Below are 50,533 nucleotides of genomic sequence, written 5' to 3'. Positions count from 1 at the left end.
TGTTTGCTGCCGCCATGATGAAGAATGAAGTGCTTCAGTGGGATTTCAAGCCTGGCAAATGAAACTCTGCTCTGTTAGTTCCAAATATTTATGATTAGACACAGAGTATCCAGTCTCTGCATAAAAACAGAAGTCAGAGAGTACACAAACACATACATACACACTCTCCCACATGTACATAGACATGTCGGCTGATTTTCAAACTGACACTTACAATAAATGAGTCAAAACGGAAACATATGCATTGTACTGTATGGGGAAATGTCGTGAACAATTTCCAGAGGCAACTTCACTCTCTCTCTCTCTTACATGCAAAGACACATGGAACCTGATACCAAGACGTCTACATCAGCAACAAATCTAAAATAACAAACATGTCAGAAGTATTTCTGTCACACTCTCCTCTGCTCTCTCTGCCTCTGTTGATTGTTTCTGACTCGCTGAATTCACTCTGTAAGTGCTTCGGATCGTGAGCATATTTTCTGGGCTCCTTTCTTCAGGTATTAGCAGAATTTATGAGGTGTTAAATATTTCCTTTGTTCCCCGAGCAGGCAGCTGCTGGAACCATCAGAGGCCACACGGCCAGGCCGAGTTCATTAGCCTGCTTAAGGAGCCTGTCTCTGGGGCTCAGTGACCACAGTCCTCCCCTCTCTACACTTATCAAGAGTACGGTTACAGCACTTCAAATACTAATGAAATCTATTAAATAATGTCTTTTCATTACAGTCCGCCGTTGATGCATGAATCACTGTTGAAAATGCAGAGGAGAACTACTGCACTGTCAAGCCACAGTACATCAATTACACTCAAATAACAGACACTGGCACTTTACAAATGAGACTCGGACAGCATGTTTGCAGAGCACCAACAACCCTTTAGAGATGATAAACAGTCATATTTAATTATACAAAGTTAATCACTGTCACCACAGAGACTTCAATAAATGTCAACTTGCTGCTCTCTGTGCTACAACTTGGTTTTAATTTAAGTTCATTAACTATTTAAACAATTTAAATTCTGTCATCATGTACTCATCCTCATATCATTCCAAACATGAATGCTTGCTTTTTTTCTGTGGAACACAAAAGAAGTTGACTGAAAAAGAAAATTGTTTTGCTCACCATTGTTCTGATTGGCTGCAATGTTTCTATCATCCATCAGCCAAAAAAAAAAAAATGTTCAGAAAAGTGTTCTTTATTATTATCAACCTTGGGCTTTTAGACTTTTGAGTATACCAGTTGAGCAGTATTGATTAATTTTCTTTGAAGAACAGCTGAAACATTGTTCAAAACATATTTTTGTGGTCCACAAACGACAAAGCCATAAGTGTTTGCACGACGTGGGTGAGTAAATATAACAGAATTTTAGTTTTTTTGTGTACAACTTAAATTGCTATTTAAAAAGAAATAATGTGAGACCGCAGATGAAGATTTCATGCTGCACTTACTGTTTTTCATGCACTTATTGCGCAATATCTGGGCAACATGGGCCTATGTGCGCTGTGGGGGAGGGGGGGCATAAACCATGCGTCTTCACGCCAGCGTGCCAGATGCAACCCCATTCGCGCCCCTCTCAGTGTATTTTTATTCTTTGTTTGACAGGCATCTTCTGGTTCTACCGTGTCAGCACAGTGTAGTGTGCAGCCAAAAGTTTTGCACAGGTCTATAAATAAGACACCGCTGAGCGCATGCTAGCCCCCTCCCCAAAAAGTTCGGCCTGCCTGCACTTGCTCTTAAAGACCTATGTACTAATTTAATTTTATTCTTTTAATTGGTAGCTTTCAGTCATCCAGTTCCTTTGAACAGACTTTTGATTCCACTAAACTGCACTTTTTAAAATGACATGAGCAGAGGTGTGTGCTCGTCTCCCTCCTGTTTTGAGAGAGTGGGGAAATGTTGTTTCTTTCCTGATGTTTATGGAGCCAAATTCTCATGCAGCATGTGGAGTTAAGCCTGCAGATCAACAGCAGCCCCCTGCTAGTTACATTCCACTCAACAGCATGAAATTCTTGTTTTCTTTCTGTAACAGTGTGTCAGTCAAATGCGGCCCTCAGGAGCATCATTTTTCAGTGCTTGAGGAGGAGTCTGGCTAATATAGCAGTAATCGCTGAGCACATTCAAGCGGCGATTTACTTCATAGTGGAGCTTTATTGCTTTCTGTTGCACTCTTTTAGTCTTTCTTCATTGCTCATTGCATTTCTTTGATGCAAACTACAGATTAAAAAAAAAAAAAAAGGCTGTTACTTGCCCACAGTCTTCACTTTCTGATGTGTATTGCTCTCTATAGACTCTCTAAATATTTTTTGCTGCACATCATTCACAGAGAATACCTGGGCGTTATGTAAATATTTTTTTCCAGGCCAATTTGTGGCTATGGGTGGACATTTGCGTTGCATGTTCTCAAAGTCAGTGAACTGCAATCATACAAGCATCAATAACTTCCCTGCAACTTGTGACGTTTTCCTGTTTACTTCTCACGCTGAATTTCAGTGTGACTTTTTCCACCCTCATGTTAGGACATGTTTTAAATATTTGACTGAATAAACCTGAGCTATTTTAGTGGTTTGGCTACTCTAAGCGTTGATAAATGTTCATTAGAGGAGCTCTCTTTTCTCGCGGAAGTGGAAGTCAAGTCCAATACTAGAGTGAATCTGATCCCAAGACAAGGGTTTGACTTGGTTGTTGTTGTGTGGTGGTGGTAAATAAAACTGCTGATCACTCGGACGAAACTATTAATAAGAGCCTCATCCTGGCCCTTGTGCTGTGCCCCATTACTGGCTTGGGTGCGAGCCAACAGCAGCACCCCGCATGGCAGCTGCGCGCATGCGCATCAATGAGCGCTCTCGCTCCGCCGCTGCAAGAGGACTTTAATAATGAAGTAGACCACAGAGTGCGCGTGTGCTCACGTTAGTCTCAGGAGCGTAAATTAAAGAGGAAAACACGGCTAGTGCAAATCAGCGTTCCTCGGAGTTTGGGTTATAGTGGTGATCTGTCGTTTGGAGCGTTCCGCTCCGGTACAGCTCTCATGAACTTAGGGAGGACTTCCCCGCGAGCTTCACTGACAGTGCATGCACTGACTGGCGCGAGCAGTTCCTCGCGCTACACGCAGCTCTGCCACTTGAATATTTTTGGATGAGCATGTCAACAGAGTAAATACGAACGGACCTTCTGGAGAGTTTGGAAATCGTAGCAACGCACAACTCATAAGAGTAAGTATCCATTTTGAATGGCCATATAATAGAGGGGTTTTTTACTTTTGGAAAAGTTTTAAAGTTTTGCTGAATATTTTATGTAGCAGTTTACAAGCGTAAGAGCAGTTTGTTGGAGCACCTGCTCACGCCTGATACTTTCACGTGATTTAAACGTCTGAGAAAATTTGTGCTCATAAAAGGTGAACTAAATTTGAAGTTATAGCTCAGACAATAATTACTGCGTTCCCCATTAGACCACCTTTAAAACCGATGGCACTATTTGTTTTATTATTATTTTTCTTTTAACCAATTATCACTTTAAAATGTCAACATTCGAAATGAAAACTGCTGTCTGAAAATGATTAAATAGTCGAAGTGGATCCACAGTGACAAATTTGTATTGTAATTTTTTATTTTATTACGATGATCAAGAAAATCGTTGAATCGCTTGAGAAATGACAAAGTTAAATGGGGAGGATGGGAAAAATGTTAGGACAGTGATGCCGTTTACAGTGTTAGCACATTATAACGTTCACTATTCTCGATGGATTTACATTAATCAGTTTCAAACTGAGTTACGGAAAGCGCACCATTTTTGGCCTCCTTTTTTTTTTTTTTTTTTTTTTTTTTTGTAGGCTACTTTATGAACGAAATGCAGTGATTATTCACATATAGCCTATTCAAGAAGTCTTTTGAACAGCAGACTAAGTTTTTTTCATTTAAAGTCTACTGAATAGCCCAGAGGTTCTGAGTTTGTTGGGTGATTCCCGTATCTGTTTGAATCGCGCGTCCATGTCCGTTTTCCCATGCACGTGGAGTTTGTGTTTGTATTTGATACGGAGGAAACGGGAATATCATCCCGACACTGAAGACGCTTCACTGCGCGTTGGCCATTGGTCGCTTTCTCGCGCTGTCGATAGCTGCTCGAGCCGATACCGGAGAAGGACTCCGGATTAGATTACACACTTAACACGAAATAATTCACAACACACAGGTCGCTCTGGTGGCTGGTAATAAGATGGAGTGTACTAGCCAACAATTACATAAGAGAACACCAGTGACCTCCTCTTTGGCCATCTCCAGGCCTCAAATTTTGGGGAAAAACTCGAGACTGTTTTACAGCTATTTTTAAAGTTTGTAGGACACTTCGGTTGACGGATTCACGAGGCACAGTTTTGGATTTAATGGTGGGACATCATTTTAAACGTTTTTTTTCCCTAAGTATATTGTAGAGTCTCTATATGAAATCTAATGATAGCCTTTGTTTTGATCTCATACAGTTCTCTTAAGTGGATGAATTATTACATTGTAAAAAAAATAAACAAACAAACAAAAAAAAAAAAAACTCAGTGTTTCATCTTACTTAAAAACAAGAAGAAATCTGTCCTTAAATGTTATTTTGACAGTTACACATCTGTAAATGGGTCTTGGTGCATTACTGTTTTCGTCAGCCATATTGAATGTTTGTTGTCATTAGCCTAGTTAAAATAAAAATAATAATAAAACATAATGACATCCTATATAAGAAGGTAGTCATGTAGAATTATAGGTAAGGGTCAAAGGTAACTGAATTGTTAAAAATGTATTTTTAAGATCACTTGGATGCCATTTTCAATTTCACAACAGTTAACGACTACAACTAGCCTATGTAGTAAATCCAAACAGAAAATAAATAAAATAATAATGCATACGTTTTGTCAGGAAAGTACACTCTTGAAAATTAAACATTCTCACTACGTACAGTTCCTAAGTTGAGCTGTCGTTCTTTGGAAACGAAAACCTATCTTGCACAGACTGGATGGTTTTCTGAAGATTTAAAAGGCTCTTCTTGCTGGAACCTTTTGGAAGTTAGAAGTTTCTCACGTGCTGGAGGAGAAAACATTTAGGCAATGACATCAAACCTGAGGCCTGTCTATATAAATAAAATATTGAAATCCGTTCTAATAACTATGAATAATGAATCTAATGTAGCCTATTAGTAAAAAAAAAAAATCCCTTAAGACAAACTCTTTTGCTCAATTGAAAGCTATTTGTTCCCGGTCCAGCGGTGTGTTTTGACAATGGAGTGAGAGCTGATGATTTAAAGGGAGGAAAACGAAGGCTTTGGCGTATTTGGCTTTCCTGTGCGTTGCGCTCGTGCCGCGGCTCTGTCGAATCGCGCGCAGAATGCCGCGCCACTAAACGCTCCGCGTGTTTTCTTGACAATAGCAGTAAAGCGCGTTGGCGCGCTTTGTTATTTTGAGACGGATTGATCTTCTCTAGTTGGACCGTTTACAATCCCCAGAATGTTTCCTTATATGTTGTTTACCTTGCTTGACTTAATCAAATGTTTTGGTCTGGGACAGTTGTTGCATGTCAGTGTTTTTTTTTATTTGAAAATGTGTGTGTTGACAGAAGGCACATAAATTTCAGCGCAATGGTTCAGTTACATGGTTAGTGTAATGTGTCTTCTGCTGGCTGTCTGTCTGTTCATTGTGTGTGTGGCTGCGTGTGCGCGCGCCAGGATATAGAACAGTTTGTGTGTGTGTGTGTGTGAGGACAGTAGGCTCAGAGGGCACTGAGTGATATCAGTAAAAATCAATGCTGCTCAGCTCATTCCCCAGCCTGAGCATTAAAGGCTAGAATTTCAGAACACAGCTTCACCAAGCAAATGAAAAATTCAAATGATCTGCTCTTCAAACTGTGCCCTTCAACTCTCTTTCTCTCCCTTCCACTTACACACACACACACACACACACACACAAGCTTGTATACAGTACATATGCTTGTGGGGACTTCCCATTTACATCCATTGTTCTTAGGTCATTGTAATGGATATAGGGTACCTACCATGAACTAAAGCATATTCCCAAACAGAAGCATCATGACTATTCAAACGGACCCTTCAGGTTTTTGAGCAAAGTCAAAAATTGTTTCAATGAAGATAGAATCAGGTGTTTGTATAAAATGATTTGGCAGAAATCTTCAATTAACATACATTTGGACAGTTCAGCTGAGTTGCATACAAGAAGAATGCATGCTGTCTGTCAAGTTAAAAAGCAGTTTTTCTTGGTTTATATATAAATAACATACTTTCAGCATTAGAACACTGGTCTCCTTTCATGCTAAACAAAAATAGAATTTCTAGATTTTAATTCAAGATTTCATTTGGTCAGTTTATGAATCTTTTCTTTTCCATAAGGAGGATTTGCTTCACCGGCTATTCCTAGCTTTAAAATTGCATAGTCAAGTTCATTTAGTGATGAATAATTTTTTAATCCAATATAACCAGTTAATTTCAATGTAATATGAATTAATTTATTTCCTTTACAGTTTGTTGTTCTTGAGATATGTAAACAAATTTAATGTTAAAAATACAGTAAATCGCAGACAGGTTTGTAAACCACAGGTCTGGTACCTGCAGCAGGACAGAAAATAAACCCATTCTCCTCATCCTGAGGCTTTCAAGGTCTTACAAAGAGTTTTTGAATAAAAGTGCTTTTCATTACTGAGGCCTCAGGAGGTTTCAAAGCAATTTGCAGACGTTTCAAGCTTTTAAATGACAGGGGAAGGATGGGAAGAGAGAAAGATAAAGATGGAGGCTGGGATGGGGGTGGAAGGGGCTTCAACGGGGGATTCAAAATCATAGATGTTTTTACTGACTACTGCTATGCTAGCATCACCGTAACCTGGACAGGCTTTTTGTGTGTTCTGTATGAGTGCATTTGTGTGTGTGTTACATTGATTACATTTCTCTCAACCCATTGTTTAATGTTTACTTCTGTAAATGATATTTACTTCAGCCTAGCCGGCTATGATACAGTGAAGTTACCAGACTTCTTCCTTCCCCTCCTACATGCATATACCCACAGACACAAAGGGAGAGAGAGAGACAGAAACGAGAGAGGGATGCCTGTGAATTCTATTGTGTTTATGGCAATTTTAAAGCATCCTTCATTTGCAGGTGTCTGGACTGTAGTCGAAGGGAGTGGAAGTTCAACTGATGGAGAACACACAGGAGCTGAATGAACAGAGCGTAAGTGAACCTCAACACACACTATTCAGATGTGTTTCACAACATTATGGTTTTAAGATGATCTTCTTCTCTTTCATTGTCTGTGTACTGAATTCATCACTCCGCTAATTCAGAAAATTCAGAATTGGCTAGTGTATTGTGCAGTATCATTTGAAGAGTGTGTATTTATTGTATATTTGGATGTGTGTGGGTAAAATCCCATCCAGCTGACTCTCTGTACCAGTGATTCTCAATCAGGGGTGTGCAGATCCCAGGAGGTACTTGGGAAGATATTGATTTTGCTTTGTTAAACCTATCCACTTTATTTTTAATGAAAGTGCAGGCGTGATGATTTGTAACTTGAATGTGCAAGGCTTCTGTAATGATAAACACACAGGTTTGTAGCGCAAATAGTTTTACCATTTACTGCACTATTATTCTTCTAGTTATTTACATATAGTGGCTAATGAATCAAGTCTTTCTCATTCACAGGAAAGAGCTAACACCCACATCGAAAAATAAGGAATTATTCTAAATATTTACTGTATATCAGCACTCTTGGAATGTTGTTTGGCCAATTAAATTGAAGGATTAGAACTAACTGTAGCTTCAATTATATTATTATATTTTATTATACAGCACTTGATTAGATAAAATTTCTTAAAGCATTCATTGTTAAGTGTTTCTCAAGAAGGAGTCTCCAAAAGTGTACTTTCTGTTGATCAAAGAATCATGAAAAAATGTATCATGTTTCAACAAAAACTGTTTTCAACATTGATAATGACAAGAGAAGTTTTCTGAGCATCAAATCAGCATATTATAATGATTTCTGAAGGATCATGTGACACTGAAGACTGATAGCTGCTGAAAATTCTGCTTTTCCATCACAGGAATAAAGTACTTTTTTTTTTTTTTAAGTTATCTTAAATTGTAATAATATTTCACAATATCGCGATATTGCTCAAAAAAAAAGGTTGAGAAACACTGGTCTATACTACGTGATAATTGAAAAGATTGATTGTACGGTTTGAAGTCTGAGAGTGTTTGTGTGCATGAATGAGTGTGTGCAGAAAGGCCACCCAGGTGTGTATTGAGCAGCATTAGGTCTTTAATACACAACAGATGTGAGCTGAAGTGTCAAGCACAGTAGCCATATGGCCACCACGAGTCACATACGCACACATAGTGACAGTACAACACACACACCGCTGAAACCATTTTGGCCTGTTTTCAATACATTTATATGTTAGGAGACAGTCGGATAATTTTGCTTTTTGGAAAAAAGCTTCTTTAAATTATTATTCTAATAGCATTCGATTAATGATTAAAACAGTCCTGCAGATGTGTTGCAACATCTCGTGCTTGTGCTTTTCATACGCGTGTATGAGCATTCTGGGAAAGGCAGACAGGCGTCCATAATCCAGAGGAGGACAGATAGCGATCTGGGGGTGTTTGGGGTAATGGAATGAGGGGAAGAGGGAGATTGAGGTGTGGGTGGTGGGGGGGGGGGGTATTTTGTGACTCAGGGGATCAATGCTTTTGGTTCTGGAGGAAAAAAAGCAGAGGAGTAAAATGAAAAGGGGGGTGTAGCTGCAGCCTTTTCCTCTGGTGCAGTCTGTGCCCCAGAGCCCCAGAGCAGAGACCACAGACAGAGAGAGAGGACTCGGGTTACACACACTCACACACACACCTACAGAGACGGAGGAAGAGGGAACGAGGCATAGAGAGGAGAACAGAAAGCACGGCTTCACATTCACATATTTACACCTCCCAATTTAAGTGTAATCAGCAAAGAACCACTAACAACATACAGTACAGGGTCTGTTGTAAGCTGTTAAACCGATGCAGTAATATTTTTGAATCTTCTGTAATGTGAAAAGAAGTAGGACTTGCTTTATAACAAAACAAGCACCCTGTCTTTAACCTCAAAACAAACAGCAACTGAAACACATATATGAACTGAAGTTTGGCGTCTCGCTGACGTAAAAAAAGGATATTATAAGTTTTTCTCTTTAAACCCATTACAAAATTCTCATCTTCCTGATGGTTATTGTTTATTTACACCTGTTGTCTTTTACACTGTAAATCAACTCGCATCTCACTTGAGTTAGTAGTCTTAATTCACTTGTTCTGAGCAGATACACATACATTTAAAACAGATCACATTTAACAGCTTTGTAAACTAGTGTAGCAAGTGGTGCTTTATGTATAAAGAATGAAGATATTTCAAGTTTGGGTACTGGGGTTTGAAAAGGATGGTTAAACACAAATTCAGCTCTATATTTACAGAAAACACACTACCGTTCAAAGGTTTGGGGTCAGTATTTTTTTTCTTCATTTAGCAAGCAAGCACTTAATTGATTACAAGTGACACTAAAGACTTCCACTGTAAGTGCATAGCTGTTAAGTTTTCTTCAAGATCCCTCCAGATCTTGTGTTTTAATACAAATACTAGGTATTCCAGTACTGACGTTGAGTTTGATGAGACTAAATTGTATCCAATCGCATTTGAGTCAGTACAAGGTGTCAAAACAAAGCTGCAGGTTTGAGCCGACTGTATTCGTTCCTGAAGCTGGATGTAGATGATGTTTTTTTTACAGTCATGTAGAGTCATTGATTAATAAACACAGAGATAATTTAACGGTTCTCCTGGCGATCTTAAAAACTGCATTAAGTTGTGGAGTACAATGTCACTAATGTGCACAGTGATGGTCCTTGTGTGCAGTTTCTGAGTCTTTCTGACAGCTTTGGGTCCAGCCTGAGCACATTATTTAACAAGCACGTCGACATCTGGGAAGCAATTCATCATTTAATTAAATGCTCCTGAAACCTGGCCTTTCGTTAATGAGATTAATTTAAATAATTAACGAAAAGCTGACACAAGCACAAGAACTCATGAATAATTAAGCAGCATTTTTTCTGCTGCAATCAGAGGGGAAGGGAGCTCTTTAATGCTAGAGTGCTTTTTTATATAAAGTTTCAGCTCATTTCTTAAGATGATACACACACACTCCAATGCACACGTATAGAAACGTGTGTGTATGTGTGTAAACACTCTGGTTGCTGTACAAAGATACATGAATCAGTGAGCCAGTGGAAGAGAAAGACAGCGTTACTCACGTAGTTGCACACACACATACACGCTCATTCAAAACTGCGGAGGTGTGTCTGTCTATAGGGCTTGGCCTGGTGTCCAGTTTCCCTCTGACCCCTTTCCCCTGGTGAAATATAGGCTACCTTTCCAATTTCATACACCAGGTTGACATGCAAACTGAGCAGTCCAACATATGGGCTGCTGCCGTCACTGGTCATTTTAGTGGATCGGACTGATCAAAAACATATTTGTTCTAGAACGCTGCTGTATGACTGACTATGACTGTATTTTTATATTTTGCTGACCGATATGGCGGTTTTAAACAGATACTAGCATGTAATGGAGGCATCATGCTAAAATTTGCATTTATTAATGACATTGCACAAATGCATTGTTTGTATTAAGTCAGTTTTGTATTTATTTTAATATGTTAACTCAAAGAATTCACTAACAGGAGTTCGCTAACATTAAGATACTAGTATTTGGCAGGTCATGTGATCTCAACATGTCTGCATCCATGAAGTGACCCACTCCGTGCACAATAAAAATGATTTCAGTGGTATAAACTGATTTATAAGCATTTTACACTAAGAAATTGCTAGTAAATTTCACAAATAATAAGAAACTGTTAGTAGCACATTGAATCAAATGTAAAATCTGAAGTGAATTTTGAAGACTGAAGTGGTTGTAAAATATCCTCCAATAATCTTTTGCTTATAACTTTTAAAAACTAAAAGTTGGTTGGATGGATTGTACCAAATAAATCAGCCCGATCTCACGGCAATTCGTACGTATTTTAAGAGGTGGCTAATTCGTATGACCTCACTTGTACAAAATCATATGATTTGTACGTATTTTACGAGTTGCACAATTCGCATGAATTTGTATGAATGAACTACATCTAACCCCACCCCTAAACCTACCCGTCACTAGAGTCTAGACAAAATCGTACAAAATCATATGAGTGAGGTTGAACGAATTAGCCACCTCATAAAATACGTACGAATTGGTCGTGAGATAGCTTTGAATAAATATATGTGCATAGGCTATATTTAAATTATGTACAGAGAGAGAGAATTTTGTTATATGTACTACCATGTTAACATTTTGACAGTATTTACATAAATTATATAAAAAAAATCTTGTTGGGATGAATCTACTAATTTTTAATTAAGAACATGAATGTTGAATAGACTGGTCCAGAGGAACAGGTTTTGTTTGTGTGCTCGTTCTAATTTTAGTTTTTATTTTCAGTGTCCGCAGGGAGTCTGAATGTTCTCAGAAAATATAACAGCATAAACTACTGTCACCTGATCGGAATACCTTGAAAAACATCAATGTTGTGTGCGTGCGCATTACATACAGCCCTTAGTCCTGTCACACACTCTCTGTTCTTTTCTATTTCCTTTTTCTTCTTCTCTCTTCCTCTCTCTATTGCCTTCCCCTACCTTTAGAGAAGAGTGTTTCAGGGAGGGGACACATCAGATAATCTTACACCTCCCAGGGGCATTTGCTGAAATGTGTGTGTGTTGGGGGCGGAGGGGTGGGGGCACAGGTAACAATGTATTTTACATGAAAGGAAGAGTATAAAGTTACAGTGCTGATAACCATAATACTGAAAGCACAAAAAAAGAACAAGAAAAGGGGGACTGTTTTCTGTGCGTGTGTGTGTGTGTGTGTGTGTGTGTGTGTGTGAAGCATCTGTACCCATAAGCAGGCCTAGAATCTGCATATAGAAGTAAGCAGAAATGCCCTTGCATGCTTGTTTGTTAAATGTTTTGGCTACATTTAAAATGTGGTATGGAAACAAATCTGCTCAAAAATTGCTAGTAAGTTTCACAACTAATTACAAACACTTCACATGTAAGGATCTTAAACCAGCCTTAACAGGTTTTCTTGTCTTAGCTGGTCTCTCAACCTGGTCATGGTGGTGTTGACTGTTTTAGGCCACATTTCACCTGGTTAGGCCAGGAGACCATCTTCAACAAGCTCAACACAGTAATGTTTTGCACCATATACTATAATTTTTGGCAAAAATAATTGTTCATGAATATATGTATTCAATTCAAGTTTATTTGTATAGCGCTTTTTACGATACAAATCATTACAAAGCAATAAATATAATGTATAAATATAATATTTCCAAATGCAGTTTTTTTTATAAATAAAAACTGAAGAAAAATTTAATATATACAGTGCTGAGTAGTAACTTATTAAATTGAATTGAATGGTACTTATTGAATTACGTAATCAGATTCCAAAAATTAAGTACTCGTAATATGATTATTACATTTTAAAATGCTCATAATCAGATTACAGGTACTTTTTTTATGGATTACATGATTACATATTATTCACACAATGGCAGTAAAATATTTAAAAATCATTAATTCTCCCTTGTTTTTCAGATTATTTATCTTTTAAAGTTACCTTTCTAAAAATCCTACTGTCTGTCACACCATTTAGCTTTGACTATATTCACAATATGGAATAGTCATGTAAATGTCAGATAAATAACTTTGCGATTCATGCTTTTAAATTTTGAGATTATGAATGGTAAATTTAAAACATGTTAGATAAAAAGTAATCAAAAATGTAGTCAGAATACATTACCTTAAATGAGTAACCTAGATTACATTACTACAATTTTTTTTCATGTGATATGTTATCCGTAACAGATTACAATTGTAAGTAATCTACCATTGAATATATATAGTATTCTTTTGTGGTAGGACCATTGAAAATAGTAAAAATTATCTAGCCAAGAGAAAACAATCTTTATTGTTGAGACCATCTTAAACCAGTCAAGACTGGCAAAGCAGCTTGGGCTGGTTTAAGATTTTTTTTATTTTTATTTTTTTCAGCAGGGTGACCTTTGGTAGTTGCTTTTCGAACCGCCTGCCAAAGAATGACTAATTTCACTTCATAAATCTATAAACGGCGCACAGTTAAACAGTCTTAGATCATTGTTCACCATCAGGCCTCTTTGGGAGCTGGATCCTGCTGGGCTGCTTTCAAACGAACTATTAACAGCTCTAAGAGCACAGATGCTGCAGGACAAGGAAGTAGTTACAGTCCGAGAGAGATTTACAGTAGGCTTAGAGCAGCGTACGATCGACCGATCACCTGCTGTCGCTGAATGTGTCAGGCTAATTTGAGGAGACCATAATGGGTGTGTCCATACTCAGCACAAATAAAAACCCAGAACCAGAGAGATGAGCCTAAACCACAGGCACTTTTCTGAGAGGAGATTTAAATCTCCAAGGTCATTTGTCGAATCAGCATAAACACTGTCTATTAGAAGGATTTCTGAAGGATCATATGATATTGAAGAGTTATGATGCTGAAAATCCAGCTTTGCCATCACAGGAATAAACTCCATTTTAAAATATATTCAAATAGAAAAGTTATTTTAAATTAATGATATTTCAAAGTATTACTGTTTTGCTGTATTTTTAAACAAATAAATGCAGCCTTGGTGAGCATAAGAGACTTCTTTCAGAAACACTGAAACATCTTACTGACCCCAAACTTATCAAAGGTAGTGTATATGTGTGTATATGAGTTGCTGGTTGCACACTCCAAGCATTCTCCCCAAAAGCACATGCTACATCTGACACACACATGTATATGTGCATGTGTGCTCACACACAGGTCTGCCTGTGTGTTTTCAATTAAGACCCAGATGACTACGAGCGGTTTTGGGAGGGGAGGACCATGTAAATAGATTGTGAGAAGTTTATAGACTTGTGGCACTCTTTGATCCTTCCTTTTGTTTTACACGTTGTGTTTTAATATTCATATACATATTCAAATGTAAAACATGAAAAAATATACATGAAGTTACATTTTCTGTGTGAATGTAAAATAGTAGGAATAATGCACGGTTTTGACTGGTGACCTTGACACTAAGAAAGAAAGAAACAAGATTTGGAGAGAGCTGATCACAAGGACAAATTCAAAGAGGAACGTTGCAGTCGTGGTTTTATTAGCTCAGTATTGAGTAATATTGAGCGTGACAGAGTAAGAACCAAGATAAACTGCCAGAATGGGAAAGAATGTATTTTATGTGTGTGTAGGAGAGAGAGGCTTTTGCTATGTATATTACTGACGAGTTAGAGGATGTTGTAAGCTCGTAATATTGAATGTTTTGAGATTGTTTTTTGTTATTCATATTCTCCTCATTCAGTGGACATCATCTGCAATGGAGCAAATAATCATGCTGAAATAGCAACAGTAGCTTCAAAAATCATGGGCAAATACCTGAAAAATCTCTCTCAGACTGAGACTGCTTTGTTTTCTTCATACACTGAATGAGAAGCTAATACATCAACTGTCTCCTCTGGTCTTTGCACAGGTGAAGAAATCTACCGCTGATTCCCATGCTCCAGACCCAGTAGACAACAGGTAAAGTGAACACACATATTCTCCCCTGGAATCCATTTAGGGTATTATTTATGAGTGCCAATGACAGTAGACTGTGGGAGTGAGTGATTTTGTACACATAAAGACAGAGGGAGAGATAAAGAAAGAGGGATGGTAAAGTCATTGTGTGTGAGTGGGTGTAAAGCAGACTGCTTCACCTGAATAAAACGTGTGTTCGAGCTCTGTGTACTTTGGGATGCGTTCAGAAATTTCATGCAGATGTTTATGCTATAAACAGAGAAAGAGGAGCAGCTCTGTTTCAGTTTGACATTACATTATGAGCTGTCTTTGTGCATTTGTCCTTTGGATTATAGTGTCTGCTAAATGCTTCAATGCAAAACTATCTACCTTTTTTTTGTTTTTTTTACTTTTTTGGCCATTTTTGTAATTCAGGGATGGATGGATGAATGGAATACTAAATTCTACTTTCTTACTTAAAATAATAATGTGACACTAAATGTAATAATATATATATATATATATATATATATATATATATATATATATATATATATATATATATATATATATGGTGAAAAGAAAACATATATGCATTTAAACATTTGTTGGTTATGGTATGTATATGTGTATTCATTGTTTGCCATAATAATGAAATAAAATACATTTACTTCATATAACAATATTTCATTAACCAAAATGCAAAAAAAAAAAAAAAAAAAAATTTAATGCATGCAGTAGTATTTTGTGTAGTTTTATATCTAAAAATTTTATATATATATATATTCATGACAGTGAGAACATTAGGCAGTTTTTGATTCACATTGCAGCTTGTTTAATGTAGTAACATGAAGATACATTGTGGTTTTGTTCCTCATATTTTCATGTGGGTAAGTTAATGTGAAGATGATGTGTCGCTACATGGAATTCTGGAGGAAAAGACAACTAGATCCTAAATAAATAAACTGCTTTCCAGCTTTTTGAGGTAAAAATTCTTAGAAGATGCACAAGTTGGGACAGATGTTTTCTTTATCAGATGGTTTGACACATGAACGAGGGTCATATTATCATACAATCTTACAATGCCAAAGCAAGTTTTTGCTCACATTTTCTGGTTAGAGAGTATTACAGTCATTTTGGGGTCAGTAAGAGTTTTCATTTTTGAAAGAAATTAATACTTTTATTTACCAAGGATAAAGATTCAGCTTTGCCATCCCAAAAATATAAAATATGTTTTAAATTTATTAAAAGAGAAAATGGCTATTTTAAATTTAAATATTATTTCAGAATATTGCTGTTTCTTCCATGTTTCTGATCAAATAAATGCAGAATTGCGGAACATAAGATACTTTTTTCAAAAATATTACGAATTCTTACCAACCCCTGACTTCTGAATGTTAGTGTAAATGTATTAAACATCTATTTTTGTCTGTCACAGGGCCTTGGAGATGCAGGATCTAACAGACCCGCAGCACTCTGTTAACAGTGGCAGTGACAGCACGTCCAAACTGGACAAAAACATCCTCAGCAACAACATCACGACCAATGGAACCGGAGGTATGAAAGAACGACAAATCAAAGAGCAAGCAAGCAAGAAATTACGAGCTTACATGAGTGAGCGAGCGACATATTAGCTGATAAATAGGGCCTTTCAACCAAAGCATTACTCTGAGTACAGGAAATCAGCTTTAGCGCAGTGCACTCCACGTTCATTGCTGTAGAGTTTCTTGCTGTAATTCAAAGCAGGGTTCAGTCGTGGTGTGTGATGTTCGGATTGCAAGGATAAAGTGTTTCTTGTTCTGGTGGTTTTGGTGCAGTTCAGAGTGGGTTTGGTGGATTAGTGGCGATGTCGTGTGTCAAGATGCTCTGAGCTCACACTAACCTCAAAGATCAAACGCTGCATACAGGCCTAATTAAAACAGAAGAAAGCGTGTATGTGTACAAGCGTCTTTGTGCTGAAACGTCTTCCAGCACTTCTCCGTGCGTGTTTCAGCAAGAGCCTGGTGCACAGCAAACTATTTCCTGCGTTTAAACTCTCATTTTCTCTCTGATGTCAACACACGCTCGCTCGCTTTTCTCTCCTTGAGGAAAATGCTGAACAAACGTTTTAAGAGAGAACGTTAGGCAAACATACACATGGCTAAATAGACTCTCAACACCCTAGCAAGAGAGTGTTTGATGTATGGCTATGTCTGTGCGGTACACGAGAGGTAGTAAAGTTAACGGACCCTGTGTGTGTTGTGTGTGTGTGTGAGCTCATCTGTTTTTGACATGTAGCGGAATAAAACAATAGCAGAAGACTGAGAGAGTAAAAGGAGCAGAACTCAGTAAATCATTTAGATTAGAGCTCAGCTAATGATTTTAACAGCTTGACATACACACGCATTCACACACACACACTGGGATTGTGCTTCTGCCAAAACAACGACATATTCAACATTCTCCTCTGTCTACCTCATCAGCTCACAGCCTAGACTGAATCCCTCCATGCACACACACACACACACACACACACACACACACACTCAAGCCGCCCACACAACCACCCACACACACACACACACACACATCCCAACATGAATCCCACTGCCAGTGAAGCCTCATTCATCTTAATTTAGAGGGCTTCGCTTTCTCCCTCACAAACACACACACACTGATTCAAGACGTTTTTTTCTGCAAATGCGCCTTTGACAGAGCTGTCATAATCTCAGTGTGGCAAAATATGGTTTTGGAAACCTTAAATTATTTATATGAAGTCATTTCTTGTTATGGGAACACCAGGAACGATTGGCTGTACTATTGGTAAATGTTTGTTTTAATGAAAGTGAATTTCATTATAATGGAATTCTATGGGAATCGATCAACTTTTTACTTTTCAGTAATGGTTATACTCTTTGCTATTTGTGAAATGTTATCAGTTCTTATACAAGAACTTTCCATAGAACCTTACATTTTACAGTGGCCACCAAATGTAGTATTTGGACACTTAGGTCAAGTTTAAAATTCACGAATTTCATTGTATTAGATAACAAAATATCATCTATCAAAATTAGATTTGTAAAAAACTTTTTTTAGAACTCTTTTCTCAACTATTTCAACTGCTATTACTTTTAACCAACTTTTAGTTAATGTAAGAAATCAGTGGATGGGTGACCTAGAAGAGTAACCACAGGTGTAGTTCATCACATTACATTTTTTCACAAAAGTTTGACAACGAATAAATTTCAGAGTGCATTTTGTCTTCATTTTGAACACTTTAGCTGTTGTTTTATTTAAAAATGATTTCGTAGTAATGTGATTATATCAGTATAAATAATAATTTATATACAACAAATCTATACAATAAATGCAATCTAGTGACATTTAGTGTTTTTAAGTCTGATGTAAGTGTCCATATATTTTTGGGTCTACCTGTATGTACTAAATTTATAATTTAAAAAAATAACTGGGTAATACAGTCCACTATACATTTGACTCCGCCCCCAGGAGAGAACATGACAATTCTAAACACGGCTGATTGGCTGCTGGGCTGCAGTACCCCGCCCACTGCCCCAAGTATGAAGAACGATGGTATACTGCATGTGTTTGTGGAGTGTACATATATGATAGCACGTGTGTGAGTGTTTGGGTACAGTGCTTTGGAGGGTTTGCTTTAGAGTTTTCAGAGTTTGTTTGATTTTGAGAGGTTTGAGAGGAGTTTGTCAGCTGACAGTATGCCTTATATCTTTCTTGGTCTCTCTTTAGTTAAGTCTGAGCCTCTGAACAGCAGCGAGACTGTGAGCTCGGCGGGAGACACTGGGCTGGACACTTACACTGGGTCAGGTAAGACATCCACACACACACATGCGCTGCATTCAGAATGCCTGCTGTAATCCCGCTTGGGAACTTGCTGAAAGCTCTGAGCCCTCAATCTTTGTACTGCCCTTGAGCTAACGTCATCAGAGCCACAAACTCTTTATTTAGATCAATGTGCTCACACACAAACACACACACACACACACTCAGAGACTGAGAAACCCTCTGTCCATGCACTCCCCTGCAGAGAAGGTTGAGGCCCTTGCTTGAGCTGACAGTGTGATGTCTCTATAGAGAAGACAACAGCATGTTCGTTCATATGCACTGCAAAAAAGTCTTATTTTCCAGTAAAAAAAAAATTATTTAGACCAGATTTACTAGATAAGTCAGACCTGTTTTCAGGGATGATAAAACCCATATTTAGTATTTTTGTTCTTGTTTTAAGTATAAAAAGGTCATGAGTCTAAAACTAAAAGCCTCAGAAATTGTGTTTTACTGAAAAAATAAGACAAAAATACAGATTAAGAAATGACTGGGACTGGGACACGTTTCAGCTCAGGAAGGGAATTATGACAAGCGAACGCCAAAATTTGTTTTTGATTTTGCATCTCAAGGAGAAAAGAGGAAGAGAGGGAAGGCAGGAGGAGGAAACGAGGACAAGCTTTGATGTAGAAAGAAGATTTTTGAGAGAATAGTTCCTGTTATTTTTTTTCCTGCTATTTCTTAAATTGAATCCAGCTGGTGAGAAAGACTGTGAGCTGTCAATCAAAACTGTGAGCTACGTGTGTGTGTGTGTGTGGATTTAAATTGAAGGCTCTTGGCAAAATCTCTTCAAATGGAAGAAGTCCAGCACACATTTTATTTTATGGTTGTGATATGTAATAAATTACACATTTAGTCTAATGACAACTGACATCCAGTACCGACTGCTGATACATCCCAGTAAAGTGTATGTGTGTGTGTGCCATTGTGCGTGAAAACGATTCAGTCTCTCTAGCTGATTTCTTTATTTTTTCTTCTTTTGTTTTTTGTGTAGTTATTAGCAGCAGTGGATTCAGCCCTCGGCCGACTCACCAGTATTCACCTCCTCTCTACCCCTCAAAGTATGACACAGACACATTATGATTTATAAATGTAAATGCAAAAACATTTAACCATCTTCACTTTGATTGGCAGGCCTTACCCCCACATCCTGTCTACTCCTGTGGCTCCTCCCATGTCGGCATACACGGGCCAATCACAGTTCACTAGCATGCAGCAGTCGACAGTTTACACGCCCTACTCTCAAACTACTCCACCCTATGGCCTCTCCACCTATGGTGGGTCCTTTACCTTCGCTAACATGCTGATGGATGACATATATGTGTTGTTTATTCAGTGTGAGATGATGATAATATAGTCTAAGATTTATAATAGAATATGCGATTTATGTGAAAGAGCCTTTAGTATCAATCCAGTTTAACTGACAGGGCCACTCTTTTGATCTTGAGCTACAGATTTGGGGGTGATGTTGCCAGGTATAAAGACAGAAGGAGGGCTGACGCAAACCCAATCAACCCTCCAATCAGGGCTCAGCTATAGCCCTGGATTTACCACTCCTCAGCCCGGACAAACAGCTTATTCACCCTATCAGATGCCAGGTGAGTATGCTTATGCAACCAAGTATAAGAGTCTGTAACTATATTAATAATACTGCACAGCCTCAAATGCTGTACACAGTAGAAGAAACAGTTGTTATGTGACAAAAATAACAATCACTTGTAAGATCCGCTAATTACTTGTTAAAATTAAGTAATTTAAAGAAGCAGTTCACCAAAAAAATGTAAAATATTGTCAGTATTTTACATTATATATTTATTAATTGCTTAAGGTATGTACAGTTAAACATTTTTGGAGAACCGTTATGGCAAAATATTGTTTATTGCCATAAAATGACCAGAAAAGGCTTAAAAGTAGTCCATACGATTTAAGCACTATATTCTAAGTCTTCTGAAAAGATATGATTGCATCTAGTTCAGATTTGATGCCATTTGATTGGCTTTAACATATGTAACTAAATGCATTTTATTATTATTGAATTCTAGATGTGATTGTCAGGATTGTTATTGCTGACTAAGACTGTTAAAAACATTTTGGTAATTGCAATAATGCTGAAATAAAACTTGAACTAAACAAAAAATTTAAATTTTAAGTTTAAATTGGAGCACAAAAAATTACTAACTGGAATTAAATAAAAACTGAAATAAAAATAAATGATATCAAAATAATAAAATGTAAAAAGAATAAAAAATTCAATAGTGTAGAAATAATACTAAAATAATTACCAGTGCTTTTTCCTGTCCTTTATGATGCTTGACCATAGGCTTGTCCCTGTAAACTGTGGTTGTATTGCTAGAGCTGTGTGTCAATTGTTCAAAAAAATGTCTGTGTGTGCCTTTGTGTACTGCAGTGAAAATAACAGCATACAGGTTTGGAACAGCATGATAGTAATTAAGGATAGCATTTTCACTTCTGGGTATTTCACTTTTTGGTGAGATCTGTTAGTCGTTGACTTACACTGGCTTTTCTCTCCATCAGCAGGGTCAGGTTTCACAACCTCTCCTGGTCTCTACACATCCAACAACTCCAATCCAGGCAACTTCACCACACAACAGGTATGGTCACACGTGCACAGATGAACACACACATGCACCAATAACGTCAGAGTTCAGCAAAGGACTGAGTCCTTTTAAAACAGCCCAGGCCTCAGAGAACAGATCGCCATCCTTCATCTGAGAGAATTTATGCTTTTAGGACTTAATGTTTCCCTAAACTTTTATGATTAAAAGAGCTGCCAAAGAAAAGGACCCAACTACACTTAGACTCCCACTGATGAATTTAGCTGTGTAAACAAAGTGAGGTTCTGGCGATGGTTGAAATGAAGGAGTAAGTGGAATTAGGATGAAATGAAATAGGGAAAGCAGTAGTGGAGTTTCGCCGAGAGCATTTTATTGCAGCGCTCATGTTCTTGAGAGAGTGAGTCAGTGACAGTTTTAGAGTCATCTCCCGTAAGAGATCTGTCAGTGTCTGCACATGTAAAACTCTCTCAAAGATACAAGAGAAATCAGGTAGTGATAAAAAGCTCTGTGTGGATGAGCCAGAAATCTGCACGTTCCAGTCCTGTTACTTAAACTATTTTTCTCTTTATTCTTCCACTGATAAACCCCCTCTCTCTTTCTTATTCATTCAAGAACATAAAACCTATATTCTTTCCACACTTTACTAAATTATAGAGGAGAGTGGGGCAAGTTGTCACACTCCAGTGTGTATTGCTTAGGGTAGATCTACTGTACATTGGCTACAAAAAAGCTATTGATTATTTCCACTGTTATTGATCAAGAAAAAAAGAGTTCATTGCGCATACATGTGACAACATCCCCCAATGGCAGGCTTCAAACATTATAAAAGAACAAGCAAAAATGTAAAAGGTGACATCAAACCACTGTTTTGTTCAACAAAATTTTTAATTACATTTACTGCATAATTATATTATATTATGTCATTGCATCAGGTATATTTTTATATATCACTTAAAAATACCCTGTCTGCTTTCTGGTCAGATTTTGGTCTTGAGTTGGATTTATATTTGTGTAATCGATGAATAAATACATGAATATTTATTATTTTGATTTTGTTTGTTTGTAGCAGGAATATCCCTCCTATACAACTTTTGGGCAGAATCAGTATGCTCAGTATTACTCCACCTCCTCCTATGGTTCCTACATGACATCTAACAGCTCATTGGACGGCACAGGTTCAGTCTCCAGCTATCAGCTGCAAGACTCCACCCCCATCATGACAGGACAAGCGGCTGACCTGAATCCAGGTAAGTGCCCAGAACATCCTAGCAATCGCATAGCAGTGAGCTAAAAACTCCTTAAAACACCTTGTTTTGAATCTAGCAAAAACCCCTAGCATCATGGAAGCAAATTTTGCACAGGCAGTGTAAAAAACAAGTTTTACCTCATAAACATCTCTACTGTTGTCTGTTATCTGTCAAAAATGGGATCATTGCCATTGTAGTTTAAAGCTAATCATTCCAATAGAGCAGCAAATGACGCAGTTGAAAGTTAGAACGGATGTTAGAATGTTCTGTTACTGGCTTTTGGCACGAAGGTGTCTTGTACTGTAGTTGTTGATTATGTTAGTAGAGCGATGGTGATTGGGGGTTTTGTCCAGCAGGCCCAAAATTCAGTGGGGTCCTAAAACTGCATTTCTCAGTGATTTAGCTTGGCTGCAGTACAGCAGAGCTCATTACAGTAAATTTGCTCACACGCATAGACACACAAACATTATGTTCTATCAGATGTGCCAATTTCTCACTTTCAATACTTAAGTAAAACATGTTTTTTGTTAAATAAAAAACAGACATGAGAATGTACAAACTCAAACGTTGTTATTTTAGATCCACGTAAACAATCGCTGATTAAAAAGAAGTACTGTGACAGCAAAGCATTATCTTTTTTTCTTTGATTTACAAGACATATAAAGTATTAAGCCCCATTCACACCAAGAGCAAAAACTTTAAAGATAACTATAAAGATAACTATATTAGCATCCACGCCAGCGGATGTCTGTTTATTCTAAGTGCACGCTCGTCTGAGTTTGTTATAGCAGGATGGATTCTGATTGGGTGTCAATGTTTGTTTCGTTCATTAGCTAGAAAAATTCATTTTGAAAGTGATTCCAACGATATCGTTTCTCTGTGCCTTTATTGCTATAGCTGTGGTGTGGACTCTGCTATTCTTTAATATTAAGAATGATTTTTAGAACTATATCTTTATTGTTATCATCCTTGGTGTGAAAGGGCCTTTAGAGTGAATTTTTGAAGCTCATCTTGAAAGGTTCATGATTCAAGCCAGTGAGTAAGCTTTTAGGAAGCTTTGATGTGTATCATAAATGTTTCTTGTTTTTGGTTTTTTTGCAGGTGAGTTTGAGGCGGGGCAGAGCCCATCCACGCCAATCAAGGAGATGGAGGACCGGGCATGTCGAGGGGGTGGGGCTAAAGCAAGGGGGCGGGGCAGAAAGAACAACCCCTCCCCACCACCTGACAGTGACCTTGAGGTATGTACACACAGATAGATAGATAGATAGATAGATAGATAGATAGATAGATAGATAGATAGATAGATAGATAGACAGACATAAATCTCATAAGTGCACACGCAGTTGAAGCAGGTGCTTGCATCATCTAACGTAAACATCCTCTCACTACATAATCCCTGTGTCATCACTGTTTGTTTACTGAGATCAAACATGTGTCTGATGTGTTTTTACAGAGGGTGTTTGTTTGGGATCTGGACGAGACGATTATTGTGTTTCACTCACTCCTCACAGGCTCCTATGCACAGAAGTACGGCAAGGTGAGTGCAAACACACGTACTATGCACACATATTAAACACACTTCCCTCCACTATAGTGACAGTGAGCAGCTTCCTGTGACTCCTGATTATTCTTAGTAAGCAGACCATGTGGAAGGTTATGTAAATGCTTTAATTAGTGTTGTGTTATCTGATAATAGTCATAAATAGTTTAAGCAAAACTGATTGGTACGCACAAATTTGGCTCTTACCCTGATATCTTTCTGCCAGTGTTGCAGTGTTCTGGTGGCCTTATTGGTGTTGCATGTTGGTTTACATTTTGACACAAAAACCTTAATTTTAAGTTTCATGCCAGTTCAGTTTTATTCTATAATTGTGTTTTTATAATGAGCCAACTTTTGCTAGTTAGCAACATTTAGAAGTGCATGTAAATCCACCGTTTTGTTAACACAGTAAAAAAAAGGTGTAGGATATATAGAGAATATTTACCTTTTTTTACTCAGAAATTCCTAGTAAATTTCACAAGTAATTACAAAGAAATGACAAGTAACACATTGAATTAATCATGAAATTTTGAAGTAGATGGACTGAAATAGTATTTTTTGTAAAACACACTCCAATAAATACTCCAATAAACTTAGAAATGTTTTTTGTGTGTGTGTATATCTCCAGAATGCAATATTAAATTTTGAATCTTGACTCAATATTAGGTCTCCCCCATCTGTGCACTTCTATCGTAGGCAGAGCGCAGAAGAATGGAGTTGTTAGATTCTGAACTGTGATTCAAGGAGTGTGAAGCGTCAGACATCTTCTGACACCTTCCCTCATTTCTTGTTCAGTTGGTGAGAGACATAGAGACAGCTGCGGCTATTCACGGCTCTGGGGCTATTTCTGCAGGCTCTGTGACGATGAAAACCCTCCGTTCTTAGGCACTCTCGTCAGAGACATTGCACATGCTGTCAAGCTCAAGTGCCAGCACACACGATCTATAGATTAATCACTGAAGCGATTGTGAAATTACCGAACCTCAGAGTTCAAAAGTGGGAAAAGCAGCTCTACGCCAATGTCTTGAATTGTTTATTTTGATTGAAAAAAAATTGCCTCAATTATTTTTTAACGTATGCTTAGATTAAGTTTAGACATTTTCAAACAGTTGAATCATCATTTCCAATCTCTGTCAGTTTCGCCATTAACTTTGTGTGTGTGTGTGTGTGCTTTTCTATTCTCGTTCGCTGTCTCAGCCAATCAACTCTGAGCCAACAAACTCCATCACATATGATGATTTTTACAGCTGGGTGCCCTCCCCCTCTCTCGTTCTTTCACTGTGTGTGTGTGTGTGTAGTTTGAAGGGTGAGAGCGTCTGATGTTCTGAGACAAGTGTAGTATCTGTCATCATTTGATGGAAACGTGGAACATTTTATTTACTGAGCTTACACTGAGTTTTCAGTTTTCAAAATGTTGTCATCAATGATGACAAAAAATCTAAATGATGTTATTGATGGATGCAATGATTTAATCATCATTTTTGCATACTGAATTTTTCTATTTGCATGTTAAGGTTTTTTCCGTCTTAACTTGTTCTTTGCATATATTTAATCATTTACATTTATAGCTGCCTTTACACTGACTGTGGCTCCATTTGCCATCTAGATGAAAAGTTTTACTGAGCTGAGCTTGTCGCAGTGCATTCTGGGCTTGCCTTCTCTGCAATAGATTCAAAGCTGTCTTTAAATATGGCCAAACATAATGGATTTTCCATAATTCTGGAATAGCCTCTGCAGTGTCCCAACAACAGTTGGGAAAATTTTTAACTATGTTAGATTTGTTATTGGCGATGATGATGATTATTGTCAAGTAAAAATATCCTAACAATTATCATTTGAATTCTCAGGACCCTCCTTTGGCTGTGACTCTTGGTTTAAGAATGGAGGAAATGATCTTCAATCTTGCTGATACACATCTATTTTTTAATGATTTAGAGGTAAGCAAATGGCTCTCATCTTGTCCGCTTTGTCTTAATTGTTTCCTCAGTCTTTTTCCAGTTAGAGAGTGTTTATGTGACTGTGTGGCCCCCTGCTGGTTAACAATAGTAACCCCACTGTGTTTGGATAGGAGTGTGACCAAGTGCACATTGATGACGCCTCTTCAGATGATAACGGACAGGACCTCAGGTGTGTTTGTTTATCATCTGAATGATTATATTGATTTAACAGTATTCAAACTTTGATTTCAAACTATTATTTTAAAGATACCCATTATTCATTCAGCTGTAACAAAAAAAGTCCTAAAATATGTCCTAAAATATGTCTGAACATGTATTTTACTTGTAAGTAAAACAAGATTGTTATTGTTATTATCAACAGTACTTACAGTTTTGCCACTGATGGCTTCCATGCAGCTGCAACAAGCGCAAGTCTCTGCCTAGCAACAGGTGTTAGGGGCGGAGTCGACTGGATGAGGAAGTTAGCTTTCCGATACAGAAGAGTCAAAGAGTTGTACTGCTCTTACAAAAACAATGTGGGAGGTAAGATCTGATTACAAGTTGAAATAATTTCACAGTAATTTTTACAGGATTAATTCTAAATCTCTGTAGCTGTGTTATTTAGTATTATTTATATACACTATTATAGTATTTATTAGGGATGCAACAATACAGTCAGTCCATGATCCAATACATACCTTGGTTTTTAACTACAGTTTTCGGTTTGAGTGTTTTTTTTTTAGTTTTTTTTTTTGCAACAAATTAGCAACAAAAAACTCCTGTAAACCACTGGAGAAAGCATGGATTATTATATATTTGCTTAACATTTCTTTTGAGAGAGGTAAATTTTCCTAATGATTAAGTATATTTGTAAGCCATTTCTAATTGACATTATTAATGAACTAGATTGTGCCCATTGGTAACCCCAGTTTCATGCCATAATATACACTACATTTATGAATGTGGCGTTTTGTTTATGATCTATTTCAGGGTTGCTGGGACCGGCTAAGAGGGAGGCGTGGCTCCAGCTGAGGGCAGAAGTTGAGGCTCTCACGGACTCTTGGCTGACCACTGCGCTCAAGTCCCTGTCAATCATCAGCTCCAGGTCTGTCTCTTTATGCAGCATCAGCCTTTGTCATTGAGGACTATAGCTTAACACAGCAAAAAAAATCACAATCTCTGTCTCTCTTGCCCAGGAGTAACTGTGTTAACGTCTTAGTGACAACGACACAGTTAATACCTGCGCTGGCTAAAGTGCTGTTGTATAGTCTGGGCTCAGCGTTTCCAATTGAAAACATTTACAGCGCAACCAAAATAGGTGAGTTCAGATACGGGTCCATACAGCAGACTTGCCTTGAGTTCATCACATAAATTGTGTTGAACTGTTTATTTCCATTTCATTGAACTGTTTCATTTCATTTCTGCAATCAAGGGTGATGTAGAGTTCAGTCTGTGTGGAACATGCTTTGGCTCACATTGTTGCATTAAATCATAAATCAAAACAGATCAGGATGACCAGGTCATAACGTCCACATTCACTCTGTCTGATCATGTGGAATTGATTCTGATTTGCTGATCTGTCATCATCTTCCAGGGTTAAATTATTCTTTCATTCCGCTGCTTTATAAACAGCGTTCTTCATTCACAATGAGTTTATTTCACTCTCTGTTCCGAAACACCCTGTTTGAGCTGATATGTTGCTTAACAAATGAAGTTACAACTGCTTTCTTCAAGGCCTCGTTTTAAATGTAAACCAATCAATTTAATATAATCTAATTTAATATTTCAATTATTTTTCCATAAAATACAATTAACATTTTATTTGTATATTTTTCTTTTTAAGTTACTACACTACACACATTTATTACAATCAAATCAACAACAAATAAATAAAAAACTGAGGGAGAATAAAATTCCTATTTAAACAGTCATTGTTTCTCATGGGAATATAAGGTATTTTCAACATTTGCAAGGGCTAGTTGATGATTTTATTTCTCTCCAAATTCAAAATGTCAGTGTTTTTCTCCCAGCACCTGCATAAAAATTCCAGGCCAGATTACCTGCTGTTTTCTGACAAACACAAAGTCGTGTGCTGGAAACTGTTTACTAGAATAATATTACGTCATTGATCCACTACACTGAAAGGATCAAAAAGTAAAAAAAGGCGAAGAGAACAAGAAGAAAAAGAAAACATACAGTGCCGTGAAAAGGTTCTTGTTTTTTACATTTTTTGCATATTTGTCACACTTAAAGGATTCAGATAATCAAACATATTTTAATATTACACAAATATAATGCAAGTAAATACAAAATGCAGTTTTAAAGGGAAAAAGCTGTCCAAACCTACCTGGGTCTATGTGAAAAATAAATGCCCCCTCCCGTCTTGAGTGAATTCTTGTTGACCCAAAGCCTGATTCCACACAGTTACAGAACCCATGTGCATTGCCATGGTTACAGCAAGAACAAAATATTTGTGAGGTTAGGGTTTGTCTGTGTACAAGAGTGACTCTCGCTTTGAATTCATGCCGTTTTCACCATCTCTTTTCACCACTACCCAAAAATAATAATACTCAACAATCAAAGGTTCACGTCTGAGCTTGTTAAGGTTCACGTCTATGCCTTGTTTCCGCAGGTAAAGAGAGCTGTTTTGAACGTATAGTATCCAGGTTTGGCACTAACATAACGTATGTTGTGATTGGCGATGGGCGCGATGAGGAGCATGCAGCCAGCCAGGTAAAATCTCCCGTCTGACCCCAAGCCTCTGACCTGTCACCTTGTTTATGTTGCAGGCAAAGAGAGTTGCTTTGAGCGCATAATGCAGAGGTTTGGCAGGAAGGTAGTGTATGTTGTAATTGGGGATGGTGTGGAAGAGGAGCAGGCCGCTGCCAAGGTAACGACCCGGAAGCAGTGTGTGACTTCTCAGATTGGACTTCCTGCCTGTGTGTGCTGTAGAGCTTTAGATGAAACTGATCGGCAGCTTGTGCACTTCATTTATTTCCTCATCTGTAGTTTCCGTGTGGATGTCTGTAGCGGTTGCTTTTTTTTCCTCTGATCATCTGAGACCAGCTTTTCTTTCTCAGATCCCAAGCCATCTAGAACAGAGCTATTCAACTGAGGTTCTCCGAGGTCTCAGGCATCTAATCGCATCCCGTAGTTTCCTGCGGTCCGAGATCAGTCAAGTTAACCTCCTGTAGATGATCTGCTGAGATGCTGAACCTAAAGGCCCAGTTGAATACTTGCGTTCTAGGAAACCAGTCTGCAGCATTTCTGAACAAAGTTTGTGTACAATACTGTTCAAATGTTTGGGGTCAGGAAATCTTTATTCATCAAGGATGCATTCAATTGATCAAGGGTGACAGTGAAAACTTACTGTATAGATTCTTACAAAAGATAGCGGTTTCAAATAATTGCACTTTCTATTTGATGTTGTAGTTTCCACAATAAATATAAAGAAGCACAACTGTTTTCGACATTAATAAAATAAATGTTTCTTAAGCAGTAAAGCAGCATATCAGAATGATTTCTGAAGGATGATGTGACACTGAAGACTGGAGTAATTATGCTGGAAATACAGCTTTTGCCATCACAGGAATAAATTACAATTTTTTTTTAAAATATATTAAAGTAGGAAACAGTTATTCTAAAACCTAACAATTTCACAATATTACTGTTTTACTATATTTTTGATAAAATAAATGCAACCTTGGTGAGCATAAGAGACGTTATTCAAAAACATTAAAGACCCCAAACTTTTCAACAGGCAAAAGATAAATAAATATATGTTAAAAAAATTACATTTTGCGAAAAGATGGTTTTAATTTCGCAAGATTTTAGAGTGCTAAGCTGAAGGATTTGTAAAGGGTTTGTTTGAAATTTCTAAATAAAGTTCAATATATAAAATTAGTAATTAATATTATATATAAATATATATATATATATATATATATATATATATATATATATATATATATATATATATATATATATATATATACATAATATTTACATTTACTTATAGCACTTTACAATAAACTTCAGTTTGTTAACATTAATTACTGCAATAGATTCTACATTTCTACACATATTAAAACAACATTATTATAAAATAAAAATACAATTTGTTAATGTATTATGGGCAATCATGAATTAACAATAACCTGTAGTGTAATTAAGATGAACCTTTAGCTAGTTAAAAAGGGTTAATTAAAAAAAAAGAATGTATAATTATGTTAACAAATTTTACCTTTTTGTAAAGTGTTAATGTATTTGATCTGATAAAAAGTGTTTGTAAATGCTTTACTAAACTCTTTATAAACCCTCTGTACTATAATAATGTGAGTAATGAGAGGCTGTTGTTTCGTATTATGAGTTTTTCTCCGTGTGATCTGGTTGTTGGATCTCTCACCTCATTTTCAGAAATGAAGAAAACTCTTGAGCTATAACAAACAATAATATTAGATAAACCCTTAGTAGAGTGGCTTAACATGCCTGCATGGATATTGCTAGAAAATGTTAAGCATTGAAGCAAATGCTATTTCCAGTTTTCACACACACTCACAGTCAGTCTGTTTCTCCTCACAGCACAACATGCCCTTCTGGCGGATATCCAGCCACTCTGACCTGCTTGCCCTCCATCAAGCACTGGAATTCGAGTACCTGTAACACTCGATACCTGTATCATAGGCCTTTTTTGTACAACTATTTAAGAACAAGAGTACACTGCAATCTCGTTTTATGTTGTTGTCTTTTTGATTCTTTTTAAGAAAACTCTGGCTTTTAAGATATTTCTGCACTGTCTTAAGAAGACTAGGACAGACTAGGATGAGGGAAAATGGGATTTTAATGGTCAAACCAGGCTTGTAAAGAGCTTACTAAGGTCTTACTTCACACACACACTGCATTTCATGTCTGAATGAGGGGAGTTCTTCGTCTTGAACCACATATATCCTCACTCATCTACAGGAATTACATTATATGTCTGTACAGTAGACTTCATCTCCACTTAAATGACTCAAGCGCTGTACTCTAATCAAGGATCATTTAGAATAGACACATAACTCATGTAAATTATTTTACAGTAACTAGATTAAACACTAAAGGACGCTGTGTTTCCACATGGTATCGTTTTGATTGTTTTTTGTAAGTTTTTGGCAAAAAAGTCTGTGTATAATTTGTTGTGCCTTATGTTTTTGTGTGGCAGTTTTTATTTTGAGAATGTATGTAGATAAACAAAAAAAGTAAACATTTGAGATTTGAGTTGTCTATTTTCTAAAGGTTTTAAAAAATCAAAAAAAATTTGAACTACTGTCAGTACTGGTGCCTCTGAAGAAATCAGTTTTTTTTCTTGTGAGTTAACATTCATTGGTTTAAGTCATGACAGTTGGAAAGAACAGCAAAATAAAAGTCGAGCATCAGGGAAACAACACCTTTTAAAGCTTTATTCTGACTGACCATTAGTTGCAAAGCCATGAGCAGACATAGTGCTGAGTTTGTGTCACAGAATGCACCTACAAATTTAAATACCCGTTTTTCAAAAAAAAAAAAAAAATATTCAAATTTGTGTACATTAACCATCTTAGTGACAAACATTTATTACTTTTAAAGCCATACAATTTGGAAAATAAGTACGTCATAATGGAACAAGACTCTGGTCTTGCTTTCAATTAACTTTTTTTGTACACCCAAAAAAACCCATTTTAGTCCTGGTTCGTTTAGCGTTCATATTTGTGTTTTTAATGCCAAAGCTAAAGATATAAAAAATAAGGATGAGGTCGGAACCTGATTGGCCATCTTCTATGACGTATATTTTGCGAGCTTGCAGAACATCCAAAAACAACGCCTGTCTGACTGGGTTAAATGTGCATATGGTGCTATTTTTTACCAGGTTATAACTCAGTAAGAGCTTATAAAACGTGTGGAATCAAAACGGTGCCAGGAATTCCTCCGTTGCACACACAAAGATGTGCTGTAAATAGACTGGACGAACTGTCAGCGTGGCTCTATGAGGAGAAAAACCAGGTACGCTGGAGCATTTTGTGCTTTTTACGGTCAAGTCTTAGACTGCACGTCCTGTATAACAGATATCATTTGTGGTTGTTTGGTGCACAAAGTCTGGATGGCAGTGTTCACGCTTATTTAAATGAACCGCACTATCTGAACAATCACACAAGGATTCAAATAAACCAAACCTGAAAAATATAACTCCATAAAGCGCCAAATTGAACTATTTTTACTTGACTGAAGTACCTTAAAATGCTGGACAAGTGTTTGATCTTCACGCTGTACAAAACAGGTTTAAGAGACAAAACTACCATTTCTGAATTCAAAAGAACTTGCATGAATTGCTACGACTTAATTAAAAAAAAAAAATGCAACAAGTAACATTTCCAAAAGATCTTTTATTTGGCGCCTTATTTCTTAGATTTGAAGTACTCCTCGATGATGTCCTTAGCCTGGGACTCTTTGCCATAGTCCTGCAGATGGAAACATGAAAACATTAGATGCATGTTACATCTTTAACATTTATTCAGATTTAAAACTGACATGACTCAAATCCTACTATAATTACAACAGGAACAAAATATCATCCCGCTATTCAGTAAATTTAGCTTGTTGCCCTTCTAGGGACCTCAAGAATCAAAACAGGACCAAGAGGCTCGTGTCCAGGCGCTCAATCTAGCCAAGACTTCAAAACCAGACACGAAGCATGGAGAGCCAGCATCTGGACTCGACTTGGCTCGAATATGAAGCCCTAATATTGTTTTAAACACTACTTGTGAAATCCAAGTTATTTTACTACATGTTTTCAATTCAAGTAAGGAATTAAAACGTGTGAACAGGACTACAGTCAGAAACCCACCTTAATGACCACACAGCTGCAGCCCACCACCTTGCGGGGTTTGCCCTCTCTGTCGATCTTGCACAAACCAACCCACTCACCAAGCTTCTTATTGTCATCAACCTACAAGAGAGCACAGAGACCATTATAATTTTATGACTCTACACTTATAAGCAGCGATTTGGGCATTTTAGTTCAAATCAGGCTTAGTCAGAATCAAGAGCACTGCATATTTTATACATCCCTCTTATCTAAAAGACCCAATTCAGTTTGCAAATGGCTCTAAAAATAACCCAATTCAGTTTGCAAATGGCTCTCCTAATGAGATTATCAGAATCAGGTGCATTCAAGAAAATATGCAGTGCCAAGTGTCTCCAGGACCAGTACTGAAAAACCACTGGGCCAGGAAACAAACCCTCAAGTCCAATTGCAGGTAATAGCTCAAAAATAGTATAAATCACTTATAATAAGGAATTTTAATTATATGGCTACAGTTTAAATTCCATGGAAGCTTATTTCTGCCTGAAAAATAAAAGGTAATTACAACTTCCCGCAATCGACTTCATAAAATTGTCAAATTGCAAGTTTATATCTAGCAATTTTGGATTTCTACCTTGCTATTCAATCACCTCATGTATTTTTCTTTCTGTGGTGGAAATTATACCATACAATTTAGACTTGTCCTCTTGCCATTGAGTTTGAGTCCAAATTGTAAGAAAAACTGTGAAAGTCAGAAATTGGACAGGTTTTCTCTTATGGCTGAAATAAAGCTTCCATAAATCCTGATAAAATGTATTAAATGTTATCCTCATAGCCTCTCCTCACCTTAATGAGGTTGATCTGATGCTCGGCACAGAGAGCCTCCACCAGCTTGACGTACATGGGCTCGTCACAGTTTGCTGCCAGGACACAAAGATGAGCCTGGCGCCTGTCAAACAAAGAATGACCACATATGAGCCTTCAACCTCCTCCAACAGGTATGACTGATCACTTCAGCAGTATCTCAGACAGAAATTGGGTAACGATTGGCAGTTATCCTCAGAGACTTCAGTAGAGGGAGCCAAATTATCATCATAGACATACAGCAACATCTTCCAGTTTATTAAAGTCGTCACTTCTTACTTGTCGAGGGCCTTGGCGGCCTCACGGATCCCGCGGGCCAGACCGTCGTGGATGAGTGCAGTCTTCAGCACTTCAGGCAGAGCGGTGTTGACATCCATCACACCTCCGGCAGTGATGCTATTAATTGTACAAAAGGATGTTATCGGGGTGTAAAGAGTCAGGTGTAAAGAGTCACATGCATTTAACAACCTGCGGCTTTTCAGACTGGATGTCTCACTCATGATTAGAGTGAAGGGGTATCCGACTAAAGATTCAAAGTTCATCATAGCCGAGGTCACCAAAAAAAAAAAAAAAAAAAAAAAAAAAAACACCATCCAATATAAAACTTAAATGCTTTAACATGTCATACACTTACAAGGACATACACCAAGTTAATTTAGAGATTAAGAGAAATATTCAAACCCTGTATGGCTTCATTTTGTGGCACATGAGTATAAATGAGTACATGTATATAGACATTCATAGATATAGAAGAATGTCCAATATATTCTCTTTCTGGTACATTAAAAGTGAATAGCAATCTATCAAGGTATTCTGTGAATAACTTGTATTAAGCCAAACCTGGCACAAAACTATCATACAGCATTAAAAAACGTTGAATAATTAAATCAGAATGAAGTGGACTACTATTAAGAGTTTTGCGCCCCTTTGATTGACAGCTTTAGGTCGCAGTTTACTTTCATTGTATAGGAACTAGAGCTCAGACATGCCGCTTATTAATCTACGGGGAGAAATGAAGTCTTAAGGTTCCTAACCATTAGGGTGAGTAAAACTAATCTTAACAGCAAAATAAAGCCATTCAGATGTTCCCTATTTAAATCTAGATTGTGCAACAGCTGCATACTGAAGCGTGGACGATAGAGAGAACACATTCACTCACCCTTCCTCGGCCATTGTAGATTAGCGATGGATGGGAGGATACGATTCTGAAATAAAGGCATAATATAATCGATGCATTAATATCCATTTCTTAGGATACATCTCTAAGTGGTTTAAACGCAGGATGCTGGACATTGAAGACCGATTCTATCAGAGATTACAAAAACTCGCCCTACCTTCCCTCTGACTGCGAGTAAAGAGGACGTCATAGCGTCGACAACATTGTTTTATGCGCAAAGGGCCCCGATGGTGTCCATTTCACTGCCTGCATGGATAGATAGATTTTTTTTGTGGCCTTCGGTTACTTACCGCGTGTTGTTGTTATTGTTTTTATGATTATTTAGAAAATATATTGCTCAACTACATTTTAAGACTTCCGTTTTATATTTCTGCCTTATCCACGACGATGGCGCAAGCGTCTCAATCCACCACTAGGTGGCGCTGTCCACTCCCTCCAGCACTAGAGAGCCATTGCCGCCAAAACGTATGTGGACATTCACACCTAAATTATTAATTGTAAAGGGACTGAATAACAAAATGTAAAATTATCTGAGAACAAACTATATCAGGTTTTGTTAAAATCGGAGTTTTATGAGCCATTTTTTACTTTTAACCAGCTAACGTTAGTGTCAGTGAGATTATACAGTTTGGTACGCACTGCAATCAGTGCGTTAATGTGCAATCTCGGTATAAATTCCCCCTCGTGCAAGTTAAGGCATGCCACACTGATGTCTTGATGTATGTATGTGTGTGTGTGTGTGTGTGTGAGAGAGAGAGAGAGAGAGTCTGTGCTTGTGGTAGGTGGGGCTGTGGTAGGGGTGTACTGTCAAAACTTGCTTTCCTGGTCCTCTAGTTGGCTGAGATTGCTTTTGTTTTAAAGCTTCCAGCTTACTGAAATACCAGTCTGCTCCTCCAGCCACTTTTATTCCCAACAAACCTTTAATACTTTCAGAAGATGTCCATCACGGTGTATTACAGCAGTGTGAGTGGCTCGAGAGAGGTGTGTATCTGTATTTCTGACTGCTCAGGTCTACTTTTTGAAACTATATGATAGAAACTTATATTTTTAAGAGTACCTATTTTTGTGTTTACATGCTAGACAGTCATCTTATGTCAAATTAGATTAGTGAAGTTAACTCCACAGAGGTTTGTGTTTGTGTCTGCAGAAAGATATAAAAAATCCTAGATGGTTAAAAACATTATTGCAAGAAATCTGAAGTAAATAACTAGTTGTTCTCGTCGCATGTCTTTAAAAAAAGGAAGAGAAACCAGAGTTCATTGTGTGTTGTCAAAGGTTCATTGTTTTTCATTTCTGTTTCTTCAGTTGAAGCAACGTCAGTCTGAGATTCTGCAGTTCCTGGATGCCAAGAAGATCAAGTACTCTGCTCTGGACATCGCAGGAAGCGGTGACTTGAAGGAGGAGATGAGGAAGAAAGTGGGAAACCCCTCAGCGATGCCCCCTCAGGTCTTTAATGGAGACAAATACTGTGGGGTAAGTCTCATCTGTTTTTGATACTGCTCTGTAGATCAAGAGGGAAGAATTGCTTCTGTTTTACGTGCATCAATTCAACCTCAAGTCAGAAATGGTCCGTTGATTCAATCTTCTAAAAACCGATGCATGCTGGCATTTAAATGAATTTAATTTGAAATAAGTTCAGCATCCACATGTTTTTCTGTTCATTTTGTGTATTAAAATTAAGAAGCATTCCTTGAGAATAAGTCTTTTGCGGTTATTAGGAAAAGGACATAACGTTCATGCTATGATGTGTCATAAAGCGTAAACAGAACATGGAAATCTTCGAAATGAACTAAATGTATCTGTTTGGGTTTTGCAACAAGCATGTTGAAACGCTGAGTCAGTTACCTAGAGAGAGAAAACAGGGCGTAAGTGTTTGTAGTGTATGTTAATGCTGTGCAAACAACACTTGAAACATAAGAGTTTGTATATAGGCACAGGAGACCTGTCAGGCTCGTTCAGGTTCTTACACACACTTTCAAACACTCCGATCCGCTATAGATTATCCACTGCTTGGAATGCACCAGGGCTTTCTTGTGATAGTCCGCCACTCTGGGGAACATCTTGAGATTGCGTTGCGATGCTCAGAACAGTGCACGCTGTTTACAAATCTGCAAGAAATCACACAGTTCAGATTCCACACATGCAGGGTGTCTGGACGTACTTTACCAGTAATGCCCGACTTAATGCTTTTAAGATATTCAAATCTTGTTTTCCCTTTCTCATATTTCTTATTTGTAAAGACTACATAAAGCTGGTTATCTTCTGTGTTTGTGTTTATAGGACTATCAGAAGTTTTCTGATGCGATGGAGGATGGGAACCCAGAGGCATTCTTCAAACTCTAAACAAATACTTGCACACTAAACTAAAACCATACATTTTAATAATATAAAAATATAAAATAAAAAAATAAAAAAAATTTAAAAAAAAAAACTAAAAAAAAATATATCAAGCGTATCTCTGCTACATTATGTATCTACAAGTGTACAGTATCACCTTTCTTATTTTGGCCACTAGGGTGCAGTAATGTCTCGAGTACCTAAAATGTATTAGCATTTAATCCTCCTGATGCGTTTTTAAACAGTGATTCTTAGAAATTCTAAACCCATGACAGTAGCTTAATAGCTTATTAATTACAGTTTCCAGGTAGTGTTATATTAAGCCTAATTCGCTCTGACGTGTCTTTAAAAACCATAATCATTACTGATGTCATTATCAAATTTTAATTTCAATTAAATGGTAATATTTTAATTGCTATTCACTATTATTAGTATTCACATTTAAATATCAAAAGAAAAATGTAGGTCGAATTCTTTTTTTAATTATAAGGTAATGGCTCTTGTAAAGTGTTCTGTTTGTTAGAATTTTAAGATTGATGTTTTCTTTTTCATGGGAAGTTAAGTGACTGAGGGAAGTGTTTACTGGGGTATAATAGCATGAAATCAAATCAGCGTTGTTATCTGTTGATTTGATGGTCCATACAGGAATATTTAATAAAGAAATTTGGGGTGGGGGGTGTCATGGCAACAAATGCAAACATTAAACTGGCAGAGATTCAGATGAACAATTGTGATAGTCTGATAGATTTAAAATAAATTAAAACAATGTGACTAAAGTTCATTTTTATGAGTTTTTCCTCTTAATTACTTCAAAAGTAAGTCATAAAGACACTGATTGAACATGGAGTTAAATACTTGGACCTTTTGCATTTTTGTATATTGTTTTATATACAATATTTGCCTAAATTGAGACTCTCTTGAGAAACACAAGAAATAATCATTAAAGCAGTTTTTGAATATATTTTATTAAAAATTAGATTTTTAAATTATTCATTTAGATTATGAAAGAAAACAACAGTAACTTCATACATACATCAGTACAGAGAGGAATGATTCCATTTTACAGAATGTGTGTATGTGTGTGTGTTTGTGTGAGACATACGTAAAACATAATTATGTCCTGAGAATGGTGTGTGTGTGTGCGGAAACATACATGCTTATTCATGTGGAATCATTTAATGAATGGGTGGGAGGAGTGAAGCAAGAAGCGCATATCACAATGAATAGTAAATGAGTGATTCTGTTGTGTTTGTGAGGAAAAAATCTAGAGTAGACTGTGTAAACATTAAATATGTTCCACAAAACAACTTTGTGAGTAAACCAACTATTCTCCCCAGCTTTGCATGATATAAGTCACTATATAAGCTACATAAATTGGTGAGCTGAAAGTCGAGGCATCACAGTGTGCTACATGCTAACATACCCCTGAGAAGAAAAACACACTTTAACACACAATTAAAGAGAAAAAGACTGAGCAAGATATGAGGTCTTTAGCATGTTTTTTTTTTTATCCGAAAGAACAAAAGGCTTTAGGAATGAGATGTGAAATTCCAATAATAGAGCATAAGGTGTTCAAATACTGATTTAGGACCAGTTTTACACTCAGAAAAAGCTTTGAAGAGCCATTATGTGTTGTTGAAACACAGAGCTCAGATTTTCGCTGTTTCACTGAGATCTTAATTCAGGTCGGGATTCTATTTCCTGTTTTGAGGTTGTTTTGGCTTTTGGTCTGAACTTCTTTTTTACAAATAGATCCAAGCCTGCGGAAAGGACAATATACCAAATTCTTCTGCTGTTTCCCTACATTTCCTTTTGGAAATGTAAACAAAGAACAAGTTTCAAGAGACGTGTTCATGCAGCCTTGCATACTTATTATTCTCTTTGTTAACAATATAAGTCTTATGCACACAAACATAAGTTCACTTTCTATCCCTGTATCACGTTATAAAAAGAAAAGGTTTTTCATGCAACACATGTACAACAAATGAAACATAACAGCAACACATATAAATAATTAATTAGGCCATAGAAAACATTAATCACACTGTGTATGTGTGTGAAGTTTGTTAGCTGGAGGGCAGTGTGTGTTTGGCAAAAGCATTGCTGGCAGTGAGGGCTACAGACCAGGGGACGAAAGTTACATCACAGGAAAAAGAGGCAAAAGCACAGTGTTTCAGTCAAGAGAAATGTCAATGACACGCTCTAGGATTCAGAGTCCTGCAGAGAACAGAATTTAATTCAATAATATATCAATCAAAACAATAAAACAAAAAAAAAATCACATTAAACCAGAGTAGAGCCAGTAACACAATATGACAAAATATCAATATTTTCATCTTGCTCTTCAGTACAACTATCTAAACAGCCACTATGAAAATTGCATAATGTGTTTCATAGAGTATATTCTGAATTCACTTTATTTTTCTTATTCCATTGGCAAATTGTGTTTTTAAGTATAAATCTAACAAAAATAATGGTTAATGCATAAAACTAGAAAAGAAATAGCCTAAAGGGGAGGGAAAAATTAAATATATTCAAGATGTATTTTCTGAAAACAGGTTTTATTAACATTTTATTATTTGTTTTAAAAACCTTTTTCCTTTTTATTAATTAAAAGACCAGCTGGAGTGTGTTTGTACCTTTACAGGGGGCAGACGGAGGAATGAGAACACTGTGTTCGTCTCTTTAGACTGGAAGAAATCTTCATAATCCTGCAAAATGATAGAATGATAAATGACTGAGGAGAGTTTTTAGCAACTGTAACTGTCTTTGTGCTGTTTGTTTTTTAAATTGGATATAATATTGGCATTTTATCTGCCATAAATATCATAGCAAACTAGATAAGAGAACCTGCTTATTCAGATTATATAAATTATGCTATTTAACATTAACATTACTTCAAATCAAATTCTTTATTAATGATATAACTTTATTCATAACAATTCTCCATATTAAAAAAAGCACCTTGCTCATACATTCTTTTAAAAATACACAAGGATAGTTTAAATATGTCTTGCTCTACATTAGTGTCAAACAGTTAATCGCTGTGACGTGAAGGAAGCGGATCTGCTGTTCTGATTGGCTTAGAGAGTTGTTGGAGGCGGTGTCTAAGAGTAATTAGGATTATTGTGAGATTACATCAATTGGGCACTCAGCAAAATCCAGACGCTTCCATGAGTCAGTCACAAAATATACAAACCTTACCATAACTCAAGTTTAAAGTGATGAATCATTTCTAAATTAAGATGCAAACTCGTAAATGTCTTTCTGATTCTTTAGCCATTTATGGCAAGAGACTCACAGTGGCATATTGCACTACAACTCTAATTGATAAATAGAGATGGTGAAGGTGTGAATGTAAGTATTAGGGTGTGCTTTGTCTGCAAAATCTCTTTTTTGAAACTTTAAGATTTGTTTTTGGAATTAAAATGACTTTCCCTTTTCACAACCTTATGAAGGGCATCTCATGCTTTAATGTGATTGGCTAGAGAAAACACAATAAATACCACACTAGAATGTAAATGACTGGAAAACAGAACGGTGCCACACAGCTTACACCATGGATCTTTGTATATGTCTATTGATTTTTAAGAAAGATCTTCCCAAACCAAACCAATGTGGACTCATTGGCCAGACAGAGAGCTTTTAGCTTATCATTGATTTAAGTGTCTACTTCAACAGAATCCCCCAGATGTCTTACAGAACCAATTAATATGCATGAATTGAGGTCCGTGTCGGTATATTGATGAAGACGTAACCAATGTGTGAGTATCTAACAATAAATTTGCTTCTGAAAGAAGATTATTGAACAGGTTAAGTGAATATGTTTTATTAGGAGATTAGTGCATCACCTGTCCAGTGTGTGACATATCAAGCATATGAATTAGAAATTGATGAATGAAAAGAATTGATGACTCACGCCGCAGTAGTCGTCTCCACTGAAGATCTGAGGGGGGAGAGGATTGCCCTTTTCAGGTCGTTTCTGCTCAGGAATGTTCTGGTACATCCAGAGCCTCTGATCCTCCAGCATGGTGATGTCAACCTCCTCGAAGCTGATCCGGTTGGCCTCCAGAAAGCCCACGATGGCCTGCTGACGTTTCTTCACCTGAGGAATCACACAATAAAGTTCTCTGGTCAGTGATCTGTGATGGATATTAAATGATCTGTGTTATCAAAGTTATTAAAGGCTACTCTCAAACTTATGTATTAACATTTATGAGTGTATGAGCAATTATTAATTCACAACTGAAAAGTGGTTGTGTTGTAATCTTGAAAAACTGCTGTTTGCATCCCAAAAATCTTACTAACTACTTACTACTGTCACATTATTTGTCACATCCATCTCTGTTGGGTCATGTAAAATACATGTTAATAATTTAAAATTAAATAGTTTGCATTTGTTTTTTGTTTTTTTGTTTTCCAATTTATTGCTTTTAAATGTTAACTATATATTAAAAAATACTATGTAGTTGATTCTAAAATGCTTTATGCATTTTTACAGAATTGTAAAATAGTAAATATAGTATTAATTGGAAATAATATGTGGTGCAATGATATTAACTAATTAAAAGTGTTATTAACAAATTTCTGTGTGCATTAGTGTCTATAATTCCCTCAAAAAAACAAAATTTTGAATTTAACAATGTTGGCAAATAAATTAAAGTATAAAGTATTAATATACTGCTATACATTTCTGTGTGCATTAGTGTCTATATGTCCCTTCTGAAAACACACAGATGGAAAGCACTCAGTGAAATCCCCATTAGTCAGATGTACAGTGGGAGGAGAGTACTGATCAGCAAAAAGGGATTTATTTGAAACCACATGTAAAACACACACCTGGGACTTCAGACACACCTAAAAAAATTCCTAAAACGTTATAGAATATGACTATGCATTTAAAGCACATCAAATTTAACACACAAACCATGAAATACTTTGTGTGTTTATTTCATTGTGCCTTTGAGTGTCTATTTGTGTGGTCAAAAGGTTATTTAACATCTGTTCTATGTCTGGCGTCCTGTGTTTCTGAATCCTTCCCCATATTAACACTGAATAAACATTTTGTCCTTATCTTACACACTTGTCTGTCACCCTCTATACTCAGCTCTCCATTGTACTGTTTAAAAACTCAATAGTTCCATTCCAGTGCAACAATGCCAAAGTAGATTTTCCAAAGAATAAACATGTCTTTCTTTAAATTTCTAGCACTTGTAGTTAATGAATGCATTAAGAAGTGGCACACAGAGATGAAAAGATTGCCAAAATGATAAAATTCCTTTTATAAACAACTTCCTCGAAAGAACAACACAGTAGAGTTAAAGGGGTAGTTCACCCAAAAATGAAAATTCTGTCATTACTTACCCTCATGTCGTTCCAAACCTGTAAGACCTTCGTTCATCTTCAAAACACAAATTAAGATATTTTTGATGAATTCTGAGAGCTCTCTGACCCTCCCATAGACAGCAAGGGTCCTTAAACGATCAAGGCTCAGAAACGTAGCAAAGAGATCGTTAAAATAGTCCATGTGACATCAGTGGTTCAACCGTAATTTTACAAAGCTACAAGAATACTTTTTGTGTGCAAAGAAAACAAAAGTAACAACTTTATTCAACAACTTGTCTCCTCCGTGTCACCCTATAGGGCCATTTTGAAGAGTATCACATACATAACGTATGCTGTTCTGTGTCAGCAGCACCGTACGCGGATATGCTGTTTACTTTTATTTATGCTTTGATCTGAACGTAAACAACATATCCGCGTACATAACGTTGCATACGTTGTTTACGTATGTGATACACTCCAAAATAGCCCTATAGAGTGATGCGGAAGAGACGAATTGTTGAATAAAGTCGTTATTATTGTTCTCTTTGCACACAAAAAGTATTCTTGTAGCTTCGTAAAATTACGGTTGAACCACTGATGTCACATGGACTATTTTATCGATCTCCTTAATACGATTCTGAGCCTTGAGCGTGTGTAAGGACCCTTGCTGTCTATGGGAGGGTCAGAGAGCTCTCAGAATTCATCAAAAATATCTTAATTTGTGTTCTGAAGATGAACGAAGGTCTTACAAGTTTGGAACGACATGAGGGTGAGTAAAGCCCCTTTTACACTGCACGTTGGACCGGAACATTGCCGGGTCGCACTCTGTGTGAATGCAGATACGTCCTGGGATTGATTCCGTGATTGATCCCGGGTCGGGGACCTAGTAACATTGCGCTGTGTGAACAAAAGCCAGAACTAATGCCGTGTTTTAGTGATGATGCACGTTATCGCGTAACTTTTTTACCAGGTGTTTTGAAGGCAGATCAACGTTTGCGACGAAACAAATATGTGCAAACTGTAACGAAGCAGAGATCAGTTAGTTCCTCACTAATCCGTGCTGAAGCTGAGATTGTTCGCCAGCTTAAGTGAAAGTTAACGTGCCTAGCCTTTTCGACTCGTACATTACACGTCACACCCTGATATCACGTGTCTTCACGGGACCTTTACGCAAATGTGTGTGAACGCACGCACATATTCCGGGAAATCACTGGCAGTGTGAAAGTGCAAAATCTAGTGACCCGGGAACAATTGCCGGGACACATTACCCATGTATTTTCCGGAATCGCAGTGTGAAAGGGGCTTAAGTAATGACAGAATTTGCATTTTTGGGTGAACTATCCCTTTAACTGATGTTTCAGTTTTAAAATTTAAAGAACTTTACCATTGTTCCAAAACCTTTCATTTCATAAAAATATATTACTTTCTTTTTAGATATTCTCTCTAAATCACCTTTTGTGTTTCACAGAAGAATACAGATTTAACTAAAACTAAAACCATAAAGTCATCACTTGAAATAAACATGAACTAATAAAAAATGAATAAAAACTATACAGACATATTTAAAAATAACTAATAAAAATGACAAAAAGCTACAAAACAAATTAAAATAAAAAAGAAAATATAAAAATAAAACCTGATTTATTTGTCTGGTTGTATAGATAGTACAGTATCAATGGTACTAAAATAACACTGCTGTGTAACTAATGACAAAATGTTTATTTATTGCTTAACTATCCATTTAAGATAAAAAAAAGAAAATAAAAATGTTTGTAAAACCTTAAATCTTTAAACTGTTAAGCCATATGTATACACCTTTAGCTGATGATATAGCTACATGCATTTTCCCTCAACAGGCTCCAGAAATAATACTTCAGTCTGCGCACCTAACGACAGAAAATGAGGCCTAGTTTCAACAGCTGTTTGAGAGGGTGTGACTTACAAAAACACACAAACCTACACACCCTAGTTTGGCAAGTGTGTTGTCCAGAGAGAGGTTTTGGACATATCCACATTGTGGAGGAGGACAGATTGAGTACAAAAAGTCCCCTGCCTCACCTCGCCTTGCCTTGCCTATCTTTGTCTCTCTCCCTCTCTCTGCTGACTTTGCAGAGCGTGTTGTTTGGTGGCCACTGCATGCAGAGCTGTTTAGATTAATTCTGTCACTGAACACACACATACACACACCTGTGCACATAGAAAGCACCAGTAAATAAAGATTGATACTCAGTGATGCGTTGATGAGTGAAACACACCTATGGGCATGTTTGACTGCAAGAGAGAGAGTGAGATTCTTTGTAAAGGTAGAGCAGCTTTCCATTAAACATTAAGCCCTGTCTGTGCTTTTTAAAAGCTCTATAAAACTCCTGGCCTGATAAACAGAGAGCAGGATAATAGCAGCTCTAGCCTTGTGTCAAACCAGCACAGCCACACAATGCAGCTATTGTTTTATCCTCAAAACAAAACACTGAAGACATAGCCATTCTCTGTCTATATGATTCATTTTAAGAACTCAACTTCTCTATATCTGCAACAACATGTTAGTTAAAGGGATAGTTCACCCAAAAATTAAAATTTGATGTTTATCTGCTTACCCCCAGTGCATCCAAGATGTAAGTGACTTTGTTTCTTCAGCAGAACACAAACGAAGATTTTTAACACAAGCCATTGCAGTCTGTCTGTCACATACTTATAAGTGCATTACCGCCACCCAGCTCTCTAGTGGACCATTGACACTCTATCTTCAATCTCAATGGTCAATGGTCCATTTGAGAGATAGGTGGCGGTAATGCACTTATAAGTCTGCGATCCACCATAAAGCAAGAAGAAGAAGACGTCTCATGCACCTGCTGCTGAGAATGTGCTCAGGAGAGTTCTAACAGTTTGCACATTGCGTGAATCAGAGGTAAAAACCCGATATAAATAATCCACAGGGTTTAGCACAGACCAATAGTTTTGTGTCTTTACACATCAATGTATCGTCACAAGCCACAGGGTTTAATTTGGTTTTGTGTATGTTTTTTTTTTTTTATTGTATGTTTTAGCCGTGATTCCCATCCACTTCCATTATAAACTGACAGACTGCAACGGTTTGTGTTAAACATCTTCGTTTGTGTTCTACTGAATAAGCAAAGTCAGCTACATCTTGGATGCCCTGGGGGTAAGCAGATAAACATCAAATTTTCATTTTTGGGTGAACTATCCCTTTAAGATAATAAATAATCACGAACTGTGTTTTCTGTAAATATTGACTATCATTAAGTTACATCGTTTGACCAGTACGTAGCGACAAGTGACTTGTCTTTTTTAGTGACTCACTTCTTAACGATTTGTTCAATAATTTGTTCAGGAAGGAGAACCAGCATTCACCTGTCTTTGTGTGCGAGTTGTTGAATCAATCATTCAACCGATTCGTTCAAAAATCCCGGATTCATTCATTCATTAAGGAATAAAATGTCACTATTGTCTGAGACGCACAGCGATTCTGTTGATGTTTTATTTAAAAAACTGTTTATACTTAAAGGGATACTCCACTCCAAAATGAAAATTTTGTCATTAATCACTTACCCCCATGTCGTTCGAAACCCGTAAAAGCTCCGTTCATCTTCAGAACACAATTTAAGATATTTTGGATGAAAACCTGGAGGCTTGAGACTGTCCCATAGACTGTCCAATGTCCTCCATGCCACAAGGATGCGCTGTTTCTATGTGTATTTAGCTTTGATTTAAAAAAAAAAAGTGCATCCTTGTGGCGCGGATGACATAGAAGAGCAAACACAGCACCGTGATATGGAGAGACACAGAGGAGACCATTATCAAAGGAATTATTGAATAAAGTCGTTATTTTTGTTTTCTTCGCTTACAAAAAGTGTTCCCATTGCTTCATAAAACCCAGATTGCACGTCTGATATCAGAGGGAGTATTCTGACGATGACTTTCATACGTTTTATAGACCTTGACACTGTTATTTACTTGGCAGTCTATGGGACAGTCTCAAGCCTCCAGGTTTTCATCAGAAATATCTTAAATTGTGTTCCGAAGACGAACGGAGCTTTTACGGGTTTCGAATGACATGGGGGTAAGTGAATAATGAAAACATTTTCATTTTAGGGTGGAGTATCCCTTTAAGTTACTCAGTATTAAATTCTGTTTTATTGAATTGTTGTATAAAAGCAATATTATAATCATGCTGTTATTCCTAATATACCATGCTGTCTCCTGACTAATAAGGCATATTCAAAGCTATTCTGATATATTCGGATATATAGCACTTTTGTTCGACTGATGTTCCTTTTTCAAACACACACACACACACACAAAACTGCATACAATTTAAATTATCATTCAAACATATAGCCTATTGATTAATGATTCATTTATTCAGAGGTCAAAAGTGTCCAATCAGTGTATTTCTATTTAGCTTTAGTTTCATTTCAGTTTAAGTTTTAGTAATTAAGCACTTAAACCATTGATCTATAATAAAGAATCTAGTCATTATATAGATCAGTGACTTAAATCAGTGGCTTCAACTTAAACTTGTTTATTACCATTAGTTGCCAAGGCAACATTACTAATGGTTCATTTTTTAGGTTTAAATTTTCATTTAATATTTATATTTTATTGTATTTCAGCTTTAACACAAATAAATGTAATAGATTTACTAGTAAACAATAAAAACACTAATATCTAATTACAGGATAGTTTACAGAGGTATTGGTCATGTGATCATGAGGCGACCTGCTACATTTAAATTACATTTATTAGGCTACTGATATGACTTGGTTTTAAATGTACATCTTCTTTTTTTTACTTTTTCTAATTTATTTTAAAACATTTTTATACTACATAGGATTTTTGCATGTGTAAAACTTTCGATTAAAAGATGAAGTGCGCTTTTATAAAAGACAGATCCCATGAGTGTGTGTCATCCCGTTTTGAATCAATGAGCTGAATGCACTCTTACCACTCAGACTTTCCTAACACACTTACTAAGCCTATATCCCTGTCGAACCTGTCTCTCCACTAAGCTCAGCTGACTGAATATCAATCAGTGAGCGCTCTCAGTCTCAGTCTTTCACATGCATGTGTAAAGTGCAATGGTTGGAGGTGGATGAGTGTAACGGGTGGAAAAGGTTAGTCAGGGTATGACCTTTATAATCCCCCTCTGACCAAAGCTTATGAGAGCTAATGTGAATCAGCGTGTGTTTGTGTAGCTATAAGCTAAAATATTAACCTCCACTCATTTGATCCTAAAATCAGCCACCTTTTAGTACAGATTGGTTTCAGCCATCACTTGCTTCACATCCTCTTGACACAAAACAAGTTATATAACAAACACATATGTAAACTGATTGAACACACACACACACACACACACACACACAGTAAATCTGACCACCCATCATATGCCACTTATTAAGTGAAACATTTCATTTTCTTTCCTAATGATTATCTTAGAAGAATGTCAGCATAAAAGAGATGTTTGCCTATATATGAGAGCAGTGTGTGCTGAGGCCACGGAGACTTAAAAATAGATCTTTTTGGGTAAACAATCCTGGTCTTGTAGAAATAAGAAATCGGTGCATAGCTCATTTAGGCTATTACCTCATTCTGGTACTATTAAGTTACAGTGCTGAACTGTACTTGCCTCTCTAACATCCAAAAACACATGCTTCACCTCCATATCAAAGCTGTCAAATACACAGTGAGTCACTGTACAAACATCATCTGATAACCATCAAATACCAAATGAATGACATTACAAGAAAATATGAATACAGTCGCCCATCCCTCCACCCAGTCTCTGTTCAGAGACTGTGATCTCCCCATTTAAAGAACTAAAAATCAATGTCACTGGACCAGCCTGCTAAAGGGCTGCAACATAATCCCAGCTCTGAATGAATCAGGACATTTCTTGTGCTTTCCCTGCAGGCTGTATAACAGAGCGATTAAAACCGAGCTGATCTGCACGCCAGTGATTGTGGCACTGGATTTGGCAGTGAGGTTGGCTTTTACTGTAAACATGCACTTTGTCCAACCTCTAAGCTTTATGGCTGTTTGCAGTGCGCCGAGGTGGACAATAGCTTGGATTATCTCAAATACAGCATTAACCATCACCACTGAAAAGCATTAGATAGAAACAATTTCTGAATATATAGATCAGAACTGAGTTTGGCAGTGATTATGTAGCTAATACATTTTAGAGTCACAATAAGTCATATCTATACAGAATGTTCTGCAATGTGTGGCTTGAAAACAGCCCCAGTTTGGCACCAAAATGTAATGTAAATGTAAAATACCAAAAAGTACCACAGTTATACCCTGAAACCATGGTAATACCATGTGTTTTTTGGAAAATTATTCTTGGAGTGGCATGTAAATACCATGAACATGGATAATTGATTCATGGTTTATATTAAAAGTACCATAGTATTGCTATTTGATTCAGTCAATGTATACAGGTATAAAGAGAGGTTGGGTTTTCCAGGATGGGTTAAGTTCATGAAGTGGCCCGGGCTTACCTGAATATAAACGACACTCTTATTGACATATTCATATACTCGCGTGCGCATAAAAACCTCACTGAGTGACTGAGTTATTCATACAAATCTATGTAAGACATTCTTACGTCTATTTAACATATTTAAGATATAAAATAAATGATAAAATTACAGATCACAGAATAAAAATTAGCAGTCGTTTGATGTTATTCCCGGTTGTCTCCAGTTTTAAAACACGCAACTCTGAAATGTGCGGCGTAAACGTTACTCACCGCGACAGACCCGGAGGAGGACGCGATAAACACTCTGATGACCATCGTAATCCTCCTTGCCCTCTCGCGGAAGAATGAAGGCTGGGAAATGTTGCGAGCTCCCTTTCTATAGACTTATGGACCTGCGGTGACGTCAATGCCACCCTTTGAAATGAAAGTGAGCGCGCGCGCCCGGTGTTTTATAATAAAGCCGCTCGTGCTCCATCAGCGCACTTCACTCGGGAGCGCGAAGCACTCGCAGCGCTTATCCTCTGGCTCCAGCTCAAGACGTGAATCATGGGAAATGTAGTTTCCATCTCCTACAAAAAACTGAAGGGTATCCTTGTGTTATTATGCATTCGATTATAATGTCAAATACCTGTAAAACTACGTAAATCCTCCTCTCAAGCAAATATATTACTGCCTTAGTTAGGATGTTGCTGCGAAGTGTTATCATAGTGAAATTATGTGAAAACATTGTTGCCATTATGCGTTTGAGTAGGCTACATATAAAAAGGTTTTACTTAGGTTGGTTTTGCAGTGTTGTACAAAGTAAACAAAATGTCCTTAGAATCCTTAAATGTTCTTATAAATATTACAGGAACGGCATAGGACCACCAACATGCCAAAAAAAAAAAAAAAAAAATCAAACAAAATAAAGCAAAAATTGACATTGGATGTCATTGCATTTTATTTTATTTTAGAGTTTATTTAGATATTATTATTTTGTTATTTGCATTTAGAATTGTTTCCACATGTATATATATAAACTTTATTTTATTACTTTATTACTTTATGTTCTTGTTTGTAAGTCGCTTTGCAATGTATATATCAATGTCAACAATGTTTTAGCAATTTTTTGCAATAATTGTTTTTATTTTTTTTATTATCATTATAATTTTACATGTTGGTGGTCCAGTTCTTATAATATTTATAAGTTTCAATGTTTTAAGAACATTTAAGGATTATATATATATATATATATATATATATATCTGTGTGTGTGTTAGGGATGTGACGAGATCTCGGCTCTCGAAATCCGACTGGTCCCGCGAGAACATGACGATATCCTTGCAAAACAATTTTCAGTGTTTACATTAGAGCTGCATGATTAACCATTTAAAGATCGCGATCACGATTCAAACACCCACGCAATCTTATTCTTAAGTCACAACAATTCAGCTATGTCTATTACCACTGTTTCACATCGCCAGCGTCAGTGGAGCATGAGAAGCTTATGTTAATGAATCATTCATGCTGCTGCTGATTCAGAAAGAGCAGCACAAACAGTCTTTTCAACCACACATCATTATTTCTGTCCTACATACATTTAAATAACAGAAGTACTGGTTAAAAAGTTTATAGTTTGAGTATAAATACTTATTCTCTACAGTAGAGATCAAAACGAAAGTATCTTGACACTTATATGTACCGTAACGCTTATACTCTTCCGCCAGCAGGTGG

The 50,533-nt window shown here is 36.9% G+C and overlaps 4 protein-coding genes and 2 non-coding genes across 16 annotated transcripts; 2 read left to right on the top strand and 4 right to left on the bottom strand.

The window, feature by feature from the left end:
• The first annotated feature begins 2,765 nt into the window (after positions 1-2,765).
• On the top strand, positions 2,766-31,047 carry LOC109064042 (eyes absent homolog 4-like). Of its 11 annotated transcripts, none has more exons than XM_042750302.1 (20): positions 2,766-3,208; positions 7,134-7,205; positions 14,636-14,685; positions 16,100-16,218; positions 18,148-18,231; positions 18,406-18,483; positions 19,493-19,559; positions 19,633-19,775; positions 19,953-20,096; positions 21,037-21,110; positions 22,144-22,321; positions 23,423-23,559; positions 23,775-23,858; positions 25,709-25,798; positions 25,930-25,988; positions 26,181-26,341; positions 26,789-26,903; positions 26,995-27,116; positions 28,588-28,688; positions 30,380-31,047. In XM_042750302.1, exons 2-20 carry the CDS (start codon positions 7,173-7,175, stop codon positions 30,458-30,460), a joined length of 1,920 nt encoding a protein of 639 aa, XP_042606236.1. In that variant the 5' UTR covers positions 2,766-3,208; positions 7,134-7,172; the 3' UTR covers positions 30,461-31,047. The 11 variants fall into 11 exon arrangements, with proteins under 11 accessions (XP_042606236.1, XP_042606239.1, XP_042606234.1 ...); XM_042750305.1 differs by having other exon boundaries at positions 2,767-3,208; positions 18,148-18,216; XM_042750300.1 differs by having other exon boundaries at positions 2,768-3,208; positions 22,141-22,321.
• A 1,129-nt stretch (positions 31,048-32,176) lies between these two features.
• LOC109064044 (40S ribosomal protein S12) lies at positions 32,177-34,922 on the bottom strand. Its single transcript, XM_042750336.1, has 6 exons — positions 34,814-34,922; positions 34,639-34,684; positions 33,759-33,875; positions 33,462-33,564; positions 32,658-32,759; positions 32,177-32,271 (listed from the first exon to the last, which is right to left on the bottom strand). Exons 2-6 carry the CDS (start codon positions 34,650-34,652, stop codon positions 32,209-32,211), a joined length of 399 nt encoding a protein of 132 aa, XP_042606270.1. The 5' UTR covers positions 34,653-34,684; positions 34,814-34,922; the 3' UTR covers positions 32,177-32,208.
• On the bottom strand, positions 33,634-33,718 carry LOC122142120. Its single transcript, XR_006158354.1, has one exon. It is a non-coding gene; the product is annotated as a small nucleolar RNA SNORD100 (small nucleolar RNA).
• Positions 33,953-34,027, bottom strand: LOC122142115. The gene has a single exon (XR_006158349.1). It is a non-coding gene; the product is annotated as a small nucleolar RNA SNORD101 (small nucleolar RNA).
• A 506-nt stretch (positions 34,923-35,428) lies between the features above and the next one.
• LOC109064045 (SH3 domain-binding glutamic acid-rich-like protein 3) lies at positions 35,429-37,036 on the top strand. Its single transcript, XM_019081058.2, has 3 exons — positions 35,429-35,637; positions 35,962-36,129; positions 36,937-37,036. Exons 1-3 carry the CDS (start codon positions 35,593-35,595, stop codon positions 36,997-36,999), a joined length of 276 nt encoding a protein of 91 aa, XP_018936603.1. The 5' UTR covers positions 35,429-35,592; the 3' UTR covers positions 37,000-37,036.
• Positions 37,037-37,938: 902 nt separating this feature from the next.
• Positions 37,939-49,334, bottom strand: LOC109064021 (SH3 domain-binding glutamic acid-rich-like protein 2). Its single transcript, XM_042750337.1, has 4 exons — positions 49,091-49,334; positions 40,913-41,098; positions 39,633-39,704; positions 37,939-39,210 (listed from the first exon to the last, which is right to left on the bottom strand). Exons 1-4 carry the CDS (start codon positions 49,133-49,135, stop codon positions 39,196-39,198), a joined length of 318 nt encoding a protein of 105 aa, XP_042606271.1. The 5' UTR covers positions 49,136-49,334; the 3' UTR covers positions 37,939-39,195.
• Positions 49,335-50,533: the final 1,199 nt, after the last annotated feature.

Source organism: Cyprinus carpio, chromosome B23, assembly GCF_018340385.1.
Source record: "Cyprinus carpio isolate SPL01 chromosome B23, ASM1834038v1, whole genome shotgun sequence".
Lineage (NCBI taxonomy): Eukaryota > Metazoa > Chordata > Actinopteri > Cypriniformes > Cyprinidae > Cyprinus > Cyprinus carpio.
This window is presented reverse-complemented; position numbering and strand designations above follow the sequence as displayed.

Excerpts from the sequence above, each read along its gene's own strand:
- LOC109064021 (XM_042750337.1), bottom strand. The coding sequence starts at position 49,135 with ATGGTCATCAGAGTGTTTATCGCGTCCTCCTCCGGGTCTGTCGCG. Across the intron at positions 41,099-49,090 it reads CCTCCTCCGGGTCTGTCGCG|GTGAAGAAACGTCAGCAGGC; the intron begins GTGAGTAACGTT and ends GTGATTCCTCAG. Across the intron at positions 39,705-40,912 it reads GTGGAGACGACTACTGCGGC|GATTATGAAGATTTCTTCCA; the intron begins GTGAGTCATCAA and ends ATCATTTTGCAG.
- LOC109064045 (XM_019081058.2), top strand. The coding sequence starts at position 35,593 with ATGTCCATCACGGTGTATTACAGCAGTGTGAGTGGCTCGAGAGAG. Across the intron at positions 35,638-35,961 it reads GTGTGAGTGGCTCGAGAGAG|TTGAAGCAACGTCAGTCTGA; the intron begins GTGTGTATCTGT and ends CTGTTTCTTCAG. Across the intron at positions 36,130-36,936 it reads ATGGAGACAAATACTGTGGG|GACTATCAGAAGTTTTCTGA; the intron begins GTAAGTCTCATC and ends TTGTGTTTATAG.
- LOC109064042 (XM_042750297.1), top strand. The coding sequence starts at position 7,173 with ATGGAGAACACACAGGAGCTGAATGAACAGAGC. Across the intron at positions 16,219-18,147 it reads CACGACCAATGGAACCGGAG|GAGAGAACATGACAATTCTA; the intron begins GTATGAAAGAAC and ends CTCCGCCCCCAG. Across the intron at positions 23,560-23,774 it reads CACCTGACAGTGACCTTGAG|AGGGTGTTTGTTTGGGATCT; the intron begins GTATGTACACAC and ends GTGTTTTTACAG.
- LOC109064044 (XM_042750336.1), bottom strand. Across the intron at positions 32,760-33,461 it reads ATCAGATCAACCTCATTAAG|GTTGATGACAATAAGAAGCT; the intron begins GTGAGGAGAGGC and ends GCTCTCTTGTAG. Across the intron at positions 32,272-32,657 it reads GCAGCTGTGTGGTCATTAAG|GACTATGGCAAAGAGTCCCA; the intron begins GTGGGTTTCTGA and ends TTCCATCTGCAG.